General features: G+C 44.0%; 4 protein-coding genes across 10 annotated transcripts; 2 read left to right on the top strand and 2 right to left on the bottom strand.

Annotated features, from left to right (window-relative positions):
* Window positions 1-26,288: 26,288 nt before the first annotated feature.
* On the top strand, window positions 26,289-36,438 carry FUS (FUS RNA binding protein). 2 transcript variants are annotated; one of them, XM_017666244.3, is made up of 15 exons: window positions 26,289-26,426; window positions 27,986-28,010; window positions 28,098-28,249; window positions 29,003-29,144; window positions 29,355-29,545; window positions 29,758-29,965; window positions 31,546-31,580; window positions 33,041-33,073; window positions 33,823-33,926; window positions 34,324-34,453; window positions 34,705-34,806; window positions 34,936-35,059; window positions 35,384-35,484; window positions 35,614-35,761; window positions 36,066-36,438. In XM_017666244.3, exons 1-15 carry the CDS (start codon window positions 26,414-26,416, stop codon window positions 36,103-36,105), a joined length of 1,548 nt encoding a protein of 515 aa, XP_017521733.1. In that variant the 5' UTR covers window positions 26,289-26,413; the 3' UTR covers window positions 36,106-36,438. The 2 variants fall into 2 exon arrangements, with proteins under 2 accessions (XP_017521733.1, XP_017521732.1); XM_017666243.3 differs by having other exon boundaries at window positions 26,290-26,426; window positions 29,000-29,144.
* A 5,347-nt stretch (window positions 36,439-41,785) lies between these two features.
* On the bottom strand, window positions 41,786-43,143 carry PYCARD (PYD and CARD domain containing). 3 transcript variants are annotated; one of them, XM_037019413.2, is made up of 4 exons: window positions 42,775-43,143; window positions 42,441-42,497; window positions 42,285-42,351; window positions 41,786-42,132 (listed from the first exon to the last, which is right to left on the bottom strand). In XM_037019413.2, exons 1-4 carry the CDS (start codon window positions 43,046-43,048, stop codon window positions 41,814-41,816), a joined length of 717 nt encoding a protein of 238 aa, XP_036875308.1. In that variant the 5' UTR covers window positions 43,049-43,143; the 3' UTR covers window positions 41,786-41,813. The 3 variants fall into 3 exon arrangements, with proteins under 3 accessions (XP_036875308.1, XP_017521727.1, XP_017521728.1); XM_017666238.3 differs by lacking the exon at window positions 42,285-42,351 and having other exon boundaries at window positions 42,775-43,128; XM_017666239.3 differs by lacking the exons at window positions 42,285-42,351; window positions 42,441-42,497 and having other exon boundaries at window positions 42,775-43,139.
* Window positions 43,144-49,186: 6,043 nt separating this feature from the next.
* Window positions 49,187-52,726, bottom strand: PYDC1 (pyrin domain containing 1). 2 transcript variants are annotated; one of them, XM_037019414.2, is made up of 2 exons: window positions 52,339-52,726; window positions 49,187-49,477 (listed from the first exon to the last, which is right to left on the bottom strand). In XM_037019414.2, the coding sequence occupies exons 1-2, from the start codon at window positions 52,597-52,599 to the stop codon at window positions 49,331-49,333; spliced, it is 408 nt and encodes a 135-aa protein (XP_036875309.1). In that variant the 5' UTR covers window positions 52,600-52,726; the 3' UTR covers window positions 49,187-49,330. The 2 variants fall into 2 exon arrangements, with proteins under 2 accessions (XP_036875309.1, XP_017521731.1); XM_017666242.3 differs by lacking the exon at window positions 49,187-49,477 and adding an exon at window positions 51,614-51,816 and having other exon boundaries at window positions 52,339-52,715.
* On the top strand, window positions 49,795-62,952 carry TRIM72 (tripartite motif containing 72). Of its 3 annotated transcripts, none has more exons than XM_073215274.1 (7): window positions 49,795-50,028; window positions 50,374-50,844; window positions 53,553-53,648; window positions 53,905-53,967; window positions 54,433-54,455; window positions 55,228-55,346; window positions 56,269-62,952. In XM_073215274.1, the coding sequence occupies exons 2-7, from the start codon at window positions 50,455-50,457 to the stop codon at window positions 56,841-56,843; spliced, it is 1,266 nt and encodes a 421-aa protein (XP_073071375.1). In that variant the 5' UTR covers window positions 49,795-50,028; window positions 50,374-50,454; the 3' UTR covers window positions 56,844-62,952. The 3 variants fall into 3 exon arrangements, with proteins under 3 accessions (XP_073071375.1, XP_017521729.3, XP_036875305.2); XM_017666240.3 differs by having other exon boundaries at window positions 49,809-50,028; window positions 50,448-50,844; window positions 53,737-53,967; XM_037019410.2 differs by having other exon boundaries at window positions 49,809-50,028; window positions 53,737-53,967.
* The last annotated feature ends 6,458 nt before the right edge of the window (window positions 62,953-69,410 follow it).

The following is a 69,410-nucleotide window of genomic DNA, read 5'->3' as shown; positions in this document are numbered from 1 at the left end:
AGATGGCTCAGCAACAGGGCGGGGAGCATATGTTATTCAAGATAAAACCCCCGTCTCCCTGCCCACTCCCTTTTCATCCGCCCAACTTGTTGAACTTTACGCAGTCCTCCAAGTGTTCCAACCACTCTCTAATACCCCTTTCAATTTCTATACAGATAGTTCCTACATAGCCCACTCAGTACCTCTCCTAGAAACCACTCCCTTTATTAAACCTTCCTCCAATGCCGCTGATCTGTTTAGACAAATTCAATATCTCATAGTCCGATGCTCCAACCCCTTTTTTATTGGCCATTTGCGGGCTCACACAGGACTCCCTGGCCCTCTTTCAGCAGGCAATGCCCTTGCTGACCAGGCCACCCGTACCCTTCCCTTAATAGCGCCAGCTTTCAGCGGTGCACCCCTAACTCAAGCTCAGCATGCTCACTCGCTCCACCACGTTTCAGCAAATACTCTGCGGCTCATGTTCAAAATTACCAGAGAGCAAGCCCGAGAAATTGTCAAAAGATGTAATGACTGTGCTCCACATCTTCCTGTCCCTGAACCCTCGGGGCCTAATCTCAAATGAAATTTGGCAAATGGATGTCACTCATTTCACCCCCTTTAAAAAGATGAAATACCTCCATGTTACTATAGATACCTTTAGTGGTTTTATCTTTGCTTCGCCCCTTACCGGAGAGGCTTCTAAAGATGTCATTACCCACACCTTGCGCTGTTTTACAGTGCTAGACAAGTCAAAGATAATAAAAACTGACAATGGGCCAGGTTACACAGGAGCTAAATTTCAGTGCTTCTGTTCTGACTTCCAGATAAAACGTATCACAGGCATCCCATATAATCCCCAAGGACAAGGAATTATAGAGCGAGCTCATCAAACTCTTATAAACACGCTCTCCTGCCTCAAGAACAATCCCCTCCTGTATACAACTATCAGCCCCCATAATCAACTTAGTCATGCCTTGTTTGTCATTAACTTCTTGACGCTCGACTCCCACAGACGCTCAGCTGCTGTTCGGTTATGGCACCCAAAAACCAATGAACTTCAAGCGTTAGTAAAATGGAAAGATCCACTGACCTTCGCATGGAAAGGTCCCGACCCCGTTATTATCTGGGGCCGAGGGTCCGTCTGCATTTATGAGCAGCAAAACTCCGAGCCTCGATGGCTCCCTGAAAGGCTAGTTAAAACCGCTAACTTACCACAGTCCAGACTGGAGCTCCCATCTCCGCCTGAGACAAATTCTCTTTCCATTGCGGATGCAGTCGCCAAAAGTCCTCATCCTCCTGATCATGACCACAGCTCTGAGCCATCAGCCAGCGCCTAAACCCATGAGATCCTGACACTTTCCCTGGAACTACACCTGGATAGTGCTTTCTGAAAGAGGAGATGTTGTTTGGTCCTGCTCTCAAACCTCGCCAGACGTCTGGTGGCCAAGTGTTTTACAACCTGATCTTTGTAAGTTAGCCCTGGGAGCAGGGGCCCCCTGGGGAATAGAACACCTTCTAGACCAGAGTTCCGGCCCAATATCTTCTGGAAAGATCATGTAGCCATGCCAGGTTGTTCAGATTCTGGGCGCCGGTCAGTTCTTAGGTCATATTCTTTTTATGTCTGCCCCGGGCAACACCGACCCCATGAACTCCTCCATAAATGCGGAGGCAAAACAGATTTTTATTGTGCTTCATGGGGGTGTGAGACCATGAGAGATACCTATTGGAAGCCATCCTCTTCCTGGGATTACATTATAGCCAGAGCAAATTACTCCCACAGTCCGTTTGTGAACAGGCGTCCATTCAAGAATCCTCAGTACCCTGAGGCCCTCCCAGAATGCGAGCACACATACAGTGCTACTAGAGGTTGGTGCAACCCTCTTTCAGTCACATTCACCGAAACAGGGAAAAAAGCCTCCAGCTGGACACAAGGATATACTTGGGGTCTTTGCTTATATAAAGAACATTATGATGAAGGCATCACCTTTACTATTAAACTTCTTAAAGAGTTCCCTGCCACCCCTTCTGCTGCTATAGGCCCAAATACAGTCCTAGGTGGGAAGCACCCTCCCCCACTGAAGCCTTCCACCCTCTCGCCTAACCATAGCTTCACAACTAGCAGTCTTAAACCCTCCCCTACACCGCCAGTGTCCACCCTAGCGAGCTCTAAAGACCTTGTCCTCACCCTTATAAATCAAACCTTCCTTAGTCTTAATTCCTCCACTCCCGAGCTTACTGCCGAATGTTGGTTATGTTACCACTCTTCCCCCCCTTTTTATGAAGGTGCCACCATCCCTGGCAACTTCTCCACCTCCAATGATACCTACAACTGCTGTTGGAAACGCGCTAGTTGGGAAGGCCTAACCTTAGCCCAAGTAGTCGGTAACCAGACTTGTATAACTAACACTCTTCAAAAGATCCCTCATGAGTACACCCACCTCTGTCGAGAAATCTTCTCCATTGGACAGGGACCCCAATTTATAGTTCCCCCCAATGATACCTGGTGGGCCTGCTTAGACGGAATCACCCCCTGTGCCTACAATCCCATTTTACAAGAGCATGGATTTTGTGTTCTCATAAAAGTTATACCCAGGCTCATTTGCTACCATCCTGATGAGTTCTTCCATATCTGGGAACAATCTTCAGACCCTTCCCTCCCTGCTCCCACCGAGAACCCATTACTGCTGTTACTATCGCTGTTCTGCTCAGCCTAGGGACTGTAGGTGCAGGCACAGGCATATCTTCTCTGCTTCTTTCTAACTCCTGCTATCACAAGCTCAGTGCCACTATAGATCAAGATATCCAAGAATTGCAGAAAGGAATCTCTGACCTGACAGATTCCATCGCGTCCCTCACTGAAGTAGTTCTACAAAACCGCAGAGGGCTAGACCTACTCTTTCTGCAGCAAGGTGGGCTTTGCGCCGCCTGAAAGAAGAGTGCTGCTTCTATGCTGATAAAACAGGAGTAGTTAGAGATAGTATGAAAAGAGTTAGAGAAGGGTTAGAAAAAAGAAAGAAAGAAAGAGAGCAAGATGAAAGTTGGTATAAAAATTGGTTTTCAGCCTCCCCATGGCTTACTACTCTCTTGCCCTCTCTCCTAGGCCCCCTCATAGGATTGATATTGCTCTTGTCTTTTGGCCCTTGGGCTCTTAAACATTTGATGAGCCATATAAAGAGACAAATAGATACCCTTGTTGGCAAACCTATCCAAGTCCACTATCACAAACTAGCTCGTGAGAGTGATGACGACGACAAAGCACCCCCCTCTAGCTCTTCTCAGCAAAAGTAAGCACCAGCGCGACCCTTCCAGGAGTCTCTGAGTGCCGGTTGAGTACTAAGGGGGATGTGAGGCAAAGCACTGCAAAGGAAAGGCTAACGCCTGCCCTGGGTTCCTTGAGGGACATACCTGATTGCATAGAGGTTTGTGTCCTGCATCCTCCTCTCCTCAGGAAAAAGACACCTTGCGCTTAATAGAGAAACTCTTTCTCTTCAGCAGAGCCTGTAAGACTAAGAGTCCTCTTCACGCACCAGATATCCACTGAGGATCAGGCCCCTGTCCCCGCCCCTTAGCCTGCTCAACCAAAATCGTCTTAATTTTTAATAAAGAAAGGGGGAGATGCTGGGAGTGAGTGTATGGACTTTTAAGCAATGCTAGTTATGTAAGTCTTAAGACAACAGCAATCATTTCTGCAGTAAGGCAGAGTTGCTCTCCTAGCCAAATCAATATAGATCCTGCAGTCAGATTGCTAAGCAATGTTTCCTCCTCCGTTCTTTCCACTGGCCTTCTAACCCTGCCAAACTCCTGCTTCTCAAGAACACCCGCTGCCCCAGGGAAAAGCCCCACCCTTAAACCTCCCTCCCAAGGGTCCCCACCCACAAGATGGCGAACTTCCTGCTTCTCTTCCGGGTCCTCGGTTCCCGCCGGCGCCACCTGAAGCCCAATCACCTCTCTACACGTTCCCGCTGGTGCCACCTGAAGACCAATCACCTCTTTACATATATTTTTTCATCACAACCTATATAAATTGCACCTGAGAAAAATAAAATTGGTCAGCTTGATCAGACATCCTGTCTTGCTGTCTGTTCTTTGTGTCTCTTGCCTCTTCATTCTCTCCTCTAGGTCATCGACCCCTATTGATAGTCCTGCAGGTCGGGACACCCCACTGGATGGGGAGTGGCTGGGAGGCTATTTATCTCAGTAAGGGGCCTCCATGTTCCCTGCTGCCCAGGGGGTTAGAGTGCCCAGAGATTCCCCAGATTCCCTACCTCTGGACTAAGTATCCCACCCTGCCCCTTTAAGACTTCCAAAAAGCACTCGCCAAAACAAAAGAAAAAGAACAACAACAAAACATTTAAATAAATAATAAAAAAAAACCCTGCTCTCTTTTCTTTGTCCTCAGCCACCGGCCTCAGGCATCTGCTCACAGGTCTTGCTGCCCTATTTCCTTAGTATTGGGGTCCCTGTCCCTTTAAGACTTCCAAAAAGCACTCACCAAAAAAAAAAATGGCCTCTCGCTTTTGTTTGTTCTCCGGCGCTGGCCTCTGGTACCCACTCACCGGTCTTGCTGGCCTGTTTCCCTAGTATCCAGGACCCCATGCATGAACTGTGTCTGTGCTCTGGTCCGGATGGCTGGGTCTGGGTCTTCAGCAGTCCTGGGCTCCCTCTCCTTCCCTGCTCCGGCTCCTCTCCTCCTGCTGGGAGCTGGGGGGAGGGGCACTCGGGTCCCTCGGGGCTGGGGCTTGTATCTTACCTCGTTCATGAGGCGCTGGGTTCTCGCAGGTGTGGATGTGGTCTGGATGTTGTCCTGTGTCCTCTGGTCCCTATTCTAGGATGAGTTGTCTTTGTTATATTTTCATAGATATATGTGGTTTTGGGAAGAGATTTCTGCTGCTCTACTCATGCCACCATCTTGGCTCCCTCCTCTTTTTAGGGTTTTTAATGTATAATGCCATGTCATCTGCAAACAGTGGCAGTTTAACTTATTCTTTACCATTCTGGATGCCTTTCATTTCTTTGTGTTGTCTGATTGCCATGGCTAGGACCTCCAGAACTATGTTGAATAAAAGTGGAAAGAGTGGGCATCCTTGTCTTGTTCCTGATCTTAAAGGAAAGGCTTTCAGCTTCTCGCTGTTAAGTATGATCTTGGCTGTGGGTTTGTCATATATAGCCTTTATTAGGTACTTGCCCTCTATATCCATTTTGTTGAGAGTTTTTATCATGAATCGATGTTGAATTTTGTTGAATGCTTTTTCAGCATCTATGGAGATGATCATGTGGTTTTTGTCCTAGTTTTTGTTGATGTGGTAGATGATGTTGATGGATTTTTGAATGTTGTACCATCCTTGCATCCCTGGAATAAATCTTACTTGATCATGATGTATGATCTTTTTTGATATATTTTTAAATTCGGTTTGCTAATATTTTGTTTAGTATTTTTGCATCTATGTTCATCAGGGATATTGGTCTGTAATTTTCTTCTTCTGTGGTTTCTTTGCCTGGTTTTGGTATTAGAGTGATGCTGGCCTGGTAGAATGAGTTTGGGAGTGTCATCAACCTGTTTTTATAAAAAGTGTTATTGGAACACAGTCACTGCCAATCATTTATAAATTATCATCATTTATCATTTATGTGTTATCTGTGACTGCTTTTGGCCTTTAAAGCTGAGTTGAATATCTGTAACAGAGACCTTTACAAAGCCTAAATATTTATTGTTTGCCCTTTAAGAAAAATTGTAATGATCCTTGTTCTGCACAACTTGTGGACCAAATTTCCATGTAAAACTACTTCGAAAAGATAATGTTATGTTATTTGTAAAGATTATCAATGAATAAAACAAAGATCACCAAAGTTTGAAAAAGAAAAAGGCTGATTTGCAACATTATGGTTGCATCTAGAGGGTATTATGCTCATTGAAATAAGTCTGATGGAGAAAGCCAAACACCATGTATTTCACTAATTTTGTAGTATAAAAACAAAGCAAAACAGAAGGAACAAAAACAAACAGTAAACTCATAGACACCTAGAATGGACTAGTGGTTAGCAAAGGGGAAGGGTTGGGGAGGGTGGGTAGGAAGGGAAAAATGGATTAAGGGGCACTATAATTCGCAGTCACAACATAGGTAGGACAGTAGTACAGCTTGGAGAATACAATTAATGACTCTAACATTTTACAACCTTGATAGGCAGTGACCACAATGTAGGGGTTGAGGTCTTGATTATATGGGTGAACACTGAACCACTCTTGTGTATGTGAAACCATCAAAAGATTGTATATCAATGATACTTTAATAATAATAAAAAAACTCTTAAAAGAAGTAAAAAATAAAATAAAATAAAATAAAAAAAGTAAGAAAAGAAAAAGGCTGAATGTACTTGACAGGCAAGGGAACTCACCAGTGAAGAAGAAATTCACGGGCAGGGCTGCTGAGAGGAAGAAGTCAAGAGAGTTTTGAGTATTAGAAGGGGTTTTTCATGGTAATCTGCTAATTAAATTTTCAAACTTAACACTTTGAATAAATGTAGTGACTCAACAATTGGTTAAAACAAGTCCCATGCTCATTGGTCAGGAAGGAGTGTTCAGTTAGGTCCAATAAGGGTCTGGCATCCAGGAGCAGATCAAAGTCCACCCCTTTATGAGCTTCAGCTGGTTGGAACCGGTTGTGATGAAATGCAATATTCAGTTTTGATGTCTCTTAGGCAAGTGTTGCTGCAAATGGAAATACTCCCTTTGAAGAGATATATTCTGATAATGTTTCCTGCCTATTTCAATACACTATTTGTGATTGCTAGTGTGAGAACAGATGGAAACGAAAATGAGAGAGGAAGATTGTGACAGCCATTCTTATCCATCTTTCTTGCTAATCAGACCCCAAATTTGTTCAGCCAGTTGGGTGAGCAACCATACATTCATAGACATAGGTCCCCTCCCCCAGCCCAGGGAGTGCATGCGGATGAGCCCCAGACTATTGGGTTTACATTGCTCCTCTTTACCAGCCATTGGTCAGATTCAGGGAATGTCTGCTGGCGCTTCCGAGAAAGACTTTCTTCCTCTATTAAAAATAAAAATCTACTCAAGGAGAAAGCATCATTTTCACTTAGCAGGACTGTACTTCCTGGCCCCCTTGTGGTGGGGGAGAGCTGTGTGTCTAGTTTGTGGCTAATGAACTGTCAGTGGAAATGACAGACCACAGCTTTACTTCTGAGACCTTCCAGAGCTTGCTTTTTTCCCCCTCTTGCTTCAGTGACCAGCAACATTCTAGCGTGGCCCAAGAATGAGGATGATGCAGAACAGAGCCCTCAGTCAGCTGTCAGTGGACATGAAGCATAAGCAAAAAGCAAAAGTAAATGTAATGCTTTAAGCTACCAATCTTCTGGAATTGTTTATTACCACAGTGTAATAATCTAGCCCAGCAGTTCTCAAAGTGAGGTCTGGGGACATCAGTGGGTTCTCAAATCTTTTTAGAGGAACTGCAAGATCAAAATTGTTTTCATATTGATACTAAGAGTGTATTTGCCTTTTCACTCTCTGGAGTTTTCCAGAGAGTACATAACATGTGATGATATTATCATTCTGATGGCTAAAGAAATATGTGCTGTGTGTTCCTTTTTTAATTAATTAATTAATTAATTTTGTTGTCATTAATCTACAATTACATGAAGAATATTATGTTTACTAGGGACCCCCTTCACCAAATCCCTCCCCCCCCACAAACTCCGTTACAGTACTGTCCATCAGCATAGTAAGATGCTGTAGAATCACTACTTGTCTTCTCTGTGTTGCACAGCCCTCCCCATGCCCCCCCCCACATTATACATGCTAATCATAATACCCCCTTTCTTTTTCCCCACGTTTATCCCTCCCTTCCCTCCCTTTCTTTCTCCCCAGTCCCTTTCCCTCTGGTAACTGTTAGTCCATTCTTAGGTTCTATGATTCTGCTGCTGTTTTGTTCCTTCAGTCTTTCTTTGTTCCTATAGTCTTTGGGTTTGAAGTGAGTCTCTTGTAAGCAGCACAGAGATGGGTCTTGCTTTTTTATCCATTCTATTATTCTGTGACATTTACGGTGATTATTAAAAGATATGTAGTTATTGCCATTGCAGGCTTTAGATTCGTGGTTACCGAAGGTTCAAGGTTAGCTTCTTTAGTATCTTACTGTCTAACTTAACTCGCTTATTGAGCTATTTTAAACACTGTCTGGTCATTCTTTATTTTTCTCCCTTCTTATTCCTCCTCCTCTGTTCTTTATATGTTGGTTGTTTAATTCTGTGCTCTTTTGTGCTTCTTTTAACTGCTTTTGTGGGTAGTTGATTTTATTTTTTGCCTTTAGTTAGTATTTGGTTGGTCTGCTTTCTTTGCTGTGATTTTATTTTTTCTGGTGACATCTATTTAGTCTTAGGAGTGCTCCCATCTAGAGCAGTCCCTCTCAAATACCCTGTAGAGGTGGTTTGTGGGAGTCAAATTCCCTCAGCTTTTGCTTGTCTGGGAATTGTTTAATCCCTCCTTCATATTTAAATGATAGTCATGCTGGATACAGTATTCTTGGTTCAAGGCCCTTCTCTTTCATTGCATTAAATATATCATGCCATTCTCTTCTGGCCTGTATTGTTTCTGTTGAGAAGCCTGATGGGTTTTCCTTTGTAGGTGACCTTTTTCCTCTCTCTGGCTGCCTTTAAAACTCTGTCCTTGTCCTTGATCTTTGCCATTTTAATTATTATGTGTCTTGGTGTTGTCCTCCTTGGGTCCTTTCTGTTGGGAGTTCTGTACACTTTCATGGTCTGATGGATTACTTCCTCCCCCAGTTTGGGGAAGTTTTCAGCAATTATTTCTTCAAATACACTTTCTATCCCTTTCTCTCTCTCTTCTTCTGCTGGTACACCTATAAAGCGGATATTGTTCCTTTCGGATTGGTCACACAGTTCTCTTAATACTGTTTCATTCCTGGAGATCCTTTTATCTCTCTCTGCATCTGCTTCTGTGTGTTCTTGTTCTCTGGTTTCTATTCCATCAATGGCCTCTTGCATCTTATCCATTCTGTTTATAAATCCTTCCAGAGATTGTTTCATTTCTGTAATCTCCTTCCGGACATCATCCCTTAGCTCTTGCATATTTCTCTGCAGCTCCATCATCATGGTTATGAACTTTATTTTTAATTCTTTTTCAGGAAGACTGGTTAGGTCTATCTCCTTCTCAGGGTTTGCCTCTGTGATCTTGGCCTGTATCAATTTTTTCTGTCTTTTCATGGAAATAGATATATTTGTGGGGAGCTGGCACGTGTGTTGGGTAAGAAAAAGTCCCTTCTTGCTGGTTTGTGGCCTTCCTCTCCTGGGAGAAAAGCGGCCTCTAGTGGCTTGTGCTGGGCAGCTGCATGCAGTTGGGGCTTCTAACCTTGCCCGGCTGCTATGGAGTTTAGCACTGCAGTTGCTGTGGGCGTGACTTGCCTCAGGCTGCTTCTCCAATGTGACAGAGCCGCGTCGGAGGGGGAACAGGTGGGAGGCTGTTTATCGTGGTGAGGGGCCTTCGTGCTGCACTGCGGGGGTTCGGGTGCCCAGAGTTCCCTGTGATTCCCAGCTGCTGGGCTAAGTGTCCTGGGGGCACTTCCGTCCAGCTGTGGGGTCCCTGTCCCTTTAAGGGTTTCAAAAAGCACTCTCTTTTCTTTGTCCCGGGTGCACCAGCTGCGGGGACCCACTCACAGGTTTTACTGTCCTGTTTCCCTAGTTTCCAGCACCCCATGCATGCACTGTGTGTCTACACTCTGGTGCGGATGGCTGGGGCTGGGTGTTTAGCAGTCCTGGGCTCCCTCTTTCTCCTGGCTCTGACTCCTCTCCTCCTGCCAGGAGCTGGGGTGAGGGGTGCTTGGGTTCCGCCGGGCCATGGCTTGTATCTTACCCCCTTCACGAGGTGCTGGGTTCTCGCAGGTGTGGATGTAGTCTGGCTGTTATCCTGTGTCTTCTGGTCTCTCTTTTAGGATTAGTTGTATTTTCAAAAATATATTTGGTTTTGGGAGGAGATTTCCACTGCTCTACTCACGCCGCCATCTTGGTTCTCTCTGCTGTGTGTTCTTGTGTTTTAAAAAAATTGATCAATTTTAATTACTAATATGGTAACTATAGGTTGATGTAACCAAAGAAAAGCTTTTCATGGTTCCTTTCTTCCTTCTTCATTCCTTTCTTTTCATAATAAATACATTTCCCCAAAATATTTGTTTTATGACATGTATTATTACACAAAAATATGTTTAAATTTTTGTGCTATCCAGAGCTTTATATTTTATCCACAGGAAGCATTTTGGCCTATCCCATTTGGGCTTTGGGAGTACTAATACAATTTATAAATAGAGGAAATGGCCAGCACATCTGTTGAAGCAGTGCAGTGGTTCTGTTCCATCATTCCTGTCCTGTTCCTTCTGTTCCTTCCCTCTTCCAGCACTCTGTGCATCATGAAATAGCATCTGCAGTGTGGTGTACAAATGCCAGAGACTCCCAGTCAGCACACTGAACAGTATGGTCATAGGGTCCTCCACATGCCAGCTAGAATCCTTGCTGTTGGAACCTATTTTTATATTATCTGATTTAAACCATATGCTCTATGATGGACAGTTTCCTTGTTTTTCCATTTCCTATGATGGGGGGAAAACTTATATCATTGTATTTTATTTTACATCTCTGCAAAGATTCTCTGGGTTTCACTCACTTAAAAAAATTTTTATAAAATGTACATCACGGTAGTTCAGCCATCCCCTCTCCCTCCCTTCCGCCTACTCCCCTCCCCCTTGGTAACCATTAGTCACTTTCAGTGTCTATGAGTCTTATGTTATTTTGTTCCTTCTGTTTTGCTTTGTTTTTATATTCCACAAATAAATTAAATCATACAGTATTTGTCTTTCTCCACCTGGATTATTTCACTGAGCATTAATACCCTTTAGATCCATCCATGTTGTTGCAAATGGTGGGATTTCTTTTTATGGCTGAGTAGTATTCCATTGTGTATATGTACCACATCTTCTTTATTCATTCATCTACTGATGGACACTTAGGTTGCTTCCATATCTTGGCTACTGCAAACAGTGTGGTGATAAACACAGGGGTCCATATATCTTTTTGAATCAGGGATTTTGTTTTCTTCAGGTAAATTCCTAGGAGTGAAGAATTTTTATTTTGTAAAGCAAAACTTTCCTAAAGTTACTTCATATGAAACTTTACTAAGAGAAAGGACTTGCTGAATTCTCTGGTTTCCAATCAGCTATGAGTCCAGAACCTTAAAAGAAAATTCTTAAAACAAACAAACCAACAAACAGAAAAACAACTGTTGAAAACAGAAAAATACATCATGGAAATTTCAAGAAATGCCCTTCTAGGTGGGTGCCTGTGTCTGTCAATCTGTGCATTGGAACAGGGAAGGGACCTCTGTGTGCAGCCTGGCCAGGCTCATCTTTGTGTCTCACAAGATTTTGAAGACAGTATGAAAAACATTACCATAAAATACTTCACTGATTCTCTTTTCTCTTTAAATGTAAAAGTTGGAGTGTAGAAAGTATAAAAGTGAGTCTTGGGGGTGGAGCCAGGATGGCAGTGTGAGTAGAGCAAAGGAACTCTCCTCCCAAAACCACATAGAATTATGAAAATATAACAAAGACAACTTCCTAAAATAGAGACCAGAGGACACAGGACAGCATCCAGACCACATCCACACCTGCGAGAACCCAGCGCCTCGCGAAGTGGGTAAGATACAAGCCCCAGCCCGGCGGAACCCGAGCGCTCCTTCCTCCGGCTCCCGGTGGGTGGAAAGAAACCGGAGCAGTTTTTTTCCTTTTTTTTGGCGAGTGCTTTTTGGAAGCCTTAAAGGGACAGGGACCCCAATACCAGGGAAACAGGGCAGTAAGGCCGGTGAGCGGGTGCCTGAGACCGGCACCTGAGGACAAAGAAAATCGCATGTTTTTCCCTTTTTTTTTGGTGAGTGCTTTTTGGAAGCCTTAAAGGGACAGGGACCCCAATACTAGGGAAACAGGGCAGCAAGACCGGTGAGCAGGTGCCTGAGACCGGCGCCTGGGGACAAAGAAAATCGTGCGTTTCTTCCTTTTTTTTTTTTTTCCCTCTTTCGTTGTTGCTGTTGTTGTTTTGGTTTGGAGAGTACTTTTTGGAAGACTTAAAGAGGCAGGACAGGACACTTAGTCCAGAGGCAGGGAACCTGGGGATCTCTGGGCACTCTAACCCCCTGGGCAACAGGGAGCACAGAGGCCCATTACAATGATAAATAGCCCCTCGGACGCTCCCCCTCCAATGGGGATCCACCATTTTGGAGGAGCAGCACCAGCCAGGCCAAGCCCACAGCAACAGTGGATATAAACTCCATAGCAACTGTGCAGGTAGCAGAAGCCCTATCTGGGCACAGCTGCCAAGCATAAGCCACTAGAGTCGCTATTCTCCCAGGAGTGGAAGGCCACAAACCAACAAGAAGGAAAGCTCTTCCAGCAGTCACTCGTACCAGCTCTGCAAACTATCTCTATCACCATGAAAAGGCAAAACTACAGGCAGACAAAGATCACAGAGACAACACCTGAGAAGGAGACAGACCTAACCAGTCCTCCTGAAAAAGAATTCAAAATAAAAATCATGAACATGCTGACAGAGATGCAGAGAAAAATGCAAGAGTAATGGGATGAAGTCCGGAGGGAGATCACAGATGTCAGGAAGGAGATCACAGAAGTGAAACAAGCCCTGGAAGGATTTATAAGCACAATGGATAAGATGCAAGAGGCCACTGAAGGAATAGAAACCAGAGAACAGGAACGTATAGAAGCTGACATAGAGAGAGATAAAAGGATCTCCAGGAATGAAACAACACTAAGAGAACTATGTGACCAATCCAAAAGGAATAATATTCGTGTTTTAGGGGTACCAGAAGAAGAAGAAAGAGGAAAAGGGATAGAAAGTCTCTTTGAAGAAATAATTGCTGAAAACTTCCCCAAACTGGGGGAGGAAATAATCGAACAGACCATGGAAATACACAGAACCCCCAACAGAAAGGATCCAAGGAGGACAACACCAAGACACAAAATAATTAAAATGGCAAGGATCAAGGACAAGGAAAGAGTTTTAAAGGCAGCTAGAGAGAAAAAGGTCACCTATAAAGGAAAACCCATCAGGCTAACATCAGACTTCTCAACAGAAACCCTACAGGCCAGAAGAGAATGGCATGATATATTTAATGCAATGAAACAGAAGGGCCTTGAACCAAGGATACTGTATCCAGCACGACTATCATTTAAATATGATGGCGGGATTAAACAATTCCCAGACAAGCAAAAGCTGAGGGAATTTGCTTCCCACAAACCACCTCTCCAGGGCATCTTAGAGGGACTGCTCTAGATGGGAGCACTCCTAAAAAGAGCACAGAACAAAACACCCAACATATGAAGAATGGAGGAGGAGGAATAAGAAGGGACAGAAGAAAAGAATCTCCAGACAGTGTATATAACAGCTCAATAAGTGAGCCAAGTTAGGCAGTAAGATATGAAAGAGGCTAACCTTGAACCTTTGGTAACCACGAATCTAAAGCCTGCAATGGCAATAAGTACATATCTCTCAATAGTCACCCTAAATGTAAATGGACTTAACGCACCAATCAAAAGACACAGAGTAATAGAATGGATAAAAAAGCAAGACCCATCTATATGCTGCTTACAAGAAATTCACCTCAAACCCAAAGACATGCACAGACTAAAAGTCAAAGGATGGAAAAACATATTTCTGGCAAACAACAGTGAGAAGAAAGCAGGGGTTGCAGTACTAATATCAGACAAAATAGACTTCAAAACAAAGAAAGTAACAAGAGATAAAGAAGGACACTACATAATGATAAAAGGCTCAGTCCAACAAGAGGATATAACCATTCTAAATATATATGCACCCAACACAGGAGCACCAGCATTTGTGAAACAAATACTAACAGAACTAAAGAGGGAAATAGACTGCAATGCATTCATCTTAGGAGACTTCAACACACCACTCACCCCAAAGGATAGAGCCACCAGCCAGAAAATAAGTAAGTACACACAGGCATTGAACAACACACTAGAACAGATGGACCTAACAGACATCTATAGAACTCTACATCCAAAAGCAACAGGATATACATTCTTCTCAAGTGCACATGGAGCATTCTCCAGAATAGACCACATGCTAGCTCACAAAAAGAGATAAATTCCAAAATATTGAAATTCTACCAACCAATTTCTCAGACCACAAAGGTATAAAACTAGAAATAAATTCTACAAAGAAAGCAAAAAGGCTCACAAACACATGGAGGCTTAACAACATGCTTCTAAATAATCAATGGATCAATGAACAAATCAAAACAGAGATCAAGGAATATATAGAAACAAATGACAACAACAACACAAAGCCCCAACTTCTGTGGGATGCAGCGAAATCAGTCTTAAGAGGAAAGTATATAGCGATCCAGGCACACCTGAAGAAGGAATAACAATCCCAAATGAATAGTCTAACATCACAACTATCGAAACTGGAAAAAGAAGAACAAATGAAGCCTAAAGTCAGCAGAAGGAAGGACAATAAAGATCAGAGAAGAAATATATAAAATTGAGAAGAATAAAACAATAGCAAAAATCAACGAAACCAAGAGCTGGTTCTCTGAGAAAATAAACAAAATAGATAAGCCTCTAGCCAAACTTATTAAGAGAAAAAGACAATCAACACAAATCAACATAATCAGAAATGAGAATGGAAATATCACGACAGACCCCACAGAAATACAAAGAATTATTAAAGACTAGTATGAAAACCTATATGCCAACAAGCTGGAAAACTTAGAAGAAATGGACAACTTCCTAGAAAAATACAACCTCCCAAGACTGACCAAGGAAGAAACACAAAAGTTAAACCAATTACGAGCAAAGAAATTGACACGGTAATCAAAAAACTACCCAAGAACAAAACCCCTGGGCCGGACGGATTTACCTCGGAATTTTATCAGACACACAGAGAAGACATAATACCCATTCTCCTTAAAGTGTTCCAAAAAACAGAAGAGGAGGGAATACTCCCAAACTCATTCTATGAAGCCAACATCACCCTAATACCAAAACCAGGCAAAGACCCCACCAAAAAAGAAAATTACAGACCAATATCCCTGATGAATGTAGATGCAAAAATACTCAATAAAATATTAGCAAACAGAATTCAACAGTATATCAAAAGGATCATACACCATGACCAAGTGGGATTCATCCCAGGGATGCAAGGATGGTACAACATTCGAAAATCCATCAACATCATCCACCACATCAACAAAAAGAAAGACAAAAACCACATGATCATCTCCATAGATGCTGAAAAAGTATTTGACAAAATTCAACATCCATTCATGATAAAAACTCTCAGCAAAATGGGAATAGAGGGCAAGTACCTCAACATAATAAAGGCCATATATGATAAAACCACAGCCAAAATTATACTGAACAGCGAGAAGCTGAAAGCTTTTCCTCTGAGATTGGGAACCAGACCGGGATGCCCACTCTCCCCACTGTTATTTAACATAGTACTGGAGGTCCTCGCCACGGCAACCAGACAAAACAAAGAAATACAAGGAATCCAGATTGGTAAAGAGGAAGTTAAACTGTCACTATTTGCAGATGACATGATGCTGTACATAAAAAACCCTAGACTCCACTCCAAAACTACTAGAACTGATATCGGAATACAGCAACGTTGCAGGATACAAAATTAACACACAGAAATCTGTAGCTTTCTTATACACTAACAATGAACCAATAGAAAGAGAAATCAGGAAAACAATTCCATTCACAGTTGCATCAAAAAGAATAAAATACCTAGGAATAAACCTAACCAAAGAAGTGAAAGACTTATACTCTGAAAACTACAAGTCACTCTTAAGAGAAATTAAAGGGGACACTAACAAATGGAAACTCATCCCCTGCTCATGGCTAGGAAGAATTGATTTCGTCAAAATGGCCATCCTGCCTAAAGCAATATACAGATTTGATGCAATCCCTATCAAATTACCAGCAACATTCTTCAATGAATTGGAACAAATAATTCAAAAATTCATATGGAAACACCAAAGACCCCGAATAGCCAAAGCAATCCTGAGAAAGAAGAATAAAGCAGGGGGGATCTCACTCCCCAACTTCAAGCTCTACTACAAAGCTATAGTAATCAAGACAATTTGGTACTGGCACAAGAACAGAGCCACAGACCAGTGGAACAGATTAGAGACTCCAGACATTAACCCAAACATATATGGTCAATTAATATTTGATAAAGGAGCCATGGATATACAATGGCAAAATGACAGTCTCTTCAACAGATGGTGCTGGCAAAACTGGACAGCTACATGTAGGAGAATGAAACTGAACCTTTGTCTAACCCCATATACAAAGGTAAACTCAAAATGGATCAAAGACCTGAATGTAAGTCATGAAACCATTAAACTCTTGGAAAAAAACATAGGCAAAAACCTCTTAGACATAAACATGAGTGACCTCTTCTTGTACATATCTCCCCGGGCAAGGAAAAGAACAGCAAAAATGAGCAAGTGGGACTACATTAAGCTGAAAAGTTTCTGTACAGCGAAATACACCATCAATAGAACAAAAAGGAACCCTACAGTATGGGAGAATATATTTGAAAATGACAGATCCGATAAAGGCTTGACGTCCAGAATATATAAAGAGCTCACATGCCTCAACAAACAAAAAACAAATAACCCAATTAAAAAATGGGCAGAGGAACTGAACAGACAGTTCTCTAAAAAAGAAATACAGATGGCCAACAGACACATGAAAAGATGCTCCACATCGTTAATTATCAGAGAAATGCAAATTCAAACTACAATGAGGTATCACCTCACACCAGTAAGGATGGCTGCCATCCAAAAGACAAACAACAAATGTTGGCGAGGCTGTGGAGAAAGGGGAACCGTCCTACACTGCTGGTGGGAATGTAAATTAGTTTAACCATTGTGGAAAGCAGTATGGAGGTTCATCAAAATGCTCAAAACAGACCTACTATTTGACCCAGAAATTCCACTCCTAGGAATTTACCCTAAGAACGCAGCAATCAAGTTTGAGAAAGACAGATGCACCCCTATGTTTATCGCAGCACTATTTACAATAGCCAAGAACTGGAAGCAACCTAAATGTCCATCAGTAGATGATTGGATAAAGAAGATGTGGTACATATACACAATGGAATACTACTCACCCATAAGAAGAGGAAAAATCCTACCATTTGCAGCAACATGGATGGAGCTGGAGAGTATTATGCTCAGTGAAATAAGCCAAGCGGAGAAGGAGAAATACCAAATGATTTCACTCATCTGTGGAGTATAAGAACAAAGGAAAAACTGAAGGAACAAAACAGCAGCGGAATTACAGAACCGAAAAATGGACTAACAGGTACCAAAAGAAAAGGAACTGGGAGGATGGGTGGGCAGGGGGGGATAAGGGGTGGTAATAAGAAGGGGGGTATTAAGATTAGCATGCATAGTGGGGGGAGGGAGGCAGGGGAGGGAGGGCTGTATAACACAGAGAGGACAAGTAGTGATTCTACATTTTGCTATGCTGATGGACAGTGACCGTAATGTGGTTTTTAGGGGGGACCTGATATAGGGGAGAGCATAGTAAACATAGTATTCTTCATGTAAGTGTGGATTAAAGATTAAAAAAAAATCAGTTCCTGTGTGCTGACCTCCAATGAGTTCTACACAGTGGTATAGGGGGCATTTCAAAGTGTGGGCAAAGGGTCTGTTTGTTTCTATGCAGAAGTTCGAGGCCTAGCTTGGCTACCCAGAAAATGAACTAAGATACGATATGAGGAGGAGCTTCCGGCATCAGCACTCTCTGGAGGACTCCTGCTGGGGGATGATCATCAAAAAGCCTCCACAGGGATCCGGGTGATGCTGCGCTTGTGGCTATGTCCACCTCACCGTTACCTGGACTTGCCATTGGAATGAGGAGGGAGATGTCTAGGCTGGCATGTGCATACAGTGAGACAACGAATTTGACTGGATCTGTACTGTTGAAACTCAATCAGGAGTTGGGAGGGGTGCATGTTGTAGTGCTCCAAAATCTTACGACTATAGACTATCTACGGTTAAAAGAACATATGGGATGTGAACAGATCCCAGAAATGGGCTGCTTTAATTTGTCTGATTTCTCTCAGACTGTTCAAGTACAGTTGGACAATATCCATCATATCATAGACTAATTTTCACAAATGCCTACGGTGCCTAAATGGTTTTCTTGGCTTCACTGGAGATGGCTGGTAATTATAGATTTGCTTTGTTTATGTCACCATATTCCTATTATGTTAATATGTGTGCGCAAGTTAGTTAGTAGTTTAAAACCTATACATACTTAAGGTACTCTACAAGAAGATATGTCAAAGAAATAATCAATCCTCCCATGTTTTCTTCCATATGCTACCTCTATAGCTTTTCTTCTTCCTTCCTAATTACAACTCTTAAATAGAATTTGTGCCTCATATCGAATTTACCGAGTATCATAATTCCTCCAGGTGGTAAAGATACCTCGAGACAAGTGCAGGGCATAGAAGCCACAGGGCATAAATCTGCAAAGAAGTAAAAAGCTAACCTTCTCAAACAATATGGCTTCTCTCTCACTTACCAACTTTACATTTCCCTGTATGGCCCCGGAAGATGACTGGTTAGCCAGAGACGGGGAAGATTCCTCAAGGGAGGAACAACCTAAGACAGGCACAGTCGCAGGGGGGCCATCAGGTGAGAAATGGGGGAACAACAGTGGTGAAGCTTAGAACCTCACCCCCACCTGTGTTGAGAGAAATCTTCTGCATCCATAGATGTTTTATTGCCCTTGTCTAGCTCGGATTAGCACATAGTCTACAGGCACACATCTGATCATCTACAATTGCTCTCTTACAACACTAAACTATGTTTTCTACCTTTATCTTGCATCTACCTACCACTTCAGCAGTTTATTAAAAATAAAAATAATAATAAAGGGAGACATGTGGGATCCAGATATAAATCAAGTATAGAAATCAAACAAATACTCATATTTAACCTGATTGTTTATAGTTCATAATGCGTGATCAAAACTGAAAGTTTCTGTGATGACTGCCCTTGTACTGTTCTCCATGTAAGAACTTATTCACTATGTAAGAATTCGTTCACCATGTAAGAACTTGTTCGTTATGCTTCAGAAGATTGGAGACTGAAGAGAACTAGGCTTGAGATGGATTAATGACTGTGCATTGAGCATTGACCCCCTATACAGAATTTTATTGTTGTTAACAACCATTTGATCAATAAATATGAGAGATGCCCTCTCAAAAAAAAATAATAAAGAGAGAAATGTGGTATCCACATATAAATCAAGTATAAAAATCAAACGAATATTCATATTTGGACTGATTGTTTATAGTTCATAATGCATGATCAAAACCGAAAGTTTCTGTGATGACTGCCCTTGTACTGTTCACCATGTAACTTATTCACATGTAAGAATTTGTTCTCCATGTAAGAACTTGTTCGTTATGCTTCAGAAGATTGGAGACTGACGAAAATTAGGCTTGGGGTGGATTAATGATTGTGCATTGAGCATTGACTCCCCTACACAGAATTTCATTGTTGTTAACAACCATTTGATCAATAAATAGGAGAGATGCCTTCACAAAAAAAAAAAAACAAAAACAACAACAAAAAAAAGTACACACTTCCAATTGTAAAATAAATAAGTAACCGGGATGTAATGTATAGCATAAGGAATATAGTAAAAATATTGTAACAACTTGGTATGGTGATAGCTGGTACCTAGAATTATCATGTATATAAATGTTGAATCACTGTGTTGTACAACTGAAACTAATGTAATACTGTGTGTCAACTACCCTTCAATGAAAAAAAAAGAAAAAAAAAAAGAAACAGATAAAGACAGACTTGAAGAAGAGAGACAAGAAACATCTTGGAGTTATTGAGAAGAAAATTAAAATACCTGAAGTACAAAAAAAAAAAAAGTGGGTCTTATTGCTAGTTCTACTGAGACATCTGTTAGATAGGATTACGTGTGTAATTTTAATTTTAGATGTCCTCATAGAGAAAGTCAGAACTCTTCTCAGTATTTTTACTTGTATCTTCCTGTCAAAATATGCAAATGAGTCTGAAATAATTTTTTATATTTGGCATGTTAGGGCTCAAATATTCTTTGCATAAACAAGTCAAGCATTAAGTTTTTTCAGGTTCTTTTGCATATTTGTCAGGAAACCCCTGTACTGCTGCCCTTTCTAGGCTCTTCTCCCTTCTCTGTCTTTAGAGCCGGGGCCCTGGAGTCCTGGGACCTGGAAAAAGGCAGTGATGTTGAGATGGTATTTTTCTTTTCTTTTCTTTTTTCCTTTCTTTTATTTTGGCATCATTAATGTACAATTACATGAGCAACATTATGGTTAATAGACTCCCCCATTATCAAGACCCCACCACATACCCCATTACACTCACAGTCCATCAGCATAGTAAGATGCTATAGAATCACTACTTGTCTTCTCTGTGTTGTACTGCCTTCCCCATGCAGCACCCCTACATTATGTGTGCTAATAGTAATGTGTCCTTTTCCCCCTTATCCCTCCCTTCCTACCCATCCTCCCCAGTCCCTTTCCCTTTGGTAACTGTTAGTCCATTCTCGGTTTCTGTGAGTCTGCTGCTGTTTTGTTCTTTCAGTTTTTGCTTTGTTCTTATACTCCACAGATGAGTGAAATCATTTGGTACTTGTCTTTCTCTGCCTGGCTTATTTCACTGAGCATAATACCCTCTAGCTCCATCCATGTTGTTGCAAGTGGTAGGATCTGTTTTCTTCTTATGGCTGAATAATATTCCATTGTGTATATTTACCATATCTTCTTTATCCATTCATCTACTGATGTATCAGAACTTTTATGGTATATTTTCTTGAACCAGGTACCAGTATTTAGGGATGCCCCTGCTGCTCCTGGAGATATCTAACCCATTGGAAGTGAACGTGATACACTGATGGGAATATTTCCCACTCTGTCACCAAACTCCTCACTGTGTGTCCATTCCATCTCCTGGCCCTGCCTCTTGGAAGGCTTTCTGTTCTGTCCTTCTCACTCAGACCCAGTGACCTGTGTGGCCCTTTTCCAGCTGGTAGAAGCAGGTTTTCTCTTATTGTAGCCCAATTATCTGCCTGTTGTTTACTTTCTCAGTTGTTTACCATGACAACCTGACCTAGAGACAAAAACCTGAATGGGCCCCTCTCCCCCCTCTACACACACAGGAGTACATCCTGTCCTGGGTACTTGCTGCTCAAGGAAATAATAAAGCAATTATTTCTTGCTTGAAGCCAAGTATATTGAAGAATGGGTGAGAGAGATAGGGAAATATATTCAGGCCTTCTATGTTCCAGACCAGGTGATTCACAGATGGAAATATCATTTGACATTCACAATAGACCTAGGAGGGTGATGTTTTTATTCCTGTTTTGAGTGCTGTGAAGCAGCAGAGCCCTCTTATATCTCAGGGCCTCTGTTTAGGAAGGTACAGGTTTTGTCCTGCAGAAAAGTCATCTCCGAGAGGCTAACTGGGGCTGAGTGAAATTTAGCTCTTCCTCTTTCCCCAAGTCTTAGGCTGCATGGGCTGTGCCAGTCTGAAGGAAACGACGTCTTTTTCTGCTTTGTGCAGACATGCTGCAAGCTAGAAATAGCCTGGGTCTGGCCCAAAGCCCACATCCTATCTCTCCACACTGTTCTTAAGACTCAGTGAACACTCTTGAGAAGTGGGGCGTTGCCTGCTCTGCCTCCCAGGCCCTGTAGGCAGGTACACAGCCAAAGAGCCTGGCTACTAGGACAGGTTCTCAGTCAAGCTGTCTCCTCCCTCTTTCCTTCTCTCTGCCTTCTTGGGCAGACAAATGCTTTGATTACCTGGTAAACTCCCAGCTGAAACATCATGGCCTCAGGGAAGGCCAGCCCATCCTGCTTAACTCACTACAGAACTCATAATCTCTCTTCCACAGTCCTATCCTGCAAAATCCTTTAACCACCTTCCTCCATGCTTCTCTGTAAGAGTCCACTTCATTTTGAACCAGTCAATATACATTCATGGTAAAAATTAAATTTAAAAGAGGATCCAGGGAAAAGTGAGTTTTCTTCACACATTTGACCCCAGGTTTCCCAGAAACAACCATCTTTACTAGTTTTTTCTTCTTCCAGAGATATTTTATGCATAAACACACACATATATATCAGGAACTCTCCCTCCCACCTATAAAACCCAAATAATAGCATAATGCACACATTGTCCAACACCTTGATCCCCCCTCCAGTTGATAATACAGCTGGGATAGTCTTTATATTTGTGTATTCGGATCCACCTCATTTTCTTGATCTCAAGTATATCTGTAACATAGTGGTTATCAATCTGAGGTGACTTCTCCCCTGCTTCACTTTCCCAGTGACATTTGGCAATGCCTGGAGACAATTTTGGATACCACAACTGGAGGTTGTTACTAACATCTAATGGGTAGAGGCCAGGAATGCTGCTAAATATCCTACAATACACAGGATGATCCCCCCACAACAAACCATTATCTGCCCCAAAATGCCAATAGCATTAAGACTGAGAAACCTTGGTGTGTGATAATTAAGTTAACCAGATCTCCTATTGATAGGCATTTAGGTGGTCTCTAATACTTTGGTATACAGACAATGCTGCAATGACAATGACATAAGTTGGAATTCTTAGCTGCAGATAACATGATTCATTTTAGTTTAAGCAGAAAGGGATTATGATAGGTGGTTATCAAATTTCTGAGAGGGTCAAGAGTCAAGCTTGGATGCTTCCCAGCCAGTAATACACACCAGGCTAAGTGGCCAACAACACCACAGAACTTTTTAATGGTAATTCCAGTGCTGTTGCCTCATGCCATTGACTTTAATGATACTAAGAGCTACCCAACTAATGATCCACAAGAGCTACTCCTGAAGGACCAAAGGCCTGGGCTGTACTGCTATACTGGCCAGAACATCTGAACTTCTTACAAATAGTTGCTGCCTCCAATCTTGGGTGATGCATTTACTTGATAAAATTGGGCTGGAGATGGTCAAGAGACAGGCATGGAATTCAGGAGGGTCATGGCTGCACATATACATCAGGCAGCTGAAAGCATGTGTGGATGAGACTGTCTAGAGCCAGTTTTTGACCTGCAGTCCCAGCTAGGGGCCTGAGGAATTACATTTTAACTTTCACTAACCTCCAATTGACATTTAAATTTTTCTTAACATGATGTCTATAGGCAAGAAATCATAGCAGTTTCGGGGGCTTTGCTACCAATCTCAGAAGTTTTTATGTCATGTTGTAGTTTTTGCAGGAATCTTAAGACCTTTTTTACATTCTACTCAACTTCAGAGTTAACATAGTTATTATACTATCAGATCTGCATATTAGAGCATAAAGATTTTTTAAAAGAAATATTCTGATTATTGTATTTCCATTTAATTGGTTTCCTTTGTATTTTTACAAAGCTTGTTTTGTGCATTTAAAAACACTCTTCTAAGAAGGGGTCTACAGAGTTCACTAGTCTCTGGCACAAAAAGAGGTTAAGAACCCCTTATCTGGGCACTGATCAAAAACCCAACAATTTCCAAGGGCCTGCTGGAGGCCTGAAAACCAGAGCCTGCTTTGGTTTTCTTACATTTGAAGAGAAGGAATATTTTTCTTGTTTTGAACTCTAAAGAAACCTGCATTAAACATCTGATATAAATGCCTCAGTGGCTTCTTGCTCCATTTGACCTTTGGCCTATGGGAAAGAGGGCCCAGGATGACCAGAGCTTCCAATTTTCAAGAAAAGCCAGAAGTTGAGATTTTTGTCCTATTTTTAGTGTTGGCAGCTAGTTAAAAAACAAAACAAAACAATATGTAGGCTACACAAAGCCTGTCTGCAGGCTGCATTTCATACCAGGTCACAATTAGGACCTTGGGTCTTGAGGGAGAAGCAAAGAGGACAGAATCCTGGAGAATACTGCTATCTATAGGCTGAGCAGAGGAAGAGAATGCAGGAGGAGACAGATGGACAGTGGCAAAGGTAGGAGGGCAGGGATCAGGATACTTTTGAGGAGGAATGGGAGGCCTCTGTATTATGTGATTCAGGAAAGGCACACTGAGAAAGATAAATCTTGAGAAATGGTCACTTGATGTGGTCTTTCAGAGGTCACAATTTTAGTCTGTTACTGTGTTTCATGAGTGCTCTTCCCCACCTATACGTTTGTCTTTGCCATTCTTCTGCTTGTTACAACCTTTCCTCTTACTCTTTGGTGAACCCTTGTTTATCCTGTAAGGTGAATCCTTGATTCCATGTTATATCATTTACTACATTTGATTCAAGTATATTTTTGGGTCTGTGGGTTTCACCCACAACTCACCTGCTGGCTAGAAGGGCTAAATCTTTTTTATCCTCCTCTCTCTAGGTTTGTTCCATGCTTGGCAGATACTATGTGGTGCTCAAGGGATATTTGTTGAAGCACAGGGGTTAAGAGCAGGAACTATGAGCCAGGCTGCCTGGGTTGGGAACCTAGCTTTGCCATTTTCTGTGTAGCCCTGGTATAGCTTTTGTCTTTTCTATGCCTATTTGTTCAACTGCAAAAGGTAATCCTTTATTGTGAAGAATAAAATTAAACAAGTCATACTTAAAGCACTCAGAACAGTGCCTGATATTTAGTAAGCCTTATTGAAGTGTTACATTATTATGTTAGACACATATAAAATACATATAAATATTATCATTATCAAATGTTTGCTTTTTTATTAAATTGCTTAACCTGTTTTGTACACTAATGTTTCCTCAGTACCCAGAACAGTGCCTGAAACACCATAGGTGCTTAATATTTGGAGAATTAATGATTGAATGAATGATGGACTTCCCTTTGCCCTCACTCCAGAATCATGCTTCCTTCCCAATGGGAATGGGGTGGGTGTCAGGGTTTTCAAGGGCCATTAGGTCCTCCATCAGGACTTTGGTAGAAGCCTGTGGGCAGGTCTAGGGCATAGCTCTCAATTGTTTTTCTAGAAAAATGTGTCCAACCTACAAAGGAACTTCTGGAACCTAGGTCAAAGGGAAGTTGGGAAGGAAATTCTGAATGGCACCTTTACTAGGAATTACCTTTTTTGTCTTGTAGTATTCAGTACTGTCAAATTTCCTTATTCAGGCAAGGCTGATGAGAGTGCAATTTGAATCTCACTGTCTTTGCTGTCATAGGGCGTGACAAGCTTCAGAACCCTGCAAAGTGTTCATGGGAACAACACAAGTAGTGTTCTGCAGCCACGAAGACCTGGATTCCACTCAGGTCTGACCCTTAGCTTCTCTATAACAGTGGACGATAGGTATTTGGCCTCTCTTGAGTCTCACTTTTCTTATCTATAAAATGGAGACACCTTTACTTTCTTCATGAGATTGTGATGGGAAAGCAATTGTGCCGTTTCGAAACCACTTAAGCCCTATTCAAATACCAGTTATTACTGTATCTCCACATAGGTTCTTCGTAGGGATATAGGAATATAAAAAAATAGCTCCTTATCAGGGAAAGGCTGGAAGACCCCTAATTTCAACGCTTTCTGAGGTCCAGAGTGCCTGGGCTGTCCCGTCCCACAGCTAGTCAGGGGCAAAGCCCTGAGGGTTTGGGTGGGTCATCAGACGAGGACTCAGGGGTCGGGCTAAACTCCGTGCTTTCTTACAAATCTAACATTACAATCCACAAACCCTGGTAAGGACTAAGGAAACACAGCCCTAAAAGATGAAATGAAAGTCGAGAACAGGGAAAAGTGAGGAGCCAGTGTGTTTTGTTGGGGAGGAACATTAAAGCCAGAGACGGAGGTTGGTGCGGGAGCGACCACGCATCTGGCGCAGTGGCAGGGCAATGGAACGCAGAACTCGTTATCCTGAGTGAAAGCGGGGCCCAGTGAAAGGGGCCACCAGAGGAATTTCGGTTCCCACCCCGCCACTCCCGGCTTCGATTACAGTACCGCCCCCAAACGCCCTGGGCCCCTCGTCCCGCCCCCAAAGGTTAATCAGACAGTACCATTATGCCCTTATAGGGTGGACGTGAGTCGTGGTCTAGTCCTGCAGAGCAATAAAGAGTGCTTTTTCCGAAGCTATATTCGTATGTATTATTTACAGGGTCATTAGTTAATATACTACCCTTCTGTCTGCTCGGATCTTCTATATTTCCTGAAGAGTGACAGGAGTCCGGCCATGTCCCCCCGTTTCCCTCCGCATTTGGTGCATTCCTCCGCGGTACGTAGCAGGAGGTGTACATAAACCTCCACGCAGGAGGCGGGTCTGCTCAGTCTTGAGGCGTCGGCGATCTGTAGTGTGTTAGCGCTGTTAGTTGTCGGCTTGTGCGCGGGTGCGCGAACATGGCCTCAAACGGTATGTAAAGGCGCGAGGTGGTGGTGGCTCGCCGGCCAAGGGCTTCGTTCCCTCCCATCTGGGTTTGTTTTTCGGTGGGACCCAGGCGACGATCGCGTGTAGGGTCTTTCTCGCACCAGTGTGGCGGGGAGGCTGCCAAGAAGGGTGGAAGGGGAAGGCCGATGTCGCCATTTTGTTTCGCTCCTCCGGTGCCTTGAGTGGGGCGGGAGGTTTTCCCTTGATGTGAGGGTTGGGAGAGACGCTTTTTCGTGCTACGAAACGTTGAGACAAAGATGAAAACGGTCGGTCGCCGTAGTCTTTTTGACCTCTTGTTGCCAGGTCCGCGCTCAGCCCGCTTTGTCGCAGTGCCGCATCCGGGGATCCTGTGCGCGCAGGCGCTTTGCTGGCTCCTCCTCTTCTCGCGGCGCTGGCCTCCCTCCCGCCTCGTGCCGGGCCTATTTTTTTTTTTTTGTTGCGAGACCCTCCGCTGGAGAGTCTGTGGAGCGCGTCTGGTGTGGAGCTTCGCCTCCCAGGGTCCCTCGGGAAGGGGCGGGGCCGTCATGTTCCCGCCTTAGTTGCCACATGGCTGCGGGCGGACGCTCGGGATCGGGGCCGCGCGCCAGCTTGACGGTTTGGGGAGGGTGGGGGTGCCCGTGGGGGGAGGTATCGTCCAACGGACTTGGGGGCGGGGGCATAGGGCCTGCGGGTTTCCCGCCTGAATTTATGGGGAGGGAATGAAAGGAACGTCCGGCTGTGGCTGCATTCCCTCTCGGTCCTTTGCCCTTTCCTGAGGGGGAAGTGTCTCTTTCCCATACTGAGGAGATTAGTTGATCTGGCTGAGTTCCTCCACTGTGGCCTTCAAAAAGGGATTTCTCTACCTTTAGTTAGCCGAGTCTCTCTACAGCTGCGAGGACAGCAAGGTAGGTGAGGAAACGTAAAAATTGGAGCCACAGGGCTACCAGGGACCAGTTGACTGCCTTCTGAGGCAGGCACTTTAATGATCTGTCATTTGGGGGTCATAGAGCTCTCTTCTTGGTTACCTGGCTTTACACTAAAAGCCCACTTTCCCAGTCAAGATTGGGCAAAGCGTGAAGAGTTGGTCTCTTGAGATTTTCCTGTTCTTTGGGGTCTCCGTAGAGAAAGTGGAGGCCACATTCTGAACACTGCTGCCTCGGGCGTGAATGAAAACATGTACCACTTAAGTAAGCCGTGTGACTGGTTTGACCGTATCTTCCCATAGAGTGGGAGTGACAGCGAAATGTGTATGAATCTATGCAGTTTCTGGAATCAGCTGAGTTTGCAGATTGTGGTTGTCCACTAAGACTCCTGGTTTTTACAATAGTTAAGGCTGTTAGTCTCTAGAAATTATTTTCTTTGCTTTTCTTTATTGTAAGAAAACTTGTTTGATATGCCAGCTTGACCCTCCTCTCAATGAGTGTCTTTTGGGGGAATTTCTGCCCTTTACTGTTCATTGATTTTCTTATCTGGAGGTTCCACATTTAAGGTAAGGAATTTAGCAAATTTAGCCCTATTTTGTTGGGGATGACTCAAGGTAATGTAGCTGTATTTTTCTTTTGCAGATTATACCCAGCAAGCAACGCAAAGGTTAGTGTCATTTCTGGATTTCCACAGTTTGCAGAGGGCAAGAGTGGCTAAGGTATCTTCCTTGATGGTGTTTTTCTTTTTCTCCAGCTATGGGGCCTACCCCACCCAGCCTGGGCAGGGCTATTCCCAGCAGAGCAGTCAGCCGTACGGACAGCAGAGTTACAGTGGTTATGGCCAGTCAGACACTTCAGGCTATGGTCAGAGCAGCTATGGTGGTTCTTACGGACAGACCCAAAACAGTGAGTCTCTTTTAGTGGGTCACACTGCCTCCTCCTGCTCTTTCTGAATGTTGTTTTTCTTAAAGCTAAGCAGTGCTGAAATGTTGAAACTGTACTATGTTTCTTTTCCCTTAACCAGTCTATTAACCTTTAAAATTCTTTGGAGTCTTGAGTCCTTTGAAGTAAAAATGCTTATTGGCTTGTAATTGTTTCCTTTTTTCTTTGGCTTTTTCTATTTATGCTGCACTTATGTCCCATTTTCCCTTAGTATGAAAGTGAGATGGGGAAGAGCATTCGCTAAATAAAGGGAGAAAGTTTTAGGCTTTTGATACTGGGAGAAAATGATTTTCTTGGTGTTCGGAGTCAGACTACTGTATATCACATGATAAACATGGAGGTGGAATTTGCCCTAAGGTTCTGAAATGTATGTATATAATGTGGTTGGCCTATTTGTTCTGCACACATAGAGCAGGCTAAAATGCTGTTAATGAATAGGGACTTAACTAGAGCCGTGAGTAGTGGTGGGCCTGGAGACTGCCTTCAGGATGGGTGGGATGAGATTGGAATTTAGAAGTTGGTAGAGAAGTTGGAACATTGACCTTTGGGTAAAAGAGAAGGCCATTTTTAAAAGTTTAAAGATTCCCAAGCAGCTTGTTAAAGAGGATGACTTTCCAAGTACGGGTAGCATTTAGTACGTAATGTTTTCTTAAACCCATTCCATGCCTTTTCTTTAAACTCATAGCTTTTGTGATTTCCTCTCTTCTCTTTTAGCAGGCTATAGCACTCAGTCAGCTCCCCAGGGATATGGCTCAGCTGGTGGTTATGGTAGTAGCCAGAGTTCTCAATCGTCTTATGGGCAGCAGTCTTCCTACCCTGGCTATGGTCAGCAGCCAGCTCCTAGTAGCACCTCTGGAAGGTAAGAAGTTGTGTTGGGGGTTTGAGGGGTAAGGCCTGAGAGATCAGGAATGGTAATGTGACCAGCACAAGTAGTAGTTATGAATAATGGGAGGGGGATGTCTTGGTAGTTGTGGGTGTTGGGCATTGACTTTCTTTGAACATCCCTGTTTCACCAAAAGTGAAAGGAAGTTTTGTTAATGTTGGCATTATTATTATTCCTTTTCCGTAGTTACGGTAGCAGTTCTCAGAGCAGCGGCTATGGGCAGCCCCAGAGTGGGGGCTATGGCCAGCAGTCTGGCTACAGTGGACAACAACAAAGCTATGGCCAGCCACAAAGCTCCTACAATCCCCCTCAGGGCTATGGACAGCAGAACCAGTACAATAGTAGCAGTGGAGGTGGTGGAGGAGGAGGTGGTGGAGGTGAGAAAGTGTCTTCAGCTTGGTCTTATACCTGTTTTCTGCAAGGATTTATATTCTGTTGCTTGGTCCTAAACTAAAAGGGTTCATTAAAATGTTGATTTCATTGTTTCCTGGCTGTGTTTATATTTCTTATTTATATGCTGGCATTATTGAACTGTTATATGCCACTGCACAGTTTTTTTTTTTTTTAAGCAGTCTGTCTTTCTTGACAGGTAACTATGGCCAAGATCAGCCCTCCATGAGTGGCGGCAGTGGTTATGGCAATCAGGACCAGAGTGGTGGTGGCGGTGGTGGCTACGGGGGAGGCCAGCAGGACCGTGGGGGCCGTGGCCGGGGCGGTGGTGGTGGTTACAACCGAAGCAGTGGTGGCTATGAACCCAGAGGTCGTGGAGGTGGCCGTGGAGGCAGAGGCGGCATGGGGTAGGTGTCCTGTGAGCCAGAGAGTAACATGAGTGGGGAGTGTGGGGGGTTGCATGAATCTCCCTGTCCCTCAGTGCATGGGTGGTTTTATTCTAGGGATTTGTGAGGGCCCTATTTGGGGGCATTGACTGTTTTTTTTGAACATCCCTGTTTTATTTTTGTGAGAACCTGTAAGCCTGAATCTCCTATCTACACCTGAATAGAAATTTGATTACTGACATGTCTGTTTCCAAAGAAAAATGAAAAATATATGGGTGTGTATGGATTGGAGTCATCGATCTCCTAGGCAAGAAACACGGAAGTAAAGGCTTCTTTTCTCTGCAAGGAAAACAGATGATCCCATTCCTGGTAATAGGGAAACTTGTTACTTGCATTCCCATGTGTCCTTTAAGGGATTTGTAAGCGGTTAACCTGACTTCAGCTTCCAGGAATTGGCTACTCTTCCTATTTTCTGTAGTCATTTGAATTCACAAGCTTGGTTTGCACTAATTGGACTGACAGTAAAGATTTTGTGTGTGATTTGGTTTATGGGGCTACCTGAAGTGTGCAGACCTTTTGGACAAAATGTTTGACAGTGGTATCCCACGTATTTGCTCCACTGTCCCCCTTACCTTGGTTACCTGTCCAACTTTACCTCTCCAGTTGGACATGTTCCTCCCCTTCCTGTTGTAGTTGATTTGAAGTAAAACCTTAGATTTGATGTTAAAGTTATTTGTCAAATCTGTTGGTAAAAATCATTTGAAGGATGCTACTCTATCCCTTTGAAAAAGGGGAGGAATGTCTATGTATTACTCCTTTCAGGGAAAAAGTAGGTTTTAAGAGTTTGAATGTGGTAAGTATTCAGAGGTGGGTGGGAGCAATCTCAAAAAACCGTGCAAAGATAAGGAAAACTGTTGTGTGCGTGTGTTTAATGCAAAACTTTAAAAAGAAAAACTGTTATGTGACTGTTAACTTGCTCTGCATTTTATGTGCCACAGGTATGAAAGGTGACATTGCAAAATACTCCGCTCTTCTCGCAGTGTAGAAGGGGTGACCCCGGGGGTGGGGGGAGATTAAAAACAGCTCAGTAGTTAGGATAGGGCTTAGCTAAGTTTGTCTTGCTTTAAGGGAAATTGCCTTTGGTTTTGACTTTTTATGGAATGGGGTTGGGTCTGCTTGCTGCTTTCAAAGCAAAAAACCACAAAAATGTGTTCAGGGCTACCCCAGCCTGGTGTGAAATGTCTTCTGGGTAAATTGGGGGTAGAGTTTTTAAACCAACCTACTGGCTTGTCAGCCACTCACGACAAGAGGAAAAAAACATCTCCATCGGAAGAACGACCAAGGAAAAAGGGTCATTTTTTTTTCCAGAGGAAATAGATAAATATATAACCTTTTAAATATAACTGTGTCTTAAAAATTGCACACATGTGTGTGACAGGCTCAAAGGTCAGACAAAGGGGTGGTCAGGAAGGGGAATGCATTTTAGTAGCCACTTGAATCTTTTTCCCAAAACACCTCCTACATTTGGGGAATATTAAAATAAACGCCCTTTTGTAGCCGTTGGAAGCTTCATGTCCTTTCTTCTAACTTGTCTTCTCCAGCGGAAGTGACCGTGGTGGCTTCAATAAATTTGGTGGTAAGTGAACAGAGTTTCCAAAATTCCCAACTCCCAGCAATGCTTTGTCTGATTGTTCATTTGCAGATGTCTTAATGTGTTTTAAATGTCAAAGGTTTTGAAGTGTCCAAAACCACCTCCAGAATGGGGTGGGGTAGAATGCTGCCTGTTACCAGATGTGTGCTAACCTGGAGACAGGCAGGGGTGAGCCTCAGCAGTTGTCTGGTACCAGATTGGTTTGGCCCAGGTTAATAGATGCTTAGTAGGCCTCTGACAGAGGGGTGTTGCCACACCTGGCACTTAGTGACCACCATTATGAGAAACTGGATACACGTGGTATAAACTTGGCTTTAGGATCCTTTTGATCAATGTGTCCAAGTAATATGTGTATGTGTAACGAACTCCAAATGTTTTAATTCTGGAAGAAGGTTATGAAATACTGCCCTGCTCTGAGGATGGTGAAGTTGGTATATATTTATTAAATACTGGATGGTGTCATTGCAATTTTACATATATGTACTTACATAAACAACTCAGTTGGGCAAATAGAAACTAGCTTTGGGAAGGAAGGTGTGGACTACTTCAAGAAAAGTTTGGAGCATGTGTGGCTCATGGGAAATAACCAGGTCTTAAACAGCACAAACAATTCATGGAAAACTGGCAAATTTGAGAAGTCTCCCAGTAAGCTGGAACTTTCCTGGTTTGGTTAAATAACAAAGGTTTCTTGATTTGTCTCAGCACTTAAAGCCAAAGGCTTGGGTTCATGATTAAAGTGTCACTGAGTGTGGACACAATACTTATACATGGTGAATTCAGATAAACTTTGGTCAAAGATGGTCTCTGGAAAAAAAAAAAGAGGCTGCCTTATGGAAGTAAGATTTCTGGTCTGTTCCCTGGGACATGCTTTAATAATAAATAGCTATTATGTATGTTTTTTATTTTCATGTGCTTTTGGGGGAAACACTGTGGTTTTAAAGGTTTCTCAAGATGAAATTAAAACTTGTTCCACAAGGGATAAGTGTCTTTGAAAGTTTGATGATGGATGCATATATCACATTGCTGGTAAACCCATTTCTCTCTGGGATGAGAGAACAGGGCCAAAACTATGAGTTGGTTTAACTTTAATGGGTCTTCCTCCTGCCACCCCCCCCCAAATCTGTGCTGAGGACATTTCCCAGCCTGAGCTAGGGGAGGCAGCATTTTTTGAAGTGTGGAGTTGTTCCCGTGGGGGCGCAAGTTATAGAAGTATCTTAAAAGGGGCCTGTCTTCCCAGCCCTGTCTAGGATATTCTCTGGGCAGGCAACCCAGGACAGGGTTTGGATGAGTCTGTGAGCTGATACTTAATCTGATACTTTGCAAGAGTTTGTATTTGGTGTAATTTTTTTTCTTTGTCTCTGCCTGTTGACTAATAGTTGCTCTTCCCTTGTTTTTTTTTTTTTTTCTTTTTTTTTTTTTCCTCTTTTTTTTTCATGTCACTTAAGGCCTCCGCGACCAGGGATCACGTCATGACTCTGGTGAGTCCACAGGTGGCTTGAAAGAATGGCAAAAGTGGTTACCAGGATTTTTTACAGATATTCTTAATTAAAAAATTACAAAAGGGTAAAGAAGGGAAAATGAAGGAAAGGGAGTTTAGGTATAGCTATAGTTAGCAGTGATTTTTAAATGAGCATATATCAGAAATCTGATCAGTGGCTTTCCTCTCCCAGCAGTTTAGCCCTAGGAGGAGCTGTCTGCATTTCTAACAGGTCTCAGGAAATGCTGATGCATCTCTTTGTAGAGGACACTAAAAATTTAGAATGTGGATCATGACCAAGTTAGTGAATGGAAGGACACATGGAGGGAAGCATTTAGTTTGTCTTTTGGTTGTAACTGTTGAATTTGAAGCATTTAGTTTGTCTTTTGGTTGTAACTTGAATTTTAGTGGTAAAAAAGTTCTACCTGTGGGTCCTAAGTTGAAAGTTTACAAACACTGATATATTGACTGATCTTGGCCAGTTCAGTTTTGAGCTTTAATGGGTATTAACATTTCAAAGGGTCATGGTTAAACTAGTTTGTAAAATGACTGGCATATAGGTGCACTCAGGACAGTCGGGATGTGGATTTCTTTGATTTGTTTAAAATCAACTTATATTGGCTGCTTTAGAATTCTCTTTAAGCTTACTGTCAAGTATTCCTTAGAGTTAAGTTATTACGAGTTACTGACTTGCTTTACCTTTGTTTTTTCTCTTCTAATTCGTGTTTTCTTCTGCCACCTGACAAGCAGAACAGGATAATTCAGACAACAACACCATCTTTGTGCAAGGCTTGGGCGAGAATGTTACAATCGAATCTGTGGCTGATTACTTCAAGCAGATTGGTATTATTAAGGTACTTGTGGAGCAGAGTGTTACCTGTCAGAGTTGCAGGCTATTGGATTTTATTTACACAGTAAAAATAAGTCTATAAATGGTTGTCAGCTTAATTTGTTAAGGAAAGAACATGAGCTGTTGCCAACGGAAAAAGACAAAACGGATAGGAAAGGGACCGTTGTAAACTTGAATTTGTAGTTGATAACCTAGTTTTATCTTTTCGTGACCGAAGTGAGAAACAATTATAGCCAATAGCTTTAATTCAGGTTATATGTGAAGGTAGGAAACAGTAACTGGGCAGAGAGAAGCTGAAGTTTGGTTATGATAAACCTCAGGTTCTGGAGAGGGAAGGTGGAACGTGGGTAGCACTGTATCCTGTGAGACTGACTGATAATATCTCATGTTGCTTTCCTTAGACAAATAAGAAAACGGGACAGCCCATGATTAATCTGTACACAGACAGGGAAACGGGCAAGCTGAAGGGAGAGGCAACAGTATCATTTGACGACCCACCTTCTGCTAAAGCAGCTATTGACTGGTTTGATGGTATGTATGAGGAGGCTTGGTATAGGAGTGGGTGGGATAGGGCAACTAACCTAGGGATACATGGGCTACTTTTTGAGGGTTCCTTTGAGTCTTCCAATACTTAATCTGCGACTTTGGCATAGTCTTCATTTTTGCTTATCTCACGAAACTTATGAAACTTCAGGAAGGCAATCTTGTCTTAATTATACTAGTTGTGCCTTTGAGCTACAGACTTTAGTAAAAAGTCTCTTTTTATATCACCTGTATTTTAGGTAAAGAATTTTCTGGGAATCCTATCAAGGTCTCCTTTGCTACTCGGCGAGCTGACTTCAATCGGGGTGGTGGCAATGGTCGTGGAGGCCGAGGGCGAGGAGGTGAGGAGCTACTTCCTGCTGCTGTTATAAAGTGATGGGGAGAGGAGAGGATGGTAATGTCTTGCATAGAAAAGGTTAGGTTACCCAAACTTGAAAGGGCAGCAGACCATTTTGTTATCTATACCATAGGACCCATGGGCCGTGGAGGCTATGGAGGAGGTGGCAGTGGTGGCGGTGGACGGGGAGGGTTCCCCAGTGGAGGTGGTGGTGGTGGAGGACAGCAGCGAGCTGGTGACTGGAAGTGTCCTAATCCGTGAGTGAAACCTCTTCTCAGTCCTTTTGCATGTGTTCTGTTTAATACTTAGGCAGTGTTGTGTTTTCCAAAGTAATAAATGTTAAGGCCACACACGTGGGTGGGAGCAGACTTGGCTGAGAACTTACCTAAATAAGGTTGCAATAGTGGGAAATGTATTGGACCAGTATTGGATTACTAATAATTTTTGTTCCTGGCTCTGTTTGAGAAACAAGCCTTTTTGTCTTTGTGAGGCCTCAGTTTCCTTATTGGAGTCTTGTCCTAATTCTAGGTCTTGCCTACTACTACTCACCCCTCCAAACTAAATGTCTTACTTTTTCTCAGTATATGTGAAAACATGAACTTCTCTTGGAGGAATGAATGCAACCAGTGTAAGGCCCCTAAACCAGATGGCCCAGGAGGGGGACCAGGAGGCTCTCATATGGGTAAGAAAGAGGTGTAGAGCCTGGTAATAAGGATGTGAGATAAAAAAAAAACTTAAGTTTAATCAGGAAGTCTAGAGGGAAGGAAAGATGGGTTTGGGGGGATATGATATTTCATTTATTTTGCCCTAGGTGGTAACTATGGAGATGATCGTCGTGGTGGCAGAGGAGGCTATGATCGGGGTGGCTACCGAGGCCGAGGCGGGGACCGTGGGGGCTTCCGAGGAGGCCGGGGTGGTGGGGACAGAGGTGGCTTTGGCCCTGGCAAGATGGACTCCAGGTAAGTAAGACTCTATGCTGAAATGAAAGTAGAGAAATTGAAGAAGAGGTCATGAAATAGCAAGGTGTTTTGGAGGGCAGTGGTTTCATCTTTGAGGGGTAGACTGGAAAATTATGACTAATGAGTGTGAAGGGAAGAAGGGAAGGAAAATTACCTTGGAGAACTAAAATCTGTAGACCCACATGTGTACTATATGCTTAGAGGAGCCATTTCTTGGGGTTGGGTAGTAGGGGAAGCTAGGATTTTGAGGTTTGGGATAGGTGGAGGGGTTGGTAACTGACCTAATGCATATTCTTTGTTGCAGGGGTGAGCACAGACAGGATCGCAGGGAGAGGCCCTATTAGCCTGGCTCCTGAGGTTCTGGAACAGCTTTTCTTCCTGTACCCAGTGTTAACCCTTGTTATTTTGTAACCTTACAACTCCTGATGACCTATGGGGTTTTTTTTTTTTTTTTTGACTATGTAATTGTAACCATACCTCTCGTTCCCATTAAAAACCATTGTTTTGCTTAATTTTTTCCCCCATTTCCCCCTTTTCTCTTCTGGAAGGTCCGAGTCAGGAATGTGGGTATTCCTGGTTTTTTTTTTTCCTCTTTCAGATAAGCCTGCCTAGCAGGCGTTAGAATAATTTTTATGTTCCTGCTTAGCAGGAACTGAAATAAAGTGTTTGATACCTGGTCTGGGGGGAAAGGTCAAGTGGCATCTTAAAGGTGGAGATAAAACTTTGTCATGGTAAACATTGCTTGTATGAGTGGGTTAAGTGAGTAAAATATGTTATGTCATGAGTGTTACTTGTCCAACAATGTGGGAGTTTATCATGTGCCGGTCTTAGCAAGTTAACTATTAATACAGCAATTTTACATTTTTTAAGGACCCCTGGCTCTTTTGACAGTTTTCTAAGGTGGGGCTCAAGCAAATTAGGTTTGCCTTTGGGTCAGTATTCAAACTTGGCCACGACAGGGACCCCGTAGCTAACTTGAGTTTGCAGGAAGAATAACTGAGCACTAACTTCAGCAGAGGTGGTGTGGCCTTGCTCACTACAGCGAGAAATGAGGTGTGTGTTAGTTATGTGGCTCTCGAGTCAGGAAATGGAGCCAGGATTGTGTTCTAGTCTTGTGACTTCATTTGTTAACATTTTCATCCTGTAACCATTGTTCTGAAGGGGACATGCTGCCATCCCAAAAATTTGCTTGCTTAGGCTTTACTTAAGAGGATGTTAAATTTGATGGAAGAGGCTTGGGAAAGAGGATAACGTGAGAGGTAAGTGGGAAAGAAGGTAGAGGCAGTTTCTGGGTTTTTAGGTGAGTCCCCTGCCTAAACTTTTTTTGAAGGTGAGGTTTGGGTAGATTAACCTGTTAGAGGAAGATGGTCTAGCTGGGTTGCTTTCACGTCCTGCCTATACCTAGGTTCCTGAGGTCATCGGTATTATGTTCTTAGCCTTAGTGGGGGTTGGGTGCCCTCCCTGTCCCCTTGGAGATAAGGGAAGAGGGCCAGTGAGTCACAACCTCAGAACAGTGCCACTAACTACATCTTTCCTGATCCCCAAGGACCTCTTTACCCAGCTCTCGAGTTGGAAACTTCTCTTACCTGCCAACCAGTTGAGTGTGAATTAAATAGAACTGCAAAGCCGGTTGCAGAAACAGTGCTTGTCAGAAGAAAAGCTTGTTAGGGTCCCTGGGACTGCTGGTTGGGAAGCGCTTTCTTGAAAGTTGGTAAGAATGCTGAAGGTATTCTCTAGAGAAGCATTGCTGCGTCCTCAAGTCTGATGATGGCACCAGCAAAGGCTTTCTGCAAATGACACTTGTCCGAAGGGGCTTCCCTGAGTGGGAGTGCTTGTAACTGGCTGAGAATGGCTAGGTCCTCCCAGGCTGTGCTGAGAAGCTCAGAGCCAAGGGTGTGGTAGTTCTTGGTGTGGTCAGACTGACTCTGCTGTTACTATGGTGTGGATGGCCTGATCCATGTCTTGAGCAGTTGTTTCTGCCTCACTTGGCTGGAGTTTTGAAGTTAGGGTTTAGTTCTTTGATCTGGGGTACTAGGGGTGAAGGATGTTACAGCTCCATGTAAGACCTGATTTCTGACTGGGATTAAGTTCTTAATGCCTTCAGTGATTTGCCTTGCCCGTAAAGGAAAATAGGGTCCCAGGTGTCTGATGAGTAGGTAGATCCAGTTTTGAGGGCTTTTCCAGGACAGTGGCTGAAGATGAAAATAATAAGGTTGGTTCTTAGAAGCTGGTTCTGGTGCCAGCATATCATTGGTGAACAAGTCAGTGAGACCCATGGGGTTTGTACATCGGGCTCTGTTCTTTGCTGCATCCTTTGTAATAGCCTGGATAGTAATAGTCATGTTTCTTTGGTGAGATTTTTAGACTAGTCCTTTGTATTCTAAAGGATATATTTTTATCAAAATACTGAAAACAGTGGAAACACCAGGTGCTTGGCTTTCTGAAGGGGATGAACACAAGCTAACAAGAAGTGAGGGCAGTTTGTGGGTGGGGATGGCTGTGCTTGAAGGTCTGCTTCCTCTAATGTAATTCTTGGTTATTAGACTTTTCAGCTTTCCCTCATAGTGTTTGGGCTTCTTTGGGTTTTAGTAACTTGGACATAGGGCTAAGGATAAGTCTGGGTAGTTTGACCGCAGTTAAGGTCTGTATATACTCTATATATATTGTTTATATATGTATATATACTGTATACTATATATATACTGTATACTACATATATATATATATATATATATATATATATATATATATATATATATATATATATATATATATATACTCAAGACATGTTTATAGGAGTATTTCCATTTCCAGTTTCATCCACTATGGATTTTGTAACCATATCTCACTCTACACAAGAGGTTAAACTGTTAGGTACAGGTTCCATCTGCAGCTTGCCAGCTCAGGCTCTAAAGACTACCTTTAGGTTCCTACCTTTGGGTTCTCTGCAGTTAGCCTCTTTTCATCTTTCACTTCTTACTCTGAAATAATTTTAAACTTAAAAGTTTCCATAAAAAATTGTTCTGCCTGCATACATAAATGCTTCAGGGTGCTAGTATAAAGAACTGAAGTGTAGCATCAAGTGATCTTGGCACACAGATTTTACTTTAGGGCTTGAGTTACTGGGCCTCCACTCTTAACAATGTTAGCAGTTTTTATAAGAGCTTTTGTAGATCACTGAGTCTAAAATGAATGCCCAGTGTCCTTGAGGCAGGGACAGAAGTGTATATTGAGCAGAAGTGTGTGTCAGGAAATTGTGCTTGCGCAGCTGGATAGTTCTGTCTCAGCTCTTGATTGTGGCTTTGTTCCTGTATCTTGGGACTGTTAAGTGCTGCGGGAACGGCTCTAACAGGAATAAAACTAGAGAAAAAATCATCAGCGTGGGAACTGGAAACAAGAGTTTAGCCTTTTGGGTTGAAGATACAGAACTCCTGTGCTGTAGTGGGGAACTCCAAGGAGGGCAGTTGGGTGAGTGGGGTGGGTGAGGGTAGGAAAACAATCTGCACAGAGTATGAGCCAAGCTTCCCAGGCAGCATCCTGTACATACCTCATGGGGGCAGTGTTGCTCAACTGCATGGTTTCCCTGTAGCTGTCGGTGTCCTTAGAGCTCACTGCAGGACTTTGGGGGTGGGGACCTGTCAGGTCTAGACTGACAGGACTTGAAATTTTTTTCCGGTTTTTCCAGTTTTGAGGGAGTGCAGACCTATCTTGTGTATTGTCTCCCCAAGTGGAAAGGCAAGTTCCTATATGGTGAGGCCTCTGTGAACTTGTCTGAGAGCCAAGTGTCTGTGGCAATGTGTCTATGTTCAACCACATACATGAATCATTTGGCAGTTTACTAGCATGGAGATTCTGATGCAGTGTAGGCCCAGGTAGTATTGATGCTGCTGGTTCAGAGCCCTGCTTTATAGTTTTGCAGTGAGTCCTTCCAGTTTAATCCACTTTCCTGGGAAGGCAACTTTGTACAAAACTTTATACATAAAACAATACTAGTTAGGATCTAAGAAACGTTGCTCGTGAAAGGTTGGATTTTGTGTATGGGTTTGTGTTCTAATTACTAGCACAGGCACAGTAAACAGGCTTGTTTTTTTAGTCTTGCAATGTTAGGAGATTTGAGCCAAAAATGTGTTTTCTAAGCTAGGAACAAAATCCTAATGGAGATAGTTGCTAACTTAATGTCTGTTAGCTGTGGGCCATAATATGTCCTATTATCCCTATTTCATAGATGGTGATGTTGAGGCACAAACTGGCCTTCAGTCATGGCTGGTGAGGGGGGAGGTAGAGCAAGATTAGAATCTCTTTGGGAGAATTTGGGTCCTTAACTACTAAGCTGTGCTGAAGACTTTTGCAGACTTCCGAGCTAGTGTCCGCCCTTCATTTCATTGATGAGTTTTGACTTTTAGGCCCTTGAAGGTGGTAGAGTAGAGGCAAGGAGGGCCATTTAGGAGGACTTTTGTCAGTAAGACAGGCATAAGCCAGGTGTAGGGGCAGTGAAATTGAAAAGGATGGTGGTTGGACCTAAGTTGAAAGAGCTAGTAGCGCCAAGTGAGATGTTAAATCTTGGGTGTTGGAAGAGCAAGGCTGACAGTCTAGGCTTTGCAATATGATAGTATTTCTTACTGGTTAGGCTGCTGCTGCTAAACCATATATTGAGATTCAGGGATGGTAAAAGACAACTTAAGTTTTGGAAATGGTAACGTTCTTATAGAACTTGACAAAACGGATTGAATAAGGCTTGAATTGTAAGACCCAAGAACACTTGGTAGAAGAAGGTTGAGGATAAAATGCGGAATATCAACATTTTATGGGGTGGGTGGCTAAAGATTTCAATTTCAACGATACTGAGTGTTAGGGGTGATGCCTGCTTTTGGGGGAAACTCAACTTTCCTCCTGGAGTCCCAAGTAGCGGTAGGATTAGTTCCATGTGACCATATGAAGCCTTGGCAGCTGTATTTTAGTTTCTTGGTAGCTTTCTCCTGTAGCAAACAATTTATTCTGTTGGTCTGGTGACTTCCAGAAGATCAGAAAAGGGAAATGTTAGAATATTCTAAGATTCTTCCTGAAGGACTGTGTGGAATAAACACTGCATTTGCTAATTCTTGTGTCACGTAGGGTGAGGGTTAATAAAAAGTGAAGTCTTTGTACAGCTTTGTTCATTATGGGCTGGTATATGGTCGTTAATGGCACAGAACCAATCACTTTGTACCCCTCACACCAGTATCCCCTCTGATGATCCACATCCTAGGGATAGGATACCGGGACTCCGGGCCTACTGTTGGATACTTATCTTCCTCTTCAAGGCAAGAAAATTTGGGTGCAAAGTGTACTGAGGGTGTAGTTCTAGAATCCTGGTTGCCTAGCAGCCTCTGGAAATGATCCTTAAGTGCTGTTTTCCTGGTGAGAAATATATTTCCCTCCGTAGGCATCAAGAGAAGAAAAGCTACTAAAAGTCATCTAAAGTCCTGCTTTTGTTGGCATGGTTTCTGGGCAAAGTAATTTATAAGCCCTTGCTCTGGGGGTGGGAGGTGGGGAGAGTGGGAGGGAGCAGAGGGAGTAATTAAGCCTGATGGTCAGAAGTGCCAGAAGGAACCCTTGAACTAATACTGGATGGCTTGTGTTCTGTCCTGTATTGAGATGATCCTGTCTCTTCCCCCTGAAGATTGCTCTAATTCTACATGTTTTCCCCCATGGAAAAAGTGAGAAGCTATACAGACTAGTCTGTTTCTAAATGCTGCTGACAAATCTGCACCTCACCCTCACCAAGTTCCAGACTTTTTGTATCTGAACATTTAGAACTTCACAGAGCTATTGTCTCGACAGCCCCCTTGGGGTAGCACTGGGGGAGCCACCAATTGGTGACTGAGGTAATACTCTGCGGTAACAGGCAGGAGGGATGAAATGTTGTGAGAGTGCTGCCTTAGGAACAGGAAGTGGAATAGAGCTTTACCTGAACCTCTGCAGCATTTGGGTGTGTAGTTTAGCTCTGTGTGCTTCCAGGCTGGAAGTAGGAAAACCACACAAAAGTACAGGTTGGGTTTTCATATATTGTGAATTAAATCAAACTTGGGGTGAGTTGACTGGAATTGCTGGGGTGTGCTGCTGGGGAAAGATGCCTTAGCTCTGTTCCAGGTCGTTCACCAGGTAGGGCTGGGTATCCCTCAGGGCCTGAAGGAGCAGATCCTTGCAGGTCTGGTTCCAGGCTGGAGCAAAGCTGAAGAGCTTCCTTATCTTCATTGGGTTGGTGGTTTCTGCCCGCACAGCCTGGTACTGCTCCTCCGTCAGAATCTTCCCATAAAGGGCATCTAGCACCCCGTCCACATCTGTGACCCGAGTGATGAGTGCTGACCTGTGCTGGTCCACAAAGTGCAGTGCTGGGGGCAGGAGGGAGGAGAGATGAGCAGACACCTAAGGTGTCCCTGCTGAACACTTCAGAAATTGCCCTGAACGTAATCCAAGGGGTGGTCTCAAGGTGAACTCCAGATAATGAGATGAGCAAAGTGCTCCCTTTCCCAACCAGGCTCACCTCATGGAGGTGTGAACATGTGGGTAGGCAGGGTTGGCCCAGGTTAGTTCTCTCGTAGTGCTCCTGGCTATGGGACAAGACAGGCTGTGCAGGGGTGTGGTGGGGTACAGCTGGAGAAGCACCCGGGCAGGTGAAGGCTGGGTGTGAAGGCCTCACCTGGTTTGGCTGCCGGCTCGGGAGGGGCTTTGATCCCAGCAGGAGCAGCTCTGGGGCCTGTAAGGAAATTAGTCAAGTGGTTCTCTTCCCTTCCTATTGCATCTCCAGTCTTGGGGTTGAGGGATCCTTTGGTCTGGAAGCGAAGCTCTTGACCAAGCAGGCAGGGGAAGCCTCACTTCTGGGCACGAGGAGCTTTGACAGTGTTATAGGGTAGTAGGAACAGGAAGTGAAAGCAGAGGGACAAACGATGGGGGCAGGCCGTGTAGATGAGGGAACACCGGAGGAGACCTGGGGGCCTGAACCCCCAGCAGGGTGTGGAGGGGGTTGTGCTCACCCTTGCCCATGAAGATCTGCAGCTGCTCCGCCGGCTTCAGCATGCCCATCTCGCGCAGCACGAGCGCTGTGAGCTCGGCACCATATGCATCCAGATAGAAGGAGACCAGCTTATCGGTGAGGTCCACGGCATCCATTGGCAGCAGCGTGCCCCGCGGGATACGCCCGTAGCCCTCGCGCAGCGGCACCGAAAGCAGCTTAAGCTTGAATTTCTTGAACTCTTCAGCGGTCAGGTTCTCTAGTGCATCCAGGATGGCGTCCCGTGTGCGCTCCATGGCTCCGGGGTCCTTCACAACCGCTGCTACTAACCCGGGGTGTCTGCCTACCAGGAAGTCAGCTCCGGGGCGGAACCTGGAACTCCCGCCTTCTCTCAGTTCCCGCCCCTGCCCCAGCTCATTGTCTCCGGGCATAGGCCACCCGGGACTGCCCTGTTGGTTCCCACTCACCGAGGCCTCCGGACTAGATTACCTGGCTGTCGGAAGGCGCCAGTATCGCGTTTCTGGCGCAAGTTTCTCCAGGCTTGCAGTAGCTAGAACAGACCAGGGACCTAGTATTGGAGTGTCAAGGTTTAGGATTTTGGAATTTTAGAGCCCTGAAATCTGCACGTTTCCCTGAAATTTGGCCTCTCTCATATGTCACAGTATCTTAGAATCCTAACAACCAGAAATATGTAGCTTCCCAAATTCCACACAATGGGGAGAAATGAGGTGTAGAAAAGGTAGAGAATAGATGTGTGTGTTTTATCTCTCTGAGCCTCCGTTTGCTTATCTGTGAAACAGGGATAATACTCATCCACTTAGTAAATATTCCATATAACACCAGCAACCTGATGGCTCCTGAAACCTTGCCAAATGTTTCATGGGATAGCCAGGAAGCTGAATTTCTTGGGAAGTGATGACAAGAGATACTTGTAATGGCTGAGAAAATTCTCGACTGGAGGGAAATTGATGGGTGGATAAAACATTCTTGGCTCAGGGGGCTTGACATAGAAGAGCAGGTGAAAGGTGGCAGGGTTGACATTGTAGCCCAAGCTGTGTCCAGAATCTTGCATTTAACATGGCTGGGATGAAGGCCCTGCTTGTTGGGACCCTGTGGACCTCACCAGCCTTGTCTTGCACCTGTTCTCCTTTCATTTCCTGGTTCCAAACACACTAGCCTCAGTTTCTCAAATGTGCCAGGCTCCTTTGCTTCTACTAGCATTTGCACATGCTGTTCCTTCAACATGGAAATCTCTTCCCTCTATTTGCCTGACAAACTCTTGAGAGTTTAAATTTCAAGTTAAATGTCACTTCCTCTGGGAAACCGCATTTAGAATCCCTTCCAGACTAGTTCACAACACCTGCTATATATATGTAATTCTCATAGCAGTTATGACGAAATTGTAACTACCTCTGTGTATTTGTTTAGCATCAGTCTTCCCTGCCAGTTTGTAAATCATGACTGTCCAGATTATTGTTATATCCACAGCATCCAGAACAGTTCTTGGCCTATATATATATATGCTCAGATCTTTGTGGAATCTAATAATAAATGAATGGGCTTTGTGGCTCAAGGGAGGATACTAGTAACTGGAACGTGTGCCTCACATATAAGCTCTTCAAAAAGAGACTGCTTCTAGGAGTTGAAAGATGACAGACTTGAAGCTGTGCAGTGCCTAGTTTGAATCCTGGCTCCTCTTCATGGGAGGTGGATATTGGGAATCCTCCATTATCTCCTCAGCTGGGTTGTTTCAATCACCATTCCTTCTACCGATGTGATCCTGACATTATTCATTTATTTGGTATCCACCTCCCCAACAGCATGTTAACTCCATAAAGACAGTGATCTTGTCTGTCCTGTTCATTGCTGAATCCCCAGCACCAGGAGGAGAGTGTCTGGTACATAGCATGTGCTCAGTTAAACTTAACTTGCAGCATGTTGTATTCTAGAGCTTCCAGCAGGGTAGCAGGGTCCTGCTCCCCACTTTTGTGTGTGTTGCTCCACATGAGCTGGGTAGTACTATGTGCCAATGTCCTCACCATAGGTGCCACTAGTGGTCCAACAGCTAGTGTTCCCTGGCTCATGGCTAAGTTTATTATTGTGTTTCTTCACTGGTCTTCATCCTTGCAGAATCTCTGACTCATTTTGGGCACAGTGGCCAGAAGGCTACATCTTCCTAAGCCCATACATTGATCCTGTCCCTTCTCTGCTCAGAAACCTCCTATGACTCCTTAGTGCCCTCAGAATCAAGTCCAAGCTCCTTCGCTTGGCCTTAAAGGCCTTTGCCACTCTCAGCAGCACCTTCTACCCTGTTGGCCTGTGGACCTGTGCACACGTGGCATCTGCTCTTTTCTTAGTTGATAGAATCTTAGAAGCTTTGTGTGTTTAGGCCTCAGACTTTAAAAACAATTGCCTAATTCAGCCCCAACACAGATCAGGGATCCCCTTGGCCATATGGCCATTTGACGGCATCTCTTGAACCCTTGTTTGGATGGAGTGGTTTTGGCTTGAAGTAAAACCAATATAATACATTTCAATTAAACTTGCGGGAAATTGCACCTGGGGGAATGCATGCCATGACTAGGAGAAGGTGGACTTCTCACACCTGGCTTCCTGTGGGTGAGGATGCTGAGGATGTGTGTTATGGTGGTGTGACACTGCCTCTCCCCTTGTCCTGTGTATCACCACCAGAACTGTTCCTTTTGGGCCCAGCTTTCTGGCATATGACTCCAGTGACATTTCTGCTCACATCTGTTTGGATTGAGACATAGAAGATCCTGGCTGTGATTTTTTCACCTGACACCTCAAACAAGTGCTAGCACTTTGGTGTCACAGGGAGGCAAGGGACAAGGGTCTGGGGAAACAGCCAGTCCTCTCATAGAACTGGAAGCCTCACTCCTACAGTGGTTTCAGTCTGGAGCTCAGTGAGAACAAGTGACAACCTTTTGGCAGGTGGGTGTGGTCTCTGAGTACACGTAGACTCTGAACTCTGAAGGGAACAACATTTTTGGAGAATCGATTTCATTCTAAAAGATGTATTAAGGATCTACTTGATGCCCAACTTCATAAGTGCTGTTGGGAGACAGTAATAATAGTAAAAAGAGCTTCTGGTTCTTGAATTTACTTATGTTTTAGGCACTGTGCTAAGCACATAACATGCATGATCTTATTTAATTCTCCCAATAACCCCATGAGGTCTGTGTATTTATTCCACCATACAGAGGAGCAAACAGGTTTTGAGAAATTACTCTGGAAGCCTATACTGGTAGCAAATGAGGAAACAGATTGAACCATCTGACTTCTGGCCCAAATTCCAACCAATATCCAAGAGGTCCCACTCACCATCACCAAAAATTGACAAACTGCTTGGAAAGATTATGCGTATGAAAATTTATGCCTCCCTCAGACTTTCCACAAACACTCTTAGGAAGACAGATATGGCAATAATAGTAATGATATTAACTTCCTCCTCTGCAGAATGCTCTAGAACTTTGAAAGCACATTCAGAAGATTGTGGAATAATGGGAAAGCAGGAGATGAGGGATGTCAGACTCACTCAGGTTTGATTCCTAGACTCTACCTCTTAGCTGTATGACTTAGGGAGGTCATAGTCTTCCTCTGGGGTCTACATCCTGTAATGGACATTAACACGCTCAACTCACCAGCTCATAGGGAGAGAATCAGTGACCTGAGAAGAGCAGTGACTTGGCCAGGGTCTTCCAGGGAGGCAGAGGTAGAGGCAGAGCCTGCTTGCACCTGGAGTCCACTATGATAGTTTTCCATCTGGGGAGGTGGGAATAGGAACCTTTGGCAGCTCTCTGGGGAGCCACAGCAATCCCTTTTCCCTTGACCCCCCCTTTTCTGGGGGAAGTGCTCAGAGCTCTGAGCTTTGATCCCTGATAGGAAGGAACTTTCAGATCTCACCTCAGATCCACCCTTGCCCCCTGGATTAGAGCCAGAGCAGTTGGCGTTGATAATATGCTTCCTTGGTGTGGCCCCCTGCTCACCACAACAAAAGTAACCCTTTGAGTGCTGGAGCCAGATTGCTCCTCCTGGGGTCAGAAGGATCACAGCTGCCAGGACATTGGGCAAGTCACTGAATCTCTGTGTGTTATGGCTCCCTGTGAGATAGGAACAGATGATGTTTTGAATTTATAAACAGATTAAGAACTATGAAGTGCTTGAACAGGCCTGGCTCATAGTAGGAGCTTTTGTCATTGTTAAAGTTTCTGAGCCCTAGTTTCCCAGTCTGTAAAGTAGGGATGTTGTTACTGACCTTACAGGGTTGTAGCAAAAATTTATTGGAACAATTAGTAATAATTGTAATAATATCAATAGCTAACATTAATTGAAAATTTTCTATGGACCTGGTATTGTTCCAAGATCTTTATATGACTTAACTTGTTGAAGTTTTATAAAAATCGAGTAGTCTAGATAATATCATGATCCTTATTTTATAGATGAGAAAACCAGGCTAAGTGATAGGTCATTGTCACACAACAAGGAAAGAACAGAGTCAAGATTTGAATCTAGTGGTGGCAGTCACCACTTCCTAAGCCCCTAGGTGTCAGCACACTATCCTGGTGTTTAGTTGGTATATTATCTAGTTTTAATCCTCATAATAGTCCTATAGGATACTATAAGTAGGATTAGTTATCCTTATATTCTGGCTGAAGATGCTGAAGCCTGAGAGGTACGTAATCTTTCCAGGGGCATCCAGTATGAGCTTGTGACACCCACATTCAGTACCTGCTTCCTCAGTGGCCCTAATTGGGGGATTTCTGGCTTTGCTTTGCATTTATCCAATACAAGGAGCTCTGACCTCCCATGGCACTTATCACTCCAGCTATTGGGAAGCTCTCCCTTAGGACAAGCTGAAATCTGTCCCCTTTGAGCTCTGGGCCTCAGTGACTTCCCAGAGCTCTGTCTTAGAGTTAGCAACACTAATCCCCATCTCTTCCTCTCCTGAACATGGTTTCTGCTCTGTCTTGTCCTTCAATCTGCTGTAGACAATCAGTGTCCCTTCCATGGGTTGGAGGTCAGACTTGGCCCATTTACAGAGAGAGATTGAGTTGACTGTTACTGTCCGGGCAGGCTTTCCTATTGACCAAAACCTTCAGTCCTAGCCTGGCAGTGATGGAAACTCCAGGAGAGATCTACATTTGGAATGGTGACTTGCTGAACTGAAGTGAAATGGCCTGTGGCTTCAGAGACAGCTCCAGATATGCTCTCATTCCCACTCCACTGCTGTTTGGAGAAGTCACACTTTGCTGGATTTCTCAGGGTTTCCAGTAAAAAACCCTCACTTCTGACACCCTTCACTTACCATGACAATTATGTCTGCAGTCATTTGTGTAGTTAATTGCTCTGATACAAAGCAATAATAAAATTGCTCTTATCTCTTCCTCATGGGCCCAAATCATTACACCCTGAACAAGGTTTCAAGGTTCCAGGAAGCCTGGAGTAGCTTTCTAAGTGGGCCAGTATGTAACGTGCAAGAGCTTCAAGTGTTCAAGAAGGAATGAGCAGCAGAATTTGGAGACAAGTCCAAAGACTCATCATAAAAGCCAAGGCATACAAGGAGCTATCTGGCTCCTGGGAACATATTTACTTACTGAAGATCTGGAGTAAGAAGACTTTTAAGGAGGGGAGGGGGCAGCTGCCTCCTTCTCCTTTATAAGCAGGGAAAAGAATAAAAATTCCTGTTACTCACCAATGAGGCATCTGGCTACTTTCATAGGACAAGTGACAGCCTCTCAATGCATCATCATAGGGCACAGGGGGACAAATATTTACTGTTTCTTGGGAGGTATTTAATAAGTCTGTTTCTGATCAGAGCACTTCATGTGCACATTAGGGATAAAATTAATAAAAATAAACATTAAAAACCCAAGAGAGAGACAGAGAGTCCAAAGGGGGTTAACTGAAAGAGGAACAGAAACTCAGATTAAGAAAGACAGAGAGCAATTCAGGGAGAAATTAGCAGATCCAGATAAAGGCTGAGAGAAAGTGTGACTGAGAAGCCAAAGAGAAGGACCAAATGTATTTATATGTTTAGCCACTCCTCAAGTATTTATTGAGCATCTGCTGTGTGCCATACACTTTATACTAAGTTGGAGACAAGTAGTAAACAAAATTTATATTCTGGTAGGAGGAAACAAGACAAAAAAAAAAACAAGTAAAATACATTGCATTTCAGATGGCGATAAATGTTATGGAGAAAAATAAAGTAGGGAAGGAAGATGTGAGCTTAGGGAGTTAGGAAATGCCTAGCTGAAAAGGTGATAATGGGTAAAAGACTGCAGGAGGTGTGGAGGGAGCCATGGAGTGTTTCAGGTAGAGGGGAGGGCAAGGTGGAAGCCCAGGTGCAGTGAGTAGAGGGAGAGGGTGAGAGATGAATGGGGTTAGATTAGGTAGGGACTTCTGGGCCACAGTGAGGATTTAAGTTTTTATTATGAATGAAACTTAAAACTGGAATTTGAAGGCCAAGCATACGTGAAGGCCTGAGGCTTCCCGGGTAGAGTAGACTTCTGAGCTGCAGGCTCTGGCTTCAGTTCATTCATTTATTCAGCTGTCCCTCAAGCATTCATTTTCCAAGCACTTAGGGAGACCCACTTTGCCCTAGGGCTTGGGCTGGGCCCTGGAGAGACCAGCAGGGACAAGAGTCTCTCTCCTCTCAGCTCTGTGGGTAGAAAGTCTTTTAGGTTGGGTGAGGTCCTCTCCTCCTGCAGGTAGGAAATAAAACTGTCAGTGTGACCTTAGAGAGCCATAAGCTTGGGGTGACAATCTGGGGAGGAGCCAGAAACTGGAAAGGGATATCCTGGGGGCTGGGAAGAAAGCAGAGATTCCTCCAAACCATGTTTCTATCTTTTCTGTGCTATGAGAGGAGCCTGTCTCCCTGCGGTTCTGAGCTCTGGCTTCTGGCTGGGCAGGAGAGGGGACAGTGAGATGGGCCAGGACAGGTGGCCTCGACATGTGCTTGTCTGATGACCACTTTTAGAATAATTTCCAGAAGTGATGGGAGGAGGTGGGCAGGGCAGCTAAATATAGTCCTGGAGACAGTACTCAGTCTGGGAATCTCTGTCTCCTATTCACTGGGTGCCCATCACCCGTGGTGTCCACTGCTAGCTGCCCCTGTGAGTCCCCTGTCCTTGTTCTGAGCTTGCTGCTTGCCCATGGCCTCTTTTCAGACCCAGCTCTGACCCCCTTGGGTTAGGTGTGACCTTGACTGGGCCTCCTGGGAGTCTCTTTCTGGCCAACATCTCTAACCAGACCTGTGAGTCCTCTGGGTCTTGTGGGCCTGGCGCTGTGGAGGAAGGGAGGGCTGAGGATCCTGGAGGGTGAGGGAGAGGGGATGGGGGCTCTGGAGAGTTTGGGGGTGGGGCTGAGACCTGGGTCTAAGACAGAGGAAGGACAGTGGGTAGGTAAGACTATTTACAATCCTGAATCTGGTTTAGGAATTGTAATTGGACAAGGTGCTTGATAGGGGTTATTCTGGGGACTGGGGCTGAGAAATGCAGTTGAGGCTGCCTTTGGGACTGAGACTGAGCGCCCCTTCCTACTTGGCCAGAACCACAGTCCCTTCCTGTGTAGGCTGAGGCTCCTCTCTGCCTGTCCACAGACTTGGCTGGGTCTTGGCCTGGGCCGGGTTCGCGACCCCGCTGAGCCTCCGTGACTGACTGCTCCTCTACCCAGGCCCATCATGTCTGCTGCACCTGGCCTCCTGCACCAGGAGCTGTCTTGTCCTCTGTGCCTGCAGCTATTCGACGCGCCGGTGACGGCCGAATGCGGCCACAGCTTCTGCCGCGCCTGCCTGAACCGCGTGGCTGGGGAGCCGGCAGCAGACGGCACTGCGCCTTGCCCGTGCTGCCAGGCACCCACGCGGCCACAGGTGCTTAGCACTAACCTGCAGCTGGCACGCCTGGTGGAGGGGCTGGCGCAGGTGCCGCAGGGCCACTGTGAGGAGCACCTAGACCCGCTCAGCATCTACTGCGAGCAGGACCGCGCGCTGGTGTGTGGCGTGTGCGCCTCTCTCGGTTCTCACCGCGGCCACCGCCTGCTGCCCGCCGCGGAAGCCCATGCACGCCTCAAGGTGAGGGGCCTGGGCAGATTCTACTTGGGGTGGTGGGAACAGGAGTGTTGGTCGGCGCGGGGCCTGGCCGATCAAGAGGGAGCTGCCTGGACTTGGACTTTGAGCTTCACGGCCCAAGGTGCCTAGAGTGGCAGTGGACGGGGGTGGGGCGAGGCGCCTAGAGAATAGGGGGCTGACGTGCTAAAGGCAGACTTGGCGGAGAGAGGAGCCCAGACCAAGTGCGAAGGAGAGTCCTGGTGGAATTGGTGTGGCACAAACCCAGATTCTTTGGGCTCAGCTGGGGTGCGTAGCGGAGGATTGAGTGGGTGCTCTCAGCCTTTGCGTGAAGGCCTGTATGCTGGGTGTAGCCCGAGAAGTGGTGAGGGGCGATATTCAGGGAGTGTCCAGGTGGCTGGGGTTGGGGATGGCTGGGGCAGCACAGCTGCTTGGCTGAGGCCCATGCATCCCACGAACTACTGGACTTGTGCGGCTGGATCGCCACAAGCAAGGGCCTAACTGAAGGGGAGGCAGGGAGGGCAAGGTATGTACGTCTGTGCTCAGGCCCAGGTTGGCACAGAGACCCCAGGCCCAGGCTGTTTTCTGGTTGGAGGTGGAAGTCCTGCGCTTCCAGAGCACACACACAGATGTGCATGCCACGAGGTTTGCGATCTTCACAGGTGCCCAGCAGAGACACCCAGACATTGGCAAGTGGAGACTAAGGCACACACTGGCTTGTCCATGTCATATGTGTGGTAAATCACACACATGTAGCTGCAGGAGGCCCAGGAAGGTCTGTCATGCAACATTTATTGGGCTCTGAAAGAATAAACAACAGGTGCAGGGGCGGGAGGAGGCAGGATGTGGAGGCTTGTGGCAGTCCTCCATCCAGTGGTGGAGAAGCTGCCATGGTCTTCTTGCGACTGGTGCTCAAGGTGGGCTTCTGCAGGTTATCTTTGCCCACAAACATCAGCGTTCTCCTTGGCCTTCAGACAGCTAGAGCGGTAGACCCTGTCCTCAGTATTCGAAGCCCCCAGACTCCTCCAGGGGCCCAGTCTCACCGACCCTCCCACTCTTGCCTTCTCCAGTCCTGCCTAGTGCTAGACAGTGGTCTCCTAGCAGAGTGCAGGAACCTCCTCCTCCCAGGAGCCCTCCCAACCCAGGCTCACTTTTGCTGAGAACCCCAGAACTTCCAACCTTGTCAGTCTTTATCTGTGCAGAAAGAACAGAGTCCTTGAGATAGGACACCAAGTGGCCCGGGAGCCTCAGGGTGGGCAGGATACAATCTGTCAGGACTTACACTAGCCCAGTCCTAAGCCGCAGGGAGGGGCTGGCTAGAAGTTTGAAGGGGCAATCCCAGGAAGGAGCTTGATGTAGGAGGGGGACAGGATAGTGGGGGCGCGACTGGATGCCTGGGTCCTTGGTGAGGAAAAGGGTCTGGGTCCAGAGAACATGTGTGTGCCAGGGCTCAAAAGTAATTGACTGGGATCTGCTAGGCCCGGGGGCTCCCTCACTCACCCCCTGAAGCTGCGCTGCCTCCTGCTGCATTCCCATGTCGCATAGCACGGCTGCTGTGAGCTCTGCCCCGTAGTCCTCACAGTAGAAGGCGATCAGCTTGTCAGTGAGATCCATGGCATCAAGCGGCCCGAGCACCCCTCGTGGGATGGTCCGAAAGCCTTGACGCAGTTGCACAGATCCCAGCTTTAGCTTGAACTTCTTGAACTCAGTCACTGTCAGGTTCTCCAGTGCGTCCAGGATGGCGTCGCGCTTGTTCCCCATGGCTCAGCCCTGCCTTCTGTGAACCTCCGATGACCCTGCAGGAAGAGCCACCAGGCACTCCCTGTACTGCAGCAGGCGGGGCTCTTGCCTGCAAGGACTGTCCCCAGGAGAAGACTGACCTGGCAGTTGGCCAGGGGGCCATGGACTCCGTTCAATCGTATAGCTCCCACCATGCAGGGACTCCTCAGCAAACAGTGCCTGGTGGGTTCTCCCAGTTTCCCTTAGAGGGGGAGGGGAGGAGGCTGCCAATTTGTAACAACCATTGGTGAGGTGGGGATGACTGCTTCCATTCTGAGGTTGGAAGCCATGGAGGCTGGACTGAAACCATCTGAGCCCAGGGCAATGTGCCTCCCAGCAAATAGTAGCTTTGGCAGGAGGTATTAGGAGCTTCCGTACACTTGCGTTACAGGAGTCACAAACTGACAGGCCTAGGGTAGGGCCCAGCCCATAAACATGTTTGGTTGATGCAGCATTTTTACTAAATTGCCTACCCCCAGAGCCCATAGGTGTGCAGGGAGGCTGACTGGGGTGGTTTGTTAATGTTCTGCTTTTAAGTATGGGGTGAAGTCCAAGAGTAGAGGAAGTTGCATTTCTTCTTCACACACCCTACCCTTACCCCTGAAGTCTGCTGTGTGCCAACCTTTGTACCCCTCAGGAGGAGGCAGCTAAACTGCATCTGTGTTTGTCATCCTCACGAAGACCTTCATTGGGGGTTGGCTGCTGAGGGGATGGGATCAGGGAAGGCAAGGCTAGAGATAATGAGAAGGCAAGGCATTGTAGGCGTCAGGACCAGTATTGGCAAGGGCCTGTGGGTTTGGGGATGGTAGGATGCCAGCCTACTGGAGGAGGAAGTGGCACTTGAGGCTGACCAGAGAAGGCAGGTTCAGGATGGGAGGTGTGGGTTTGGTGGGCAGGGGACAGTAGCTTTACTTCTTTATGCCTCACATCTGCAGACACAGCTCCCGCAGCAGAAGCTGCAGCTGCAGGAGGCATGTATGCGCAAGGAAAAGAGTGTGGCCCTGCTGGAGCAGCAGCTGATGGAGGTGGAGGTGAGGGGCTCAATGTGACAGAGCCTGGGAACTCAGGGTCCAGACTGCGGGTCCCTAGCCAAGAGCTTGTGCCTGTCTGCCCCCACAGGAGATGGTGCGTCAGTTCCGGGGGGCTGTGGGGGAGCAGCTGGGCAAGATGAGGGTGTTCCTGGATGCACTGGAGGGCTCCTTGGACTGTGAGGCAGAACGTGTGCGGGGTGAGGCAGGGGTTGCCTTGCGGCGGGAGCTGGGGAGCCTGAACTCTTATTTGGAGCAGCTACGACAGATGGAGAAGGTGCTGGAGGAGGTGGCGGACAAGCCACAGACTGAGTTCCTCATGGTGAGCATTGGATGATCTTCTCTCTCTGCCCTTAGCCAGGATTGAGGCCCTGGAGATCTCATCCCATTGTCAGACAGGGACATTGAGGTCCAGAGAGGGACAGGGATAAGCCAGGGTCACACATCCAGGAGGGATGGGCCCAGGACTGCTCTCATGGTTGTTTAGGTGGGACACTGTGCAAGGACACTATATCCAAGGGGGTACCATTCATAACATAGATGTTGTAGATTTGTATATTTATTAGGACATTCTGCCTGGGGGAATTAGTTTCTTGAGAAAGGGGGATACATTTTCTAATTCACACAGAAGTAAAGGACTGTGGGAGGACTTGAATTCTGGGTTTCTTTTGGCTTTCTGATTCTTCCTGTCCTCACACTCAGCATTCCTAGTGGTCCACTCATCCTCAGAATTCTCCAGTGTCTCTCCTGCCTGCCTCACCTTCATTCTCTTTTTCTCTCTCTCCAGAAATACTGCCTGGTGACCAGCAGGTGAGATCAGTTTGGCCCTGCCCCTTCTCCCATCTTGCCCTAGTCTTTAGGGATGCTGGCTGGCTCACCCTCGACTCACAATACACCTGCATGCTCTCATTCCACACACTGTGGCTTCCCTTCGCTTTCGGTGACCTGGTCCTTCTCCTCAGGGACCTCCCAGACCAGTGCTGGGGACAACATGGCAGGCCTGCCAGCACTGCTGTGTGCTCAGGGCTGCTGTGGAGGGCAGGAGGTGGCCCAGGCAGGTCCCCTAGAGGAGTGTACTTTTGAGTTGGATGCTGGAGGAATAAACAGGAGTCAGCTAGGTGGAGAGCAGGGGGAGGAGCACTTCAGGCAGAGGGAAACGGCAGTGGCAGGAATGGCCAGAGGGGAAGAAGATGAGGCTGGTGTGGCAGGCAGGAGTAAGTTGTAAAGGGTTGAAGAGTTTCAACATGATCCAAACAGAAGGTTTTTAAAAAAATAAACTGTGGTAAAATATACATAACATAAAATTTACCAATTTAACCAAGTTTCAGTGTACATAAGTTCAGTGGAATTAAGTACCTTTTTGTTGTGCAACGATCACCATCCATCTCCAGAATTTTTTCATCTTCCCAAATGAAAACTCTAAGAGGAAATTAAAGCTAGGCTGTCAATGTGGGGGAGATGCTGGAACTCCACCACAGCCCCTGTCCTCCTCTCTTCCGGGTGTTGCCTCTTGCCCTCCCCCAACCCATGCCTCCTCCAGGAGTTCCCTTCATAGTCCCCACCCCTAACTTCCCACACCCAGGCTGCAGAAGATCCTGTCAGAGTCACCACCACCTGCCCGCCTGGATATCCAGCTGCCTATCATCTCAGATGACTTCAAATTCCAAGTGTGGAGGAAGATGTTCCGGGCTCTGATGCCAGGTACTGGAGGGCTTGACTCCAGGTTTGTGTTGGTAAATAAATGTGTGGTTGATGGAAGGCCCCAGCCACCACAGAGAGGCCTCCCAATCCCAATTGGGGAGGTCATCTAAGGAGGTGCCCATTGCCCTGTTACGTCTGGGCTTTTCCCTGCACCCTTGTAACATGTGCCTGGAGAAGGACCTTTGAGGGCATGGGTTGCAGCAGGGGGCTGACATGGAGAGGACACTCACTGCTTACCAAAAGTTGGCTGTAGCTGTGGGCAGCAGGGGAGGCTGGGGCCTGAGGTTGAGCCCTGTGTGGTCCTGGCCAATCCCTGCCCCTCTGGACAGTGGAAATGATTATCCCTGCTAGTCAGGGTCCGAGGGTCTGCAGAGCTGGAACTCTGGGAGGGGCCTGGGTCAGACACTGCCTCTGGTGGCCTGTGGCTTCTGGGGCCCAGGGACTAAACTTTTCTCCTTCCAAGTAGAGCTCATCGAGGTGCTAATGGTTACAGAGTTCCAGGACCTGTACAGGTGACTGGTGTAGCCCCTTGGGACCTTTTATCCCCTTTTATCCAAGGGAAGACTAAGGGCCAGAGACTGGGTCAGGACTGAGTGAGGTCACACAGCCCCGTGAGGTGGGGCTGGCCTGGGGATTTCCTGACTGTCTCTTGCTCTGTGACCTGGGGCCTTAGATGGTGAGTCACATGGGCCTTGTCTCAACTTAATCCTCCCACTACCCTGGAAGGCGGCAATTATGGCCTCATTTTATAGCTGAGCAAACTGAAGCTCTGAAAGGTATAGTTTTCCGTCCAAGCAGTAAGCAGAGGCTCACCTCTCAGAGATGTTGGGAGGATTAGAGAGACAACGCTAGCAGGCAAGTTGGGAGAAGGCTCGCAGGAAGGCAAACACCCCTGGGGGCCTGACCCATCTCCCTCTGGCAGCGCTGAAGGAGCTGACCTTTGACCCGAGCTCTGCCCACCCGAGCCTGGTGCTGTCTCCTTCTGGCCGCCGCGTGGAGTGCTGTGAGCAGAAGGCGCCGCCGGCCGGAGAGGACCCGTGCCAGTTTGACAAGGCCGTGGCCGTGGTGGCGCACCAGCAGCTCTCAGAGGGCGAGCACTACTGGGAGGTGGAGGTGGGCGACAAGCCGCGTTGGGCTCTCGGTGTGATTGCGGCGCAGGCCAGCCGCCGTGGCAGGCTGCACGCTGTGCCCTCGCAGGGCCTCTGGCTGCTCGGCCTGCGTGATGGCAAGATCCTGGAGGCACACGTGGAAGCCAAGGAGCCGCGTGCCCTGCGCATCCCAGACAGGCGGCCGTCGCGCATTGGTATCTATCTGAGCTTCAGTGATGGTGTCCTCTCCTTCTATGGTGCCAGTGATGCCGACACACTGGAGCTGCTCTTTGCCTTCCATGAGCGCCTGCCTGGGCCTGTGTACCCCTTCTTTGATGTGTGCTGGCACGACAAGGGCAAGAATGCCCAGCCGCTGCTGCTCGTGGGGCCTGACAGCGAGGAGGCCTGAGCCTTTGCCTCATTGCATGTATTTATTGACCGTTTGTATTTCAGCTTATAAAAATTGCCTGTTCATATTATTGTTCATTTTTCTTAATGAGTTATAGTGATTATATATTCTGCATACTTAACCTTTGTTTATTCCCTGCATATATTTTCACCCAATCTGACAGCTTGTCCTTTCACTTCATTTATGGAGTTCTTTTACTTGTGGTTTTTAGAGGAAAAGCTGGAAAAGCTCTGGCCTAAGTGTCATCTGAACAGGGCTTTTGGGTGCCCTCAAAGTGCCTGAGTGACAACATGTACTTCTCTCTTCACTGTGAGCTCCTCCCAGTGGCACTTCTGAGTCTGAGTGTGTGTTCTTTGTATCTGAGTCTGAGTGTGTGTTCTTTGTATCAACATCCCCACTGCTCTGTCTGGTAGGAAAAGTCCTTGTCTCTAAAACATCTCTAGCTGGAGTTTGAACCCTGAACACTGTCTTGTTTAGAACATCTCAGTTTCAAAGCAGTCACACCTTATGTAGATAGTGCTTTAGGACTTTACTAGTTTTTTCACATCTATAATCTTATCTGATTCTCTTGGAGAGTTGAAATTTATCTCCATTTAATTGGAGAAAACAGAGTCAACAGTTCCCACTGGCTGAGTGATGGAGCCAGGCCTGGAGCCCAAGTCTGTTCTTTCCAAATTTTGGCCTTTCTTGAATTGGTGACCTACAGTTATTATTTAAATACTATCTTAAAAGAATTCTGAAGAATTTGCCAGGGGATGTGATAAGTACTGTGAGATCTTGAGATGGAATATGCTGTGTTAGTAAATTGAGGATGACCACAGACAATCTGAGTTGCTGCTACTGTTTTTCTGGCTTTTTCCTGAGAATAGAGGCTTTTTCCTGAGAACAGAGGCTGCATAGAGAATTTATCAAGGCTGGAGCTAGTGTTCCAGGAAAGGACTGAAAGTCAGGATATACCTCTGGTTCAGTTGCCCAGGTCTGCTGAATGGAGAGAAACAGCTCCCACGATGTAAACATATTCATAAAATATTGAACCAAATGGTATGGATATAATGTCAAAGAGTATTTAATGAAATGGGAAATACTCATGATATAAGTGAGAAACAGCAAGCAAAGTGAACTATATACCCACCGTGGTTACAATTCTGAGAAAAAAGACAAATGCCAACACATATCACTAATGTGATTCTTGGTGATTTGGTTTTTCATCGTTATATTTCTCTGCAGTCTTCCCACTTTTGGTAGTGAGCAGGTACCATCTGAATGTCCATGAGGTGGAGGAATGAGGGCTTGGAGAGAGATGGCTCATGGGGCTGCACTCTCAAGGGTACTGTTAGGTGGGGACTATCAGTGCTATTTTTCTTTTTTTAATCTTATTGAAGTATTGTTGACATAACATTATATTAGTTTCAGGTGTATGACATAGTGGCTCAACATTTATATACATTAGAAAATGCTCACTGGTAAGTGTAATCATATGTCACCATACAAAGTTATTACAACATTGTTGACTATATTCCCTATGTTGTATTTTTCATTCCCATGACTTATTTATTTTATAACTGGAAGTTTTTTTAGTTATGGTTTTGATATGAACCTATTGATCCCTTTCACTTACTTGCCCATCCCCCCCCACCTCCCTTCTGACAACCACTAGTTCTCTGTATTTATGAGTCTGTTTCCATTTTTTGTTTGTTTTGTTTTTTATATTCCACATATAAGTGAAATCATATGGTATTTGTCTTTCTCTGACTTATTTCACTTAGCATAATACCCTCTAGGTCCATCCATGCTGTCACAAATACTGTTTTTTCTTATTCAAATCAATGAGGAGATTGGCCTAGGAGAAGGTAACACAAGTAGGAAGTGGCAAAGCAGATTCTGCCTAGCTCATAGTTTACAAGTATGCCATGAGGTAAATTCTGTCTCTGGAAGGGATGGTCTACCAATTATAAATTGGTTTTGTGACAGTTTTGGCATTCATCAGTGACTCACACATTAGAATGTTATTCTCTTTTTGGTACTTGCATAATCCTGCTGACTCAGTCTAGGAAAAAGTTTTAATTTGGGACTTTATGTCCTTAGCACTGCTCTGACACTTACTCATCTTTGCAACAGAGAAAGAGTACCTCTCAGGCTCAGGCCCTTTAACATACAAAGTCTTCTAGTATTTAATTTTGTTTGGTATGTGTTATATTTATTTTGCCATTGTGTTTATTCATAAACAAGTGATAATGGTTTTTTTAGTTATGGTTTTGATATGATATTAACTTTTAAATTACATGTATTCTTTGGAGAAACAATTGCTGAAAACTTCCCCAGTCTGGGAAAGGAAGTAAGCACCCAGGCTCTGGAAGCACAGACAGTCCCAACAAAACGAACCCAGGAAGACAACACCAAGACATATAGTAATTAAAATGGCAAAGATTAAAGATAAAGAGAGAATCTTAAAAGCAACAACAGAGAGGCAGACAGTTACCTATTAGGGAAATCCATAAGGTTATCAGCAGAAATTTTACAGGCCAGGTGTGAATATGACACTGTGACAAATATGCACAGTGAATATTTGACAATGAAATATTTAATTGTTGAAAGAGAAGAACCTACAACCAAGAAGCTTCCACCCAGCAAGGCTATCATTCAGAATTGAATTGAAGGAGAGATTAAAAATTTCCCAGATAAATCAAAGTTAAAAGAATTTGCCACCATTAAACCAGCTCTATAGGATAGATTAAAGGGACTTCTGTAGATGGAAATGTTCTTAAGCCTAAATATTTTTCATCAGTGAAAATAAGGTAATAGACCAATTACCAATCAAGTATGAAGTTAAAAAAAGTAAAATCAACTAAACACAAAATCAGTCAAGGGGTATACAAGATGTGGTTTATGACATCTTATACATAAAGTGTGGAGGAGGAAGAAGAATAAAAGGGTATTTTTAGATTGTGTTCAAAATAGAGCAACCATCAATTTAATATAGACTGTTGTATATTTAGAGAACAGTGAACATTATGGTAACCACAAACCTAAAACCTATAGTAGATACATAAAAATTTAAAAAAGGAAATCCAATCACAACACTAAAGAAAACCAACAAATAGTAAGAGAAGAGTATGAGGGAGGAAGAACAGAGAGGAACTACAAAAACCAGAAAGAAATTTAATAAAATGACAATAAGTCCATACCTACCAAGAATCATCTCAAATGTAAATGGACTGAATGCATCAGTCAAAGACAAAGGGTGGCAGAAAAAGAAACAAGACCCATCTATCTGCTGCCTACGAGAGGCTCATTTCAAACCTATAGACATACATAGACTGAAAGTGAAGGGATGGAAAAATATATTTCATGCAAATAATAGGGATAAAAAAGCAGGAGTAGCAGTACTCATATCAGACAAAATACACTTCAACAAAGAAAGTAATAAGAGACAAAGAAGGATGTTGCGTAACGATAAAAGGGTCAATCCAACAAGAGGACATAACCATTATAAATATGTATGAACCCAGTGTAAGAGCACCTAAGTATGTAAAACAAATACTAACAGAATTAAAGGGGGAAATAGGCTTCAACTCATTCATTTTGGGAGACTTCAACACCCCACTTACATCAACAGACAGATCAACCAGACAGAAAACAAGGAAACAGAAGCACTGAACAACACATTAGAACAGATGGACTTAACAGATATATGCAGAATGTTCTACCCCAAAACAGCAGGATACATGTTTTTCTCAAGTGCACATGGAATATTCCATAGACTAGATCACATTCTAGGCCACAAAAAGAGCCTCAGTAAATTAAAAAAGATTGAAATTCTATTAAGCAACTTCTTAGACCACAATGGCATGAAAGTAGAAATGAATTACACGAGAAAACAAAAAAGCCACAAACACATGGAGGCTAAACAACATGCTTCTAAGTATTCAATGGATCAAAGAACAAATCAAAACAGAAATCACAAAATTCATGGAGACAAATGAGAACAAAAATGTAACAGTTCAAAATATGTGAGATGCTGCAAAAGCGATTCTAAGAGGGAACTATATAGCAATACAGGCCTACCTCAGAAAACAAGAATAGTTCCAAATAAATCTAAGCTCACAACTAAAGAAACTAGAAAAGAAGAACAAATGAAAACCAAAGTTAGTAGAAGGAGAGACATAATAAAGATCAGATCAGAAATAAATAAAGTAGGGAATAAAACAATAGAAAAAAGATCAATGAAACAAAGAGCTGATTCTTTGAGAAGATAAACAGAATAGACAAACCCCTAGCCAGACTTATTATGAAAAAAAGAGAGGACACACATAAAAAAATCAGAAATGAAAAAGTAAAAGTTACAACTGACACCACAGAAATACAAAGAATGACTAGAGAATTTTATGAAAAATTGTATGTCAGTAAATAGGGCAACCTAGAAGGAAAGGACAAATTCCTAGAAAAGTACAACCTTCCAAGACTGACCCAGGAAGAAGCAGAAAATCTGAACAGATCAATTACCAGCAACGAAATTGAATTGATAATAAAAAAATTCCCAAGAAACAAAACACCAGAGCCAGATGGCTTTACAGCTGAATTCTACCAAACATTTAAAGAGCTAATACCCATCCTTCTTAAAGTATTCTGGAAAAAAAAGAAAAAGATGTGAAAGAAACTGATCATATGCTTCTGGGAGGCTGGAGGCAAGACTGGGAGGGAAACCTCAATGTGTACATTATTGTACCTTTTGAATTTTGAACCATGTAAATATATTACCTATTTCAATATAACTCTTATTTTTAAAACAGCAATTCACATGGAAAAAGGAAATATCAGGAAAAAGGCGAGTCTATTAAAATGTGTTATGTAAGTCGTACAGGTGTGAATACGGCACTATGACAAATATGCAAAGGGCATGTGGCTCATGGCAAAAGTTGTGAAGATGGTGTGTGAATGAATGAAATCTGGGGAACACTGCTTGAAGGCTCTGTGGTATTTTGGCAAGTTCTCTTTCAAGTGGGGAGGCCATGTGGGTGAAGGGGTCCACAGTGATGACCAGTTGTCAGGGACACAGGTCATCTTTCCTGTCTAGGTCTCGTTTCCTCATCTTTAGGGTGAGGGGGTTGGCCTAAAGAATTCTCTGAGAGCCCACTGTCTTAGTTTGGGTACCCCCTGAAGCAGACTTTAAGACAAAGACCCCAGTGAAAGAGGACTGATTTATGAGGTGCAAGAAACACCTGAGGGATGTGGGAAGTGAGCCAAGGAGCCAGGGAAGGTGCATTATGAAGGGGTTAGCACTGTGCCAAGAGTGGAGTTCCTCCCACTGAGAAATGTGGGAAACACTCACCTCATCCTACCTGAAGGTGAAGAATCTGGGCACTTACTCCTGTCAGCCATGAGGAGGGTGACTCCAATTGAGGTTAATTTTCCTGTACTTCTTCACAAGGGCAAGGTTACCTTCTGAGGCTTTGGAGAAAGCTCTGAGTCAGGGAGAAGCACCTACAGTGTGGGGAAGTCCTGGAGCTCACAGAAGTGTCAGGCCCAACAAACAGTGTCAGTTACACCCTCAACTCTGACTGGCTTAGTCCGTGAGCCTCAGATGACTTCCTCTGGTGAAGATGGAGGCAGCAAGCATAAGAAAGAAACAAATCCTACCATTTGCAACAACATGGATGGAGCTAGAGGGTATTATGCTCAGTGAAATAAGTCAGGCAGAGAAAGAAAAATACCAAATGATTTCCCTCATTTGTGAAGTATAACAATGAAGCAAGACTGAAGGAACCAAATAGCAGCAGACTCACAGACTCACAGACTCCAAGAAGGTACTAGTGGTTACCAAAGGGGAGGGGGTGGGGAGGGCGAAGAGGATTGAGGGGTATTATGATTGGCACACATGGTGTGGTGGGGATCATGGAGAAGACAGTGTAGCACAGAGAAGACAAGTAGTGACTGAGGCATCTTACTACACTGATGGACAGTGGCTGCAATAGGGTGTTTGGGGGGACTCGATAATAAGAGTGAATGTAATAACTACTTTGTTTTTCTTGTGAAACCTTGATAAGAGTGTATATCAATGAAAAAAAAAGTGTATATCAATGACTCCTCAATAAAAAAAAAAAAGATGGAAGCATCAGGAAGACTTCTTGAGTACTCTCAGTTCCTGGCTGTGGGCAAGACAGAAGGGGAAAGGCAGGGGACAAGTGGAACTGGCCTATGAAGGACATAGCAGCAAAGCAGGCTCCCTGGGTGTTTCTTCTTGTGACTGAGTCATCTTTGATGTGAGGACCAAGTTACACTATCTGGCCCTGCCTGCATGGGGTGTTTGGGGAGCAGCATTCTAGGCCTGGAAAGGGAGTATGTAGCTGGCTTCATGAACCACCAGGCCTTGCACTGGACCTTCAGGTACTGAAGGCAGAATTGATTTCCCAAGAATTAGTAGGAGCTTGGCCAGGATGTCTGGATTTCTGAGTGGGGAGTACACATGGGGGAGGAGGAAGGGAGACTGAGGGGCAGATGTTGGATCTGGGGATATGGGGGAAGGGGCTCAGCACTAGTTCTACAAGAGGGAGGAATCAGGGAAGAATGGAGGCTAGGCCCAGGGTCCTGGAAGGAGGAGTGGACAGGAATCAGGAAGTGAGGCCCTGGAGGAGGGTGTGATGGGGTTTATTTCTCTGCTGTTAGGAGGAACTGGAAGCCTGTTGCCAGAGACGCCTGTTGTGTTTTGCTTCTCTGCCAAGTATTCAGTCATCCTTCCTCTCTTAATAGGAGCATCAGTAACAATTTGGCCAAATTGTCCATTTTACAGGTGAGAAAACTAAGTCAGCCACAGGAATTAGTCTCCCAAGCAATGTGACAGAACAAAGACCAGGAGGTCTCTTTCCCAATTCCTAGCTCACAGATCTTTCTGAGACATCACTCCCACACTTGGAAGTATAAGATCTCTGGTCCAGAAACCACACACCTTTTTTAACCCCAGTTGCACAAAGGGGAACTATGCATAATGCTTCATTCATACACTGTCATCAAGTGGTCTATGTTTGCCCTGCTGTATTCTCTTACCTATTTATTAAGAAACCTGGGCACCCTTGCATATCCTATGTCTAACCCAAGTAGATTATTCCTAAGCACTTACTTGTGGATGGGCTTTCCCCCTTCCTAGCATATGCCTCCCTTTCCAAGGGGACCACTAGCCTGGCTTTGTGTTTTTTATTTTTCCTGCTCCTCCTTTTAATTATCATGCACTTTTTTAGTTTCATTTCCCTTGATTTTGAACTGTGTGAAAGGGATGTGAAAATACTTGGTTTTCTGGGATGGACTTGTTTATTAAAAATTTTCTTATTATGAAAATTTCAAACCCACAAAACAGAGAAATGTATCATTAACCTCTGTATACCCATCACCAGCTTCCACAATTCTTAAGAGATTGCAGCACCTATCTATCATGTTTTCTTCCATTTTTTCTAAAATACTTGAAAGCAAATCTTCAACTTCATTTCACTGAAGCCCTTCCTATCTGCAAAGCACATGTTAAAGTAAAAAGCAACCTCTTAATATTAGGAGATATAAGTTTGTAAAAATAATGAAGACTACAATTCAGTTGTCCAAAAAATTGCACTTGTACACATGCAGTCACTTGTACATACTTCAGTTAGTACTCATTTCTAAAAAGTGTTGACATATTTTCTATCATAATCATATTACTATAATCACACCTAACAAAACCAATAATTATTCCTTAGCACCATACAATAGCAAGGGCTTGCTAATTTGACTTAACATTATGTTGCTAGGATTCATTCCTGGTGTTCCATTTGGCTGCTTGATATTCTGTTTATCTGTTGTATCTGTTCAGGCTGTTATGGATGGGCACTGGATTGCTTCCAGTTTGTATAGCCATTATGGATGCCAGTGTAGATATGAATATGCTTGCATTTGTCTCCTGGTGCATAAGTGCTAAATTAATTTTGACAAATATCTAACAGTGGAATTGCTGGGCAGGTTATGCAGTATTCGAGCCTGTGTCTCAGAAGTGGTTCTATCAGTTTTCACACTAACCAGTAGTGTATTTGTGATTCCCATCAATCCACAATTTCTCTACTACTTGGATGTATACTGGGTTGTAAAAGAAAATCCATTATTTTTTAGTTTTTATTTTTTAATGTGGTTACATTCAGAAAAGTTTGAAGAATCTTGGTTTAAAAGTCAAAAGCTGTATGAGGTTTGATGCAAAATTGTGCCCTCTTCCTCTTTGCCATCCACCCTCCCACCAGGCACCAAGGCAATCACTTTTGTTAATTTTGGTATTTATCTTCAGAATTCAAAGTAACACACTTTTAAGGGGGCATCTCAATTTTCAGGCATCATTTTTATCAGGTCTTCCTACTATGGAAGCTGGGTTTTTTTCTTGTTTTACCAGTCCCTCTCCCTTTCCTCCATATTCCCAGTGCAGTTAAATATATTTTTTCATTAAATCAGTGTTCTGGCTTTACATTATTATGACTATGTAAATATATATCTGAGGATGTAATATATTCTGGTTTCTTTTTCTCTCTTGTATAACTTTCTGTTTTCTCTATAATCAATAATTATCTTTTTTCCCCTTGGTTATCTTAGTGGCTATTACTAATTCAGTGGCTAACTTCTTTGCCAGTTGTCTGACTCTCCTCTTGGTGTGTTCAGACATATCAAGTGTTTCATCCAGTGGGGTATCTGTCCAGCTCATCTATCTCCCTGTCCTCTGTGGCCACAGCCCCAAGGTCTCTTTAAGCCACAGCAGTCTGGTTTCCACATGCCCCATGCCTCTGCAACAGCCTTTTTCGAGTCATGTTTGCATTGCTAAATCCAATGAGCACCTCTCTTGTTTTCATCTTTACCTCTTGGCTGCACTTAACACTGTCGATGTCTGACTTCCTTAAAGGAGTTTCCTTGTTCCTGATTATCATCTGTTTCTCTGCCTTGGCTTGTGGTTTCCCAGAAGCAGACCCTGGGACAAGGATTCGAGTACAAGGAGTTTATTTGGGAGGTACAGGGATCACTGACAGAGCGGTAAGGGTGGAAAGGCACCCAATAAAAAGTACACATTTTTTTCATTTCTTCCCAGGTTTATTGAGGTATAATTGCTAAATAAAAATTGTATACCCTCTAGCTCCATCCATGTTGCTGCAAATGGTAGGATTTGTTTTCTTCTTATGGCTGAATAATATTCCATTGTGTATATGTACCACCTCTTCTTTATCCATTCGTCTACTGATGGACACTTTGGTTACTTCCATTTCTTGACTATTGTAAATAGTGCTGTGATAAACATAGGGGTGCATCTGTCTTTTTAAAACTGGGCTGCTGCATTCTTAGGGTAAATTCCTAGGAGTGGAATTCCTGGGTCAAATGGTATTTCTATTTTCAGTGTTTTGAGGAACCTCCATACTACTTTCCACAATGGTTAAACTAATTTACATTCCCACCAGCAGTGTAGGAGGGTTCCCCTTTCTCCACATCCTTGCCAACATTTGTTGTTGTTTGTCTTTTGGATGCTGGCCATGATCATGTGAATTTTGTCCTTCTTTTTGTTGATGTGGTGGATGATGTTGATGGATTTTCGAATGTTGTACCATCCTTGCATCCCTGAGATGAATCCAACTTGAACATGGTGTATGATCCTCTTGATGTATTTTTAAATTCAGTTTGCTAATATTTTGTTGAGTGTTTTTGCATCTATGTTCATCAGGGATATTGGTCTGTAGTTTTTTTTTTTGTGGTGTCTTTGCCTGGTTTTGGTATTAGAGTGATGCTGGCTTCATAGAATATTCCCTCCTCTTCGATTTTTTAAGAAAACTTTAAGGAGAATGGGTATTATGTCTTCTTTTAATGTTTTATAAAATTCAACAGTGAATCCATCCGGTCCTGGAATTTTGTTCTTGGGTAGTTTTTTGATTACCAGTTCCATTTCTTTGCTGGTAATTTGGTCTGTTTAGATTTTCTGTTTCTTCCTTGGTCAGTCTTGGAAGGTTGTATTTTTCTAGAGAGTTGTCCATTTCTTCTAGGTTATCTAATTTGTTAGCATATAGATTTTCATAGAATTATCTAATAAGTCTTTGTATTTCTGTGGTGTCTGTAGTGATTTTTCCTTTCTTATTTCTGATTCTGTTTATGTGTGCAGTCTTTTTTTCTCTTAACAAGTCTGGCTAGGGGTCTATCTATTTTGTTTATTTTCTCAAAGAACCAGCTCTTGGTTTCATTAATTTTTTCTATTTTTTTATTCGTCTTAATTTTATTCATTTCTTCTCTGATCTTTATTATGTCCCTCCTTATGCTGACTTTGGGCCTCATTTGTTCTTCTTTTTCCAGTTTCAATAATTGTGAATTTAGACTATTCATTTGGGATTGTTCTTCCTTCTTTAAATAGGCCTGGATTGCTCTGTACTTTCCTCTTAGGACTGCCTTCGCTGCATCCCACAGAAGTTTGGGGCTTTGTGCTGTTGTGGTCATTTGTCTCCATATATTGCTTGATCTCTGTTTTAATTTGTCATTGATCCATTGATTATTTAGGAGCATGTTGTTAAACCTCCATGTGTTTGTGAGCCTTTTTGTTTTATTTGTACACTTTATTTCTAGTTTTATACCTTTGTGATCTGAGAAGTTGGTTGGTACAATTTCAGTCTTTTTGAATTTACTGAGGCTCTTTTTGTGGCCTACTATGTGGTCTATTCTGTAAAATATTCCATGTGCACTTGAGAAGAATGTGTATCTTGCTGCTTTTGGGTGTAGAGTTCTGTAGATGTCTGTTAGGTCCATCTGTGCTAGTGTGTTGTTCAGTGCCTCTGTGTCCTTACTTATTTTCTGTCTGGTTGATCTGTCCTTTGGAGTGAGTGGTGTGTTGAAGTCTCCTAAAATGAATGCATTATATTCTATTTCCTCCTTTAATTCTGTTAGTATTTGTTTCACATATGTAGGTGCTCCTGTGTTGGGTGCATAGATATTTATAATAGTTATAGCCTCTTGTTGGACTGACCCCTTTATCATTATGCAATGTGTTTCTTTACCTCTTGTTTCTTTGTTTTGAAGTCTATTTGGTCTGTTACTAGTACTGCAACATGTGCATTTTTTCTCTGTGTTGTTTGCATGGAATATCTTTTTCCATCCCTTGACTTTTAGTCTGTGTATGTCTTTGGGTTTGAGGTGAGTCTCTTGCAGGCAGCATATAGATGGGTTTTGCTTTTTTATCCATTCTGTTACTCTGCGTCTTTTGATTGGTGCATTCAGTCCATTTACATTTAGGGTGATTATTGAAAGGCATGTACTTATTGCCATTGCAGGCTTTGGATTCATGGTTACCAAAGGTTCAAGGGTAGCTTCTTTACTATCTGTTTTACTTTAACTCTTTTATTACACTATTATAAGCACAGTCTGATGATTCTTTATTTCTCTCCCTTATTTTTCTTCCTCCTTCACTCTTTATATGTTAGGTGTTTTATTCTGTAGGCTTTGTGTTTCCCTTGACTGATTTTGTGGATAGCTGATTTTATTTTGCCTTTAGTTAGTATTTGGTTGGTCTACTTTCTTTGCTGTGGTTTTGTTTTCTCTGGTAACAGCTATTTAGACTTAGGCATACTTCCATCTAGAGCAGTTCCTTTAAAATACATTGTAGAGATGGTTTGTGGGAGGTGAATTTCCTCAACTTTTTCTTATCTAGGAATTGTTGTAATCCCTTCTTGAAATTTAAAGGGTGATCTTGTTGGATACAGTATTTTTGGTTCAAGGCCCTTCTGTTTCATTGCATTGAATATATCATGCCGTTCCCTTCTGACCTGTAAGGTTTCTACTGAGAAGTCTGATGATAGCCTGATGGGTTTTCCTTTGTATGTGATCTTATTTCTCTCTCCAGCCACTTTTAATACTTTGTCCTTGTCTTTGATCTTTGCCATTTGAATTATAATATGTCTTGGTATTGTCCTCCTTGGTTCCCTTGTGTTGGGAGATGTGTGGGCTTCCTTGGTATGAGAGACTATTTCCTCCCCCAGCTTGGGGAAGTTTTCAGCAATTATTTCTTCAAAGACACTTTCTATCCCTTTTTCTCTCTCTTCTTCTTCTGGTACCCCTATAATGTGAATATTGTTCTGTTTGGATTGGTCACATAGTTCTCTTAATATTCTTTCATTCCTGGAGATCCTTTTATCTCTCTCTGCCTCAGCTTCTCTATATTCCTGTTCTGTGATTTCTATTCTATTAACAGGCTCGTCCACCTCATCCAGTCTGCTCTTAAATCCTTTCACTGTTTGTTTCATTTCTGTTATCTCCCTCCTAGATTCATCCCTTAGCTCTTGAATATTTCTCTTTAGCTCCACCAGCATGCGTAAGACTTTTATTTTGAATTCTTTAGGGTTTTTAATGTATAATATCATGTCATCTGCAAACAGTGACAATTTAACTTATTCTTTACCATTCTGGATGCCTTTCATTTCTTTGTGTTGTCTGATTGCCATGGCTAGGACCTCCAGAACTATGTTGAATAAAAGTGGAAAGAGTGGGCATCCTTGCTTGATCTCTGTTTTTCTTTGATTATTAATCCATTGGTTATTTAGGAGCATG

The sequence above is a fragment of the Manis javanica genome, chromosome 10 (assembly GCF_040802235.1).
Source record: "Manis javanica isolate MJ-LG chromosome 10, MJ_LKY, whole genome shotgun sequence".
NCBI lineage: Eukaryota > Metazoa > Chordata > Mammalia > Pholidota > Manidae > Manis > Manis javanica.
This window is presented reverse-complemented; position numbering and strand designations above follow the sequence as displayed.

What these genes read in the sequence shown, in the direction of transcription:
- PYCARD (XM_037019413.2), bottom strand. Translation starts at nt 43,048, where the DNA reads ATGGAGCGCACACGGGACGCCATCCTGGATGCACTAGAGAACCTGACC. An exon ending in GCAGATCTTCATGGGCAAGG is followed by an intron (nt 42,498 to 42,774) that starts GTGAGCACAACC and finishes ATTTCCTTACAG; the next exon opens with GCCCCAGAGCTGCTCCTGCT. An exon ending in CGAGCCGGCAGCCAAACCAG is followed by an intron (nt 42,352 to 42,440) that starts GTGAGGCCTTCA and finishes CTTGTCCCATAG; the next exon opens with CCAGGAGCACTACGAGAGAA.
- TRIM72 (XM_017666240.3), top strand. Translation starts at nt 50,455, where the DNA reads ATGTCTGCTGCACCTGGCCTCCTGCACCAGGAGCTGTCTTGTCCTCTG. An exon ending in CACAGACTGAGTTCCTCATG is followed by an intron (nt 53,968 to 54,432) that starts GTGAGCATTGGA and finishes CTCTCTCTCCAG; the next exon opens with AAATACTGCCTGGTGACCAG. An exon ending in GTTCCGGGCTCTGATGCCAG is followed by an intron (nt 55,347 to 56,268) that starts GTACTGGAGGGC and finishes TCCCTCTGGCAG; the next exon opens with CGCTGAAGGAGCTGACCTTT.
- PYDC1 (XM_037019414.2), bottom strand. Translation starts at nt 52,599, where the DNA reads ATGGGGAACAAGCGCGACGCCATCCTGGACGCACTGGAGAACCTGACA. An exon ending in AGGCAGCGCAGCTTCAGGGG is followed by an intron (nt 49,478 to 52,338) that starts GTGAGTGAGGGA and finishes TCCTACCTGCAG; the next exon opens with GAGGAGAGGACCTCACCCAA.
- FUS (XM_017666243.3), top strand. An exon ending in TGGCTTCAATAAATTTGGTG is followed by an intron (nt 31,581 to 33,040) that starts GTAAGTGAACAG and finishes ATGTCACTTAAG; the next exon opens with GCCTCCGCGACCAGGGATCA. An exon ending in AGCTATTGACTGGTTTGATG is followed by an intron (nt 34,454 to 34,704) that starts GTATGTATGAGG and finishes CCTGTATTTTAG; the next exon opens with GTAAAGAATTTTCTGGGAAT.